The sequence below is a fragment of the Mus caroli genome, unplaced genomic scaffold, assembly GCF_978045245.1.
Source record: "Mus caroli unplaced genomic scaffold, Mus_caroli_1 scaffold_4, whole genome shotgun sequence".
Lineage (NCBI taxonomy): Eukaryota > Metazoa > Chordata > Mammalia > Rodentia > Muridae > Mus > Mus caroli.
The window spans coordinates 66,564,744-66,636,832 of NW_028227259.1; the positions used below are offsets into that span (position 1 = coordinate 66,564,744).

The window sequence follows — 72,089 nt, forward strand, 5'->3', positions numbered from 1 at the left end:
TAATAGTGTCACTGTGTAGTCGGCTATGGTCTTGTACCAGTAGCCAGAGCAGGGATATATACGTTTAAAAGTACAGCAACAATGGAGATACAGCTTGGAAGCACTTTTCTAGCACTCATAAAACCTTGGGTTTGAATCCCAGGACATAAATTAAAGTAAAATAAATAGATAAACCAGTAACATTGCCACTATCAAGTATTCTGTTCTGTATCCTATTGTGGCCATCAATAAGAAACTACACAAACCCAATCCAGGCAAAATTACAAATGGGTCAGAGCTAACAGGAATGAAGGTGCAGATCACCTATCCAGGTAAAGCACCAAGGCCAGCTAAGGTGCTGTGGAAGGTAGGAGGACCCAGAATGGCCAGTGTAAAAAGTTAGTTATAAATGCCAGTCACAGCCATGTGGCCAGTTACAGAATCAGAGGTTATAACTGTCGTGATGTTTCTTTTCATTTTGTTAAAACTGTTAATGCACATATACACTATGCAGATATTCTTATTTTCTTCCCTATTCCTTTATCTTATAACATAAGATCAGAGGAATATTGTTACATCTATGCCTCTGGGAAGGTGGTCAGGGTCTTGGGTCAAGGTTTTTATGGTTGTGTTAGATAATTGTTTAGAAAATTGGGGGAATAGGTGTGGGAATATGGGTTCTGTGAGTATTAAAGACAGACTCAATTTTTTTCTCCTTTTCATTTCCTTATCTAAAATGCTTGAGATGAGAGATCTTCCCTAGGTACCTAAATTATTCACTTTTCTGTTGTTTTGAGAAAAACACCATGACCAAAACGAGTTACAGAAGTGCTCGTGTAGGCTTTCTTTTCTAGAGAGTTAGAGTCTATGATGGAAGCAGGAACAGTGGCTAGAGTCCCAATCTGAGAGCTCATATCCCCAGAACCATGAAGCAGAAAGAGAACCGTGGCAATATCCCAGGCTTTTTAAACCTCAAATCCCACCCCAGTAACATACCTCCTCTGGCAAGGCCACACCAAAACCTACCCAAGCAATACCACAAACTGGGGACCAAGAATTAAGTGTCTGAGCCTATGAGGGACATTCTCATTCAAACCGCCATGGTGCTGTTTCTGGTCCGATAAACTGTTCAACAGGATTCTCCCTGGGTGTCACATGATCATTGCTGGGTACTGTGCCAGATGAGAGGCAGAAGAGGGCTGCCCATAGCCCAGAAGGTTCTCAGAGAACATAGTAGGAGTCAGGCTGCCCCCTAACCAAATCAGGCTTGGGCCTACTTAACTCCATAGAATAAAAGACTGAAACATGATAAAGGTAGTTAAACTTTTCCCTGACAAAGAATTGGCTTCTCGGAAACCATGTAACAGGCAGTCAGCTAATCTAGCTGATATGCTTGGAAGGTCCCTGTCCCCACCGCAACATTTCCTCCCTTGTCCTTTTTCTTTTCCTCCCACCTGACTCAAGCTGTATAATCTAGCCCATCTATTTCATTAAACAAGTGTCCTCTAATGCAGTCTCCCAGGATGCTTATACATGCACGACTCATTGCCTCTGGAGATGCTGCTGCCCAGCTCTGACATATCCAAGACAGGCTGGTGAACAACCACCCATGGGGGTGGGGGACCCACAAGATACCCGTGAGAAATCAACCACATTAGGTCACTGTGGTATCACTGTCCGGACGTAAAGACCTCCAGTGTCAGTATGTTTCTTAAGGGTTTCTACTTGGAGAGACCCCCACCCCCAACATAGTCCAAGAGACTATTTTCTACTTTACACAAGAAGTGGGTGGGGATGGTGGATTCTGTTATTGTGCGTTGATTTTTCAGCGCAGCTCTTAAGAACTTGGCACTCTTCCCAACGAGGGAGAAGAATTGGCTATGATTTGGTGATACCCTTGTTCAAAGTTCCTCTCTGCATGAACACATTATGTGCTTTCTTTTCTTGGTTCTATGGAGAAATATTGACATTCTTGGTGTGGCTGATGAAGTTAAAAATAGTTCTTATTGGCTGTCACCAGGGGTCCATAATTCCTGATACAATAAAAGGTATGGAAACACCCATTTTGCTACCACTCTCTGCACGATGCCAGTCCCCCTCCCTGTGGCCTCCCTTCCCCCCAGCCTGGAACCTGCCTGCTCAAGGGTGGAGCTACCGGCTCATTCGTCCTGCCACGCCTACCTACTGCTGGAACCTGCCTTTGCTGCCTGGAGGCACACACGTGTTCGTCTTGCTACTGGACCCTGAGTTACTTGGCGGGAAATTGGGTTCCCTCCCCCTTCCTTTTTAAACTGAGTGTCTGGAATTAATAAAATTGAGCCTTGATCAGAACTTGTTGTCCTGGCTCCATTCTTTTCTTCCGCCCCGTCTAGATTCCTCTCTTTTCAGCCTGAACTGTCATTTTCAGTTGAACCATTCGTGTTGTGGACTGCGGGCAGGCCGCAACAGTTGGCGCCTGAACTGGGACCTGAAGAATGGCAGAGGGATGCTAAGAGAAACGACTGCTGTGTGGAGCTCCACAAGAAAGGAAAGGATCTTCGTATAGGAGGAGCATCGGAGCAACGGACAGGTACACATGCTAGCGCTAGCCCAAAAAAATTTCAGTTTTGTAAAGTGTTGCTGAGGATGCGGTAGGATACGAATCAAGTTTGAACCAGTGCTGACCCAACACTGTTTCTGCTTGGGGTCAGAAGTTCGTTAATCGGAACTAGATACGGAGACAGGCGGTGTGCCGCAGCTTTTTAGAAAGCTGCTTAGGTGGAAGAAGGAAGGGTTCAAAGTCAGAAATCTTTTAGATAAGATAGATAGCTGTTGTCCATGGTTCAAAGAAGAAGAAACGATAGATTGTGGAACCTGGGAGAAAGTTGGTGAGGCCCTGAAGCGAGTTAGAGTTTGAGATTAAGCTTCAGAGGCTGAGTCTCTTAAGATATTTCTAGTTTAGATAATGATTAATGTGGTTCCTATCCTAAATAGTAAAATTTAAGATAAGATATAAAGCAATGCCTCTTTATTAAAGCGTTAAAGCTTGCTTTAATAGGTATTCATAGGTATTAATTGATATCCAAACTTCGTAATATGATAGTAATGCTTCTAATATTGATTTTAACAGTGATAAATTGTTTTAAACATAGGTTTTGCTTTCCCAAAGTTGTAGGTATTATCCTAACCTTGCACAAAAACTTAAAAATTATGGTTAAAACTGCCATTGTTCCATTGACTGCAGCTTGCAGTTTGATTGCAAATTTAAGATTAATGCTCAGATTAAAAAGTATTTTACCTTTGAGTCAATACAGGGCTCTGGGCAGTCCCAGAGCAGCTTGTGGCCCTTTCTTTTGTTTTGCAAACAATGCCTAAAAAAGTTTTTCCCTGTGTTCAAGAAAATTTCTTTTTAACAGTGTTACAGATCTATTCAGATGTTTAAAATAATGCTTAAATTCAAAGATTTTTGCTTCTAGTAAACTGGTAATCACTAGAAAATTTTGCCTCTACGTATGGCTAATATAGCTTTACATTATGTAAGAAAAATGTTTATTGTTTCTGCTTCTTTACAAGAAGCCAAAAGTTTTAATCTTTCAGTATATATTGTTTCCTAAGTGGAAAGTATTTTATTAACTAATGCTTCTCAAGGGAAGTTTACCTTAAATCCTTGCTTGTCATTTTTCCAGTTTAGACTAGCTTCTAGCCTTTTAACTTTATGGCAATAGTACATCAGAGACTGTATATTCAGACTTAGTAAAATTAGTCATTTAATAGAGTCATAATGATTTTTCACTCTTCTTCAGTGTGACCAGCCATTCTAACTCAATCTTAGACTGGTCTAATATTCAGTTCAATTATTAGAGATTCCTATATTCTAAATTACCTAGCAAAGTTAATTCAGAGCATATCCCCCAAGGTCACCAAAGGCTCATCTTGCCTTTACCTTATTTGTCCTAAACTTTTTGCAAACTGACATTAAAGGTCAGTCTGCAGCGGAACGCCACTGGCACCCAGTTACTTCTAATTCTTATGCATTGGTAAATGGAAGGACGCCCTGACTAATAAATGGAAGGGTCCAGATCCAGTTCTAATCTGGGGAAGAGGCTCGGTTTGTGTTTTTTCATGAGATGAAGATGAAGCACGGTGGCTACCAGAGAGATTAATTCGTCAGGTAAACACAGATTCTGTCTCTTCTCGTAAGTATCATTCTAAAGACTAAAATTCCTCTTGTGCTGGGAGTGGAAGCTCTGAGAAAAACTGTTTTCCTCTGAGCCAATTCCCCTACAAGAGGCCGGAGATTAACTTTAGCTTTACAATTTGCATCTAAATAAAGTACCTTGACTTCTCCGAACAGAAAATTTACATTGCTACACTCTCATTGTTTAGAATTCTTCCTTCTCTCAAGCAGGTCAATCTACATTCTCCGGTTCTCCACCCCTACGAGCAAACAGGTGGTACTGCTAATCTCCCTTCCAAGGACATCCCAGCATGTGGCTTTTCAGTCTAAGATAAGATCTAGATTTACCAGGAGAGCTAGGGAAGTAGAAATTTCATATATATTTACAAAGATTAGTTCTTATTTTGATAGAGATGGGCTTAGTCCCTTAGCTGGCCTCTGGCTTTTCACCCTTGCTGTTACTGCAAGGTGTCCTTAGTTCCTCAGGCTACTGGGAATAACAGGGATGAAGAGGAAAGACTTTCAGCTCCTATTTTAACCAAAATTAATGGTGTTAATACTGACATAATTCTTGTCTAGGCCTTGCTAAATCTGAGGTTGACAAGTCTCATATAGAGACCTCGCAATAACTCAGAATTGCGATACTGATTCATAATCATATGAATACAGTATGGGTACCGCTTGGCGCAGGAGATTACTGCGGAGGGAAGGTCCAGTTTGACCGTTTCTGAGTTCCCTGTGCGACACACCTGATTTGAAGGAGGTTGGTATCTGACTCCAGCTAAAAACCAAAAATACTTAAGGCTCTGCCTCCCCTCCCCAAAAGATACCAAGAGCCACAGATGTGAGTTGTTACAATGCTCACGGGAGGAATCAGGTCAATGTCCACCCAAGTCAAGGTTAAAGGCCCACTCATCTATGGATGAAAAGAATCATTTGATCACCTCTGTTAAGCATTGCCTATTTAAACTTAATTAATAGGGGGGAGAGAGGTTGGAGACCTTGCTGTCGTAAGGGCAAGCCCTTCACTGCCTCCCACCCAAAAAATAAAAAAGCCAATTGGCCTTGTACTAGGAGCCAGCCAGTCTTACCCCCCTTCTCTCCCTGTTCCCCTGCCTGTCACCCAAAATTGCAGAGGATTATCAGCTCAGTGTTATTCTAAAATCGTTTAGTTAAACTCAACCAGGGTTCCAACGCCCTACTTAAAATGCAAACAGGTAGCTACCTATTCAGCACTAATTAGCATTATAAAGTCAGAGCCTACAGCCCAGCGCTGCTATTCAGTCAGTGCTTTAAAGACAGTCTTAGCCAGATACAGTTTACCATTAGAAAAGTTAGGGAATCCCACGGAAATAGGTTTTTTCTTTAGCCCTAGGAACTCAGGCAGAATTATTGAACATAGATAATTTTTCTGCCACAGGCCACCCCCTTTTTTTATTTTTGTTTTGTTATCTAATGGGGGGAAATGTGGCCTCCCTTCCCCCCAGCCTGGAACCTGCCTGCTCAAGGGTGGAGCTACCGGCTCATTCGTCCTGCCACGCCTACCTACTGCTGGAACCTGCCTTTGCTGCCTGGAGGCACACACGTGTTCGTCCTGCTACTGGACCCTGAGTTACTTGGCGGGAAATTGGGTTCCCTCCCCCTTCCTTTTTAAACTGAGTGTCTGGAATTAATAAAATTGAGCCTTGATCAGAACTTGTTGTCCTGGCTCCATTCTTTTCTTCCGCCCCGTCTAGATTCCTCTCTTTTCAGCCTGAACTGCCATTTTCAGTTGAACCGTTCGTGTTGTGGACTGCGGGCAGGCCGCAACACCTCCCCTCCTTTTTTTTGTTTTTTTGACCCAGCAGGGATTTAGCTGCAGCAACCCCGGATGTCTTTGTTAGTGTTTCTATTGCTGTAGTCAACACACCATGACCAAAGCAAGCTGTAGAGGAAAAGGTTTATTTGGCTTCCACCTCCACCTCGAGTCCATCACTGAAGGAAGTCAGGACGGGATCTCAAACAGGGCAAGAACCTGGAGGCAGGATCTGATGCACAGGTGATGGAGGGGTGCTGCTTTCTGGCTTGCTTCTCATGGCTTGCTCAGCCTGCATTCTTACAGAATCCAGGGCTGTCAGACCAGGAGTGGTCCCTATCCATAATGAGCTGAGCCCTCACCCATCAATCACTAACTAAGATTTGCCCATAGAGCGGATCCTACAGAGGCATTTCCTCAGTTGGAGTTCAAGTAAACATCCAATTAGCCAGCACATTGCCCATCACAGACTGGCCAATACGATCTCTGATGCACTGGGCTTTCATTATTGGGAAACACCTCACTGACATCGTGGCAGAAGGCAGCAAAGTACACAGACAGGGCGTGAACTGTGCTGTGGCATTGGAAAGACAAACAAAAGTGAGTGAGACCTACTCGGTCTGACTCTGCCCCTTACAACCTCTGTCATAGCGTGAATGGCACACGGAGAAGGAGATACTAGAAATGACAGCAGGGAAAGCAAAGCCGACTTCTTGCTATGGTTTCTATATATTTCCCAAAAGCTCGTAAGATAATGGTCTCCCTGGTTTCCAGATCCACTAGTGAAAGAAACCCTTTATTTATTTATAGATATCCAGCATATATATATATATATATATATATATATATATATATATATATATGTATATATCTCCAGTATCTATTCAGCTATAGCCACAGAAACCTAAGGCAGCATCCTTCTTCTCTTCTTCTCTGCTTCCACCCCTCAGCCTTTTGGTTCACAGACAGGATCGCATTCTGTTTAAAATGCATTTGCCAGACTGCCATGCCCAAGGTCAGCCACCTCCCCTTTCTTGTCTCTCCATAAACTGTGAGTACTCAAGGAAGCCTCCTGACCCCAGAGGCCTCGCTAATCCTCACCCTCCAAACTTCCCTCACTTCCCTGCCAGCTTTGCTGTAACTTAGTAACTATGCGTTAGTTCCTTTGTACACATACCATACACCCTAATATGTGTGCTTTTATCTAATGCTGCAATAGAATACAAAGAAGGGCTGGAGAGATGGCTCAGCAAATGGTTAAGTGACTGAGTGTTCTTTCAGAGTTCAATTCCCAGCAACCACATGGTGGCTCACAACCATCTGTAATGGGGTCTGTTGCCCTCTTCTGGTGTGTCTGAAGACAGCTACAGTGTACTCACATACATTAAGTAAATAAATAAATAAATATATACCTAAAAACAAAAACAAAACCCACAAAGTAAACCTACAGCTCTTAAGACTATAGCTTTGTGTGCTAGTGTATGCCTATAATCCCAGCAGTTAGGAGTTAGAGACAGGAGTATCAGGTGTTTAAGGCTGTGCTTGGCTACATATTGAGTTGACTATGGGCTACAGGAGACCCAAAACCAAACCAAGCAACCAACAAAAAGACTATAGCACTATCAAGTAACACATGTGAATATATATATATGTGTGTGTGTGTGTGTGTGTGTGTGTGTGTGTGTGTGTGTGTGTATGTATGTATTATCTCCATCCAGCTCATGAAGTAGAATAGGTCCAAGCAAGGGACGATGGCACATATCAATAGTCTCAGCTACTCTAGGAGGCTGAGGCAGGAGGATCATAAATTTCAAGCCAGCCTTAGTTACAACTATAGCCAGTTTAAGACCAATTTAGACAAGCTTTGGCAACCCAGTCTCAAAGAAAACCAATAAAAGGTGGAGAGAGGGGGACTGGGATTGAGGATGTAGCTCAATGCTTGGCTAGCACAAGCAAGGCCCTGAATAAATTCCTGTGGTGGGGAAGAAGGTCAGAACAGACACAAAATTCCACTTTACCAAATATAACCAGTCTCCTAATGTCCACAGATTAACTCTTCTGTAGTTTTGTATGTTAACAATTTTTTAAAAATACTTTTTATTATGTATTTTCCTCAATTACATTTCCAATGCTATCCCAAAAGTCCCCCATACCCTCCCCCCAACAATTTTTTAAATTGAAATATGAACCAGTGAGATGGCTTGGCAAGTAACGGCTGTAAAAGTATCTTTTATTTGCCTGTTGTAATTGTCATCTCTGAGACTTACTGCCTCCTGTCTGTCTGCTAACCTAGGCCCAGTCCTGGAAGCTTCTAGCCTCTGTACAATCTTATCTAGGCCTAGAATGTTTTCAGCCTCTGAGACTTGCTGCTGAATAAGCTCTCTCCTCCCATTCTGTCTGAACTCTAGCTGGCTGGTTGGACTCAGCTGTTCTGACTTAAACTCCTCTTCAAGTTGACTGACTCAATCTGGCATCTCTCTCAGCCTCTGACTTTTTGCTTGGCTTGGCCTCATACTTAACTGACAATCTGTTGTCATCTGGCTCTTTCTCGTTCTCTAACTCTGTCTTTGCCTGTGTGTTGTTTGTTCTCTCTCTCTCTACAGCCTGTCTCTATAACTGTCCTAGTAAGCCTGCCCTCTCCCTTCTCTCTCTGCACTGTTCTCTCTTCAGTAGCCTCTCTTTCCTCTCTTCTGTTCTGTCAAGTCTTTCCCTGATTCATCACTTTGTCTGCCACTCAATTAGACATCACTTTTCAAACATGGGTGCTTCCTTCTACAAACTAACCTTACCTTCACTGTTTGGGATTAAAGGTGAGCACTAGGGTTGTGTCTGTATCCCAGCCAGAGGGGTTAAAGGTGTAAAGGTGTGTGCTAAAACTGAGTCACACCACAACTAGAAACAGGTTTCTCCAGTAAACAACTTAAGCTCAGAGTTCAGAGTATGATTAAATATCCTGCAACAAAAGGCACTTGCCACCTAGCTTGACAACCTGAATTCGATCCCTAGGACCTCTATGGTGGAAGAAGAGAAATGACTTCCTAAAGTGATCCTTGTATTTCCATATGTATGTCATAGCACACACACACACACACACACACACCATAAATAAATGTAGTTTTGAAAAATTTTAAAATTGAGACATAACTTATAGCTGGTAACCATGGTTCTACGTTTTGATGAGCACCTGGATCCAGGGAACCACAAACCCAGAGTTCCTTTCCTTAACCCCCAGTGACCTTTGCAGTGAATCCCCATATCCAGTTCTGGAAAATACTGATTTGTTTTCTTTCCTTGTGCTTTTCTTATTCAGTGTCTGTCAGACCCAATGTCTGTCAGAGGTCTGAATTCTTTCACTCTATGGGATGATTGTGAGCTACATCCATGAGGTTGTATACAGTTCTTCATTCTCACTGGGATGTATAAATCCTGGCTTATCGATCATCATTAATGAATATGATTTAGTATTAATATACCACTACATATTTATCCATTCTATTGTTGGCAATCTGGATGTGTATGGTTGGAGCTTTTTGTGACTAAATCTGCTAGAAACCTTTAAAAGAGTTTTGTGTGTGTGTGTGTGTGTTTGTAGTTTGCCTGCATACGTGTCTGTGCACCATAGATATATGTGACAATGGAGGTCTGAAAAGGATGCAGGATCCCCTGGAGCTGGAGTTTCAGACCATCCTGAGCAGCCATGCTAGTGCTGATAATCAAACCTAGGTGCTCTAGAAGAACAGCCCGTGCTCTTGACTGCTTTGGTTTTTGTTTGTTTAATTGTTTTTTCTTTCTTTTTAGGGTTGTTTGTTTGTTGAGACAAGATCTCACACTGGAACCCACGGTGATCTGGAACTCACTTTGTAGGCCAGGCTCTGAACTCAAAACAGTCCCAACAGTCGGGACTGCAGGAGCGGGGAAGGCACCATGTGCAGCTCAGAACCATTCTTGCTTGTGCTTCCCCGTGCCCAGCCAGGTGTGCACATACATCACCCAGCTGACCTGGAATTCTCGTTTGTGTGTGGTGACCTCAGGCGGATGAGTCGACATTCTTTTTACATTTTCTAGTGTGAAAATCCAGTTGACCCGGCGCCTTGAAATTACAACTCGTCCTTCCTGGTGCTCTTCTGACATAAACTGTCTTCGCAAGGGTTGTCTCATTTCTGGTTCGCTGGTCTATTTGATTTATTCCCCACTTGGCTCTTCTTTTTCAAGATTTGTTTCCCCCTCTGCTATTCTCTAATTTAATTTACATTTTGAGACAGGATCTCCCTATGTACCCCTAGTTAGTCTAGAGTTCACTATGTAGATCAGATTGGCCTCTAACTCACAGAGACCTGCCTGCATCTGCCATACTGCTACTGGCCTGCGCCAATGTGCTCTGCTTCCCAGCGCAGTCAGACTAAGCATCTCAGGCGTGATGGGCACCAAATGCATACTTGATGTTTGCTGGAGGACCCTGGGTATGTAGGGCCTAGGAGACTAGAGTAAGGCGAGCCTTCAGCTCTCCTAACAACAAAGCACTCCCCAATTGCCTGGCCCTCCGGGAAGCACACCCACTAATGGCGAGTCTAGAACCGGACGGGGCTGCTGCATGTCCTCTTCCCTCCGGCTCTCTGACTACGCCTCTTTCCCCGCCCTCTCCCCGCCCCTCCAGAAGGGTGACCCGGCCTCCTCCGCCCGGTTGTGACTGCTGCGGGATGGCGGCGGCGACACCGACAGAGACACCAGCTCCGGAAGGCAGTGGCTTGGGTATGGACGCGCGACTGGACCAGGAGACCGCGCAGTGGCTGCGTTGGGACCAGGTAAGGGCCGATCTCCGGCTCTTCGGTTCTCGGGCGCCGTGACTTGTCCGGCAGAGAGCCGGGCCCAGCTTCCTTCCTTCCCTGCCCGGCCACACGGCGCCTGCTCTGCATAAGCTGTTGCGGGACTGGAGACAGCTGTGTGGCTCGCCCGGCTGCTAAGACCCGGTAGAGGAGCGAGCTGGGAGGCGGGGGATGGGTTGGGGAGTGAACGTAGCGGGCCTGGGATCCGGGGTAGTCCACGCACGAGAAGGTTTTTGAGGTTCTGTGATGGGCTGAGCATCTTCATCCATTCAGAATTCGCTCTGTCCCGCCTTTCCCGGGACCTGGGACCTGGACTTCTCCGCAGTCCAGACCACCTTTTCTGATTTCATGGATACTACCGGGTCCCTGATGGGCCAGGCTGACTGGGAGTTTTCCAGAGAACATTCACTTCACTGGGAAGGTGACAGGGTACGCTTTGGTCCCATCTGCTTCTTTCCCTTGTAACTGTCTTAGTCAGTCAGCCAGCTCCGGACATCACTTCCTTTGCCCTCTACAAGTTCTCTCTGACCTGTGCTTTCCCGTGTCCTGTTGCTTTCCCCGCAATGTTCCTCTTGCCGGTGTTCTGCTGACTTTATTTCTCTTGTCGTTTTTCCTGTGTGAACTTAGCGGGTCTTTCCTGTCTCCCAAGTGCAACTTATTTAACTCAAACTCTCACTCTAGACAGCCCAGGCCTTTGGTTCCCTGCTCTTCCTGGGATTGAAAGAAACAAACCGACAATCCCTTACAGGCTTTTTTGTTTAAAATTTGTCGGTATCTAGGGCTGACTTCAGGAGGTGAGACCCACGCAGATCCACTGAACTGGTGCTCAGGGAAGGGCCCAAGCTGTATTTTAAAGCACTACTTTGAGATTCTCTCTTGTTAAACACGGAGTCTTTCGGTCTAATTGTGCACTGGCCCCTGAAAATTATGTAGCTGGTGCTGTGTGTCTCTGCTGCCTTCGGTGGTCTACAGTACTGTAGTACCGTACTGCATGTCTATAGTTGGTCCCTGAAACATTTGGTGACTGGATAGAGGCTGGAAGGCTCAGCAGAGGCCTTTGCCTGTCACACCTAGAAAATGAATAGTCAGGCCATCCTGGAAACGGGATGGCAGTGCCAGCTCCTCATGGGAGTTTTTGTTTTGTTTTGTTGTAGTTTTTTTTTTTTTTTTTCCTGGAAACATAAAGCATTCCAGGATGTTTAAGGGGAGGAAACTGTTCCCATTTCTGATCACTTAGTAACTTGTATTGTGTAGCTGTCCTAAGCCTCAGCTAAGAAGTATTGTTGTGTGTGTTATTGGGCTATTGTACCACTTGACAAAGACTGAAGGGGCAGGAAAGAACTGCTCTGCTCACACTCTGAGATGCTTTTATCCTTCATGATAAAGGAGTAGAAAGGAGTAGAAAGGAGTAGCAGAGCTGTTGGCTAAGAAGCAGAGAAAGGGGGAATATAGGAAGAGGCCATTGAGGAAATATATCATCCTGTGACAAGTCCCAGTATCCTCGATTCTCCAACTTGCTCCCAGTTCCCACCATTTGTTACCTCCTTATAATCCCAGCATATTATGGATCCATCAAAGGAGGGACCCTTTGATCCCATCAGAGCCTGGGATCTATTGGTCTTCAGAAGGTACTTCACAGATGCACTCAGAAGTGAGCAGAAAATGTAATTACTGTAGAACATGGATTCTGTCTTGGATATCCATGAGTAGAGGTGGAGGGAACTTGTCCTTTTCTCCTCTGGAGATGCTTCAATGTTCTTTTCCCAATCAGAGGTGTGTCTTTGTGGTGTATGGTTGTGTCTGTGTTCATGTGCTTGTCTGTAGCTGTGTGGGCACCTGTGTGCATATTTGTGCAGAGGCCAGAAGCTGAAAATACCTTCCTCATTCACTCTGCCTTGGTTAGGGTAGAGTTAGTTATTGCTGTGAAGAGACACCATAACCAAGGCAACTCTTATAAAGGACATTTAATTGGGGCTGGCTTACAGTTTCAGAGGTTCAGTCCATTATCATCATAGTGGGAAGCATGGCGGCATGCAGGCAGGCACGGTGCTAGTGAAGGAGCTAAGAGTTCTACATCTTGTTCTGCAGGCAAACAGAAGCTGTCTTCCAGGCAACTAGGAGGAAGATCCCTCAAAGCCCACCCCCACAGTGATACACTTCTTCCAACAAGGCCTCCTAATAGTGCCACTCCCTGGCCCAAGCATACTCTCATTGAACATTGGCTAAATTCTAAATTGTCTGAACCGCCCACTCTATGCATACATAGTCTATCTACCTCCAGCATTAGATTTACAGATGAACTCTGCTTGGCTGGGCTGGCAAGTGCATGCTGGGGATATGAGCTTGGGTCTTAAAGCTTGCATAGCAAGCACTTAACTGATGGAGCTGACTTTAGCTCCTCTCAGTTCCTTTAACTGGAGATGGGTGCCTCTCTGGGAAGGACCCATTCATTCTTCAGGGGACCTCCCACCAGCTAAAAAGTTGCAGAGTCACCCATGCTGGCAAGAACTCTAGTAGTGCTCTCTGCTTGGCTACTATGTCCCCTCCCCGGTGCCTCCCTCTTCTGTCCGTTTTCCATCACCCCGAGGTCTGACCCTTATCTCTGCTGCTCTCTTCTTGACTTTTCTTTATCTCTTTGCTTTGTTCTCTCAGGCTGCTGAGTCTTTTCTAGCAATCCAAGACCAGTTAAGACTTTTGAAATCCACAGTAGGCCTCAGAGACGCCCTGGATATTGGGTGTGGCCAGGAAGTCTGTGTTGTCTCAGCCACTCGGCAGATGTTTGTTGCGCTCCCTTTGTATGACAGCTCTGAGCCTTGCCTTGGGGGCGCCTGCCGGTGTAATGGGTAAGGTGGTTCTCTGTGGTTGGAATCTAGTGTTAATCAAAAGGTTGGTCCCAGTTCCTGTTGAAACTGGAACAATCTGGAACTATAGGCTTGATTCTAGGAAGCCAAGGTTTTATGGCGACCACATTTCAAAGTTTAATTATAGGGCCTTATCTTGCCCAGTGTTCATTTTAGGGAGTGATGATTAGAAGTGCTTCACTCCAGCATTCCCTCAATTCTTAATGTAAAAGTCCATGTGGAGTTAGGTAATTCTCCAATCTTCACATCTCCAGCAATCATTATGTGAAGAAAACAAGGCAAGTGTACATAAATGATTCATGCTCTTATCTGTTTGCAATTTAGGTAATAGAAAAAGCACTAGGCTAATGTTCACCACGCAGTTAAGCAAGCCATTCAATTTCTGTAGTGTAAAATACTACCAAAACCATCAGCTATTATTGGCCTGACTTAGAGTCATTGAAACACGACCAGATACAAAGGGAACACTTTGTAAGAATTATAAAGCACTACAAAAGTACGGTCTTGATTGTACTGACTGACCTACCACCCTGGAACAGTTTGAGGACCTTCGGGAAGGAGATGAACATCACAACTCAGTGTCAGACCAAGACGAAGTCATTTCAAACCTTGAAAAATATGCAAGAGAGGTTCTAGCTGGTTCCCCTTTTACAGATGGGGAAAATAGGTACTTGGGAAACTTTCTAGCCTTCTCAAGCACGGGGTTGATAAGCAAATGATCTGAGATCTCCCTGAGCGTGTTAGATGTCTGTCCTAAAACAGCATCTAGTTCATTTTCTCTAAAACTGTTCCCTCAGTAGGACAAAGACTACATCTTACATCGAATTCCTTAGCTCAGATTTCAAAAACACCAGAAAATGCAAAAGCCTCTGTTTATACAGGTTTTTCATAGAGGTGAGGTGTGTGTGTGTGTGTGTGTGTGTGTGTGCGCGCGCGCGTGTGTGTGTGTGTGTTGAGGGCATGGTCTACCTTGCAGATTTTCTGTCTTTCTCTTAACCAAGCTGTGCCTGGTACATCCATGTCTGTCTTTCAGAACCCTTTAACCTCTGAGTCAGTGAAACAACTCATTGCTGGAGGTAATAAAGAAGAGCTGCGGAAATGCTTTGGGGCCCGGATGGAGTTTGGGACAGCTGGCCTTCGAGCGCCTATGGGAGCAGGGATTTCTCGAATGAATGATCTGACCATCATCCAGACCACACAGGTACCATGAGTCAGTCTGTGAGTGCTGGTTACTCCTGGGGTATCTCCCTGAGTCCTGATAGATTTAATCTGTTTTAGTTATGGATATGTCTTTGGATCTGACCAAAGAGAGAAAGTGCCCACCATTTAATTTACAAAATGAGGCTCGTTCAGTCCTTATTTATAACCCATCAGCCTTCTGTCCACCCAGCCAGCCATGCAACAAGTTTATTGAATGCCCACTATGTGTCAGGCATAGTGAATGGATATGACAAAGACAGATCCCCTTGTGGAGATTTTGTTCTTATACAGACCCATTGACTAAAGTGATGGCAGGGAATATGAACACGAATATGCGGGCCGGAATCTGTATTGGCATTTATAAATGAGCTGTGACCCAAACAAAGTGACTAATCCCCACCGAGTTCTGTCTGTCTAAAGAGAAGGTCAGTGGCACCTGGTGGGGGTATATATTGCCATGGCCGTATTTGGATAATCCTGTTTGTAACACCTACTGTGAGGTGTGGGGCGTCTCTGAATTGAAGATTAACCTTGAACCTTTCCCCCTATATTCAACTCTATCTAATTTCCTGAAATGGAGAAAGTAGGCTTAAGTAAGTTCATAGGCCACCGTGGCCCACTTTTCTGCTAGAACAACGGAACTCTTCTGAGAGTGGGCCTCATGAATGCACATAATTAGGAGTCTTTTTTTTTTTTTAAATATTTATTTATTTTATGTATACAAGTACACTGTAGCTGTCTTCAGACCTTCAGACACACCAAAAGAGGGCATTATATCCCATTACAGATGGTTGTGGGCCACCATGTGGTTGCTAGGAATTGAGTTCAGGACGTCTGGAAGAGCAGTCAGTGCTCTTAACCTCTGAGCCCTCTCTCCAGCCCAGGAGTCCTGTGAAACCACAGTGGAGAGTGATTTGATTCCACCATCCACCCACTGGTGTGGTCCTTAGAAACCCTCTACCCTGGAATGATGCTTCCCGTGGGACACGAGGATGCTCGGGGCAGAGAACATTTCAGGAAAGCAGCAGATGCAACTTTAACATCTTAGGGGCCATCCCAGAAGTGAAGGAGAGAGGACTTCTGGAATGGTCCTCTCTGGCTGCCACTCCAGCTGTGGGTGGCCTTCCCTGATGGAGCACTAGCATGTGGCTTGGTCAGTCACATCCCTGTTCTCCCCTTTACTGAGGCATTGACACTCTTGCTGCTGCTCCTTTGGGTATGAAGGGCAAGCCTAGTGGCACCTTAAAACTACACTGCTTTGGTTAAGGCACGGGTGCATATGAGTGAAGACAATCTCAAAGAAGTAGGCCGGTGATTGGAGGAAAACTCCTCTACTATTTGTCTCAGCAGTAGAGGTTATAATTTCTTGTGACAATTAATTCTCATCTTTTTGATGCTCTGTTTGTGATTATCAAAGAGTACTTAATTTAACCTGGACACATTGGTCACTAAGAACTCACTGGCCTATGAAATAGCCCGTTCTAACTAACTCAGGGCTAATCGCATTTCAAGATGGTTTCGGGGTGCTGGAGAGTTGGCTCAGCTGTGAAGAGCCCAGGCTGCTCTTGTTGAGGACCCCAGTTTGGTTCCCAGCACCCATGTCAGGTGATTCATACTGCTTATAATTCTAGCTCCAGAGGACCTGGCACCCTCTTCTGGCTTCCACGAGCACCTATATACCCATGTATACCCATGCACATACCCGTACACAGGCTCACACACATACATAATTTAAAATAATAAGGAAAGGGGCTTGAGAGATGGCTCAGTGGCTAAGAATACTTGCTGTTCTTACAGAAGATTTCAGAATCCACATCCAGTGGCTTATAGCCACCTATAAGCTCCAGGAGATCAGACATCCTCTTCCGATACCCTGCACACATATGGCATACACTTACTCAGAAACACATGTGTGGATATAATTAAAAAGTAATTTCTAAAAGATGGCTTCATTAGTTTCATCCCAAACCCATCCTTTTTTTTTTTTTTTTTTTTTTTTTTTTAGCTTTTTAGTTATATATTTTGAAGTCATGCAAGTTTTTGTTTTGTTTATAGTAGCATTTTAATTCTGAAAACCTCCTTCGTCCCCTATGGGATAGTGTCCTTTCCCTCAACTATTTTCTGGACCTCATCCTTAGCAGGACCCAGAAGTTCCTAGAAGATTTAGGGGTACGGAATCTGGACTTGGGCTATATGCTTTTTGCTCCCTGACACATTGAGGTCACAGCTCAAAGGCTGACCTGAAAAGTCAGGTATAATGTCACCATTGTAAGCTGTGAAGGGTCAGGCATCTGAATTCCTTCTTGGGGACCCAAGATGAATACATACATCCTTATTTCGTTATCACTTTTGAAAGGTGCGCTGGATGCTATTTGTTTGCCAAAGGAAAAGAAACAATCTAAGATGTAACATTGCTAACAAGACTGAGATCTATCCCTCTACCAAAAATTGTAGGTATACTTCATTATGTATAAGATTTCCTTTAGTCAGAGTGCAGTAAGGATTAGGTCACATCACTATTGCCCAGTCAACTAGAACTCTCTGATAATGTCCAGTGTACAGAGTGTTTAGATTCCAAGTTCGCTGCTCTCATGTGGCTGAGACCGATGTGATGCTGTTTGATCCCTGAGATACAGGGATGGGATGTTCCACCAGCTTGGGGCAGGTAGTGATAGCCCCAAAATGCACAAGTTTGATTTGTATAGCAAATTTTACCCTATAAATGGATTAATTCCAGCATCCTTTAGATTTCTGGTAAATAGTATCCGAAACAAACAAATCAAACAGACTTCCATCAGTTAATTGTCAAAACTGTATAAAATGCATTGACTTTCTCTAAGTGATGTCACAAAGCAGAGAGAAATGTCAGAAGTCCCTGCTGACTTTGGAAGCAGGGGATCAGGTCTTTAAAGGAAATGACCATTCGAGCACCTGCACATCTGGAGACCAGAAGATAAGCTCAGTGTTTATTTCTCAGGCACCGTTCATTTTTTTCTTTTGAGACAGGGTCTCTTGCTGGCCTAGAACTCACCAAGTAGGCTGGGTAGCTAGGGAGCCCCCATGGATGTAGGAGCTGTCTCCATCTCTCCAATACTGGGATTGCAAGCTTGTGCCACCACACCTAACTTTTTTTTTTTTTTAAAGTTGGCTTCTGGGTATCAAATGCAGGTCCTCGGGCTTACTAGGCAAGCATACTACTAACCGGCCTCACCTTACCGTTTTTATAGCTCATTTAAGCCTTACAAAAGCTCTATATAGTATGGATTATTGGTCTTACTATATATAGACGTGGAAACTAGAGAAAAGGAAGAAAAAGTTGTCTCTTCCTCAATGGTGGCAGAGTAGAATTCAAATCCATTTTCTGGCCTCAGAGGTATATATGCCTTACACCCGACACTGATCCACCTGTACCAGACCTGGGTACAAGCCATGATCTGCGGCTCATTAGGTCTGAAACTGAGTAAGCCCTTGCTGTCCTTTGTGTTCCTATCAAAAGAAGGAGATTTTGAGCAAGTTAGTCTGGACCTGGAGATATTCAATTCAGCACAGCATCTGACTTGAGTAGACAGTCCAAAAAGCTGTTTTCATCTCACCATTCAGTCTGCATAATCACTGATCCCCAACCCTATGTCAAAGACATTGTCCTGTGAAAATGGGGAAAATATCATTTTAGGCTGATTCTTATATCATATGTATGAAATGTGTGCTTTGACTCCCTGGGCTACGTTCAGGGATTTTGCAGGTACCTGGAAAAGCAGTTCAGTGACCTGAAGCAGAGGGGCGTGGTGATCAGCTTTGACGCGAGAGCTCACCCCGCCAGCGGAGGCAGCAGCCGGAGGTATTTAGGTTTGAGGGGGTGCTTTGGGATGGAACCTGGAGACGGTTTTTTCGGGAAAGGATTTTTTTTTTCATAATTTCTTTTATACTTTTATTTTGAATCATCATTTCAATAGTTTGACTTTTTAAAAACCATTTTTTAAATTAAATTTGAATATGTGTGTGTGCATGTGGATATTTGCCTATGGGTGCAGGTGCCCACGGAGGCCAGAGGTATTGGATCCCCTCTAGCTGGGGTTATGGCAGTTGCAAGCCTTTGTAAGAACAGTGCATATTCTTAACCACTGGCCCATCTCTCCAGCCCCTTGATTTTTTTTTTCAATGACTTGACTTTAAACTCATAATTACTTAGCTCTTAAAAGAAATGGGGGAGACTGCATTAGTTAGGGAAGCAGAAACCAGCCTGAATAGGGCCACAGGCCTCATCCGGCCGGATCAGCATCGGGGTAGCTACAGCGCAGGGTCGGCTGACACCCGCCAGCTACCCACGACCCCTGCCACAGGATTTTGAGACTGCTGATGAGTGGAACACAGCTTCTGCTCCAGTCCAATCACGCGGGACCTGAGACTGCTTTGGTTGGGGAGGTAGAAATCTGGCCTACGTAGGGCCACAAGCCTCTTCTGGTCAGAAAAGCACCAGGGTAGCTAGGGCGCAGGGTCGGCTGACACTCGCCAGCTACCCACAACACCCGCCACAGGATCTTAAGACTTCTGGAGAGTGGAACACAGCTTCTGCTCCAATCCAATTGCGCGCGGGACCTGAGACTGCATTAGTTAGGGAAGCAGAAAACCAGCCTGAGTAGGACCACAGGCCTCTTCCGGCTGGACCAGCACCGGGGTACCGCCAGCTACCCACGACCCCCGCCACAGGATTTTGAGACTGCTGGTGAGTGGAACACAGCTTCTGCTCCAATCTTTAAACAGTGACAACGACAACAACTAACCCCAGAGATTACCAGATGGCGAAAGGTAAACATAATAATCTTACTAACAGAAACCAAGACCATTCACCATCATCAGAACCCAGCACTCCCACTTCGCCCAGTCCAGGGCACCCCAACACACCGGAAAAGCTAGACACGGATCTAAAAGCATATCTCCTGATGATGGTAGAGGACTTCAAGAAGGACTTTAATAACACACTTAAAGAAATACAAAGGAACACTGGTAAACAGGTAGAAGACAGTAAAGAGGAAGCACAAAAATCCCTTAAAGAATTGCAGGAGAACACTGCTAAAGAGTTACAAATCATTAAAGAAAAACAGGATAACCTAATCAAACAGGTAGAAGTCCTTAAAGAAAAACAGGATAACACAATCAAACAGGTAGAAGTCCTTAAAGAAAAACAGGAAAACACATCCAAACAGATGATGGAAATGAACAAAACCATACTAGACCTAAAAAGGGAAGTAGACACAATAAAGAAAACCCAAAATGAGGCAACCTGGAGATAGAAACCCTAGGAAAGAAATCTGGAACCATAGATACGAGCATCAGCAACAGAATACAAGAGATGGAAGAGAGAATCTCAGGTGCAGAAGACTCCATAGAGAACATCGGCACAACAATCAAGGAAAATGTAAAATGCAAAAAGATCCTAACTCAAAACATCCAAGAAATACAGGACACAATGAGAAGACCAAACCTACGGATAATAGGAGTGGATGAGAATGAAGATTTTCAACTCAAAGGACCAGCAAACATCTTCAACAAAATTATAGAAGAAAACTTCCCAAATCTAAAGAAAGAGATGCCCATGAACATACAAGAAGCCTACAGAACTCCAAATAGACTGGACCAGAAAAGAAATACCTCCCGACACATAATAATCAGAACAACAAATGCTCTAAATAAAGATAGAATACTAAAAGCAGTAAGAGAAAAAGGCCAAGTAACATATAAAGGCAAGCCTATCAGAATTACACCAGATTTTTCACCAGAGACTATGAAAGCCAGAAGATCCTGGACGGATGTTATACAGACACTAAAAGAACACAAATTCCAGCCCAGGCTACTATACCCAGCCAAACTCTCAATTAACATAGATGGAGAAACCAAAGTATTCCACGACAAAACCAAATTCACACATTATCTCTCTACGAATCCAGCCCTTCAAAGGATAATAACAGAAAAAAACCAGTACAAGGACAGGAACCACGCCCTAGAAACAACAAGAAGGTAATCCCTCAACAAACCTAAAAGAAGACAGCCCCAAGAACAGAATGCCAACTTTAACAACAAAAATAACAGGAAACAACAATTACTTTTTCCTTAATATGTCTTAATATCAACGGACTCAACTCCCCGATAAAAAGACATAGACTAACAAACTGTCTACACAAACAAGACCCAACATTTTGCTGCTTACAGAAAACTCATCTCAGAGAAAAAGATAGACACTACCTCAGAATGAAAGGCTGGAAAACAATTTTCCAAGCAAATGGTATGAAGAAACAAGCTGGAGTAGCCATTCTAATATCTGATAAGATTGACTTCCAACCCAAAGTCATTAAAAAAGACAGGGAGGGACACTTCATACTCATCAAAGGTAAAATCCTCCAAGAGGAACTATCAATCCTGAATATCTATGCTCCAAATACAAAGGCAGCCACATTCATTAAAGAAACTTTAGTAAATCTCAAAGCACACATTGCACCTCATACAATAATAGTGGGAGACTTCAACACACCACTTTCACCAATGGACAGATCATGGAAACAGAAACTAAACAGGGACACAGAGAAACTAAGAGAAATTATGAATCAAATGGATCTGGCAGATATCTACAGAACATTCTATCCTAAAACAAAAGGATATACCTTCTTCTCAGCACCTCATGGTACCTTCTCCAAAATTGACCACATAATTGGTCACAAAACAGGCCTCAACAGATACAAAAATATTGAAATTGTCCCATGCATCCTATCAGATCACCATGGACTAAGGCTGATCTTCAATAACAAAATAAATAATAGAAAGCCAACCTTCACGTGGAAACTGAACTACACTCTTCTCAATGATACCTTGGTCAAGGAAGGAATAAAGAAAGAAATTAAGGACTTTTTAGAGTTCAATGAAAATGAAGCCACAACATACCCAAACTTATGGGACGCAATGAAAGCATTTCTAAGAGGAAAACTCATAGCTCTGAGTGCCTCCAAAAGGAAACTTGAGAGAGCACACATTAGCAGCTTGACAACACACCTAAAAGCACTAGAACAAAAGGAAGCAAATTCACCCAAGAGGAGTAGACGGCAGGAAATAATCAAACTCAGGGGCGAAATCAACCAAGTGGAAACAAGAAAAACTATTCAAAGAATCAACCAATCAAGGAGCTGGTTCTTTGAGAAAATCAACAAGATAGATAAACCCTTAGCCAGACTCACTAGAGGGCACAGGGAAAGCATCCTAATTAACAAAATCAGAAATGAAAAAGGAGACATAACAACAGATCCTGAAGACATCCAAAACACCATCAGATCCTTCTACCAAAGGCTATACTCAACAAAACTGGAGAACCTGGATGAAATGGAGAAGTTCCTAGACAGATACCAGGTACCAAAGTTGAATCAAGATCAGGTTAATGATCTAAACAGCCCTATATCCCCCAAAGAAATAGAAGCAGTCATTAATAGTCTCCCAACTAAAAAAAGCCCAGGACCAGATGGGTTTAGTGCAGAGTTCTATCAGACCTTCAAAGAAGATCTAATCCCAGTTCTTCACAAACTATTCCACAAAATAGAAACAGAAGGTACTCTACCCAACTCATTCTATGAAGCCACAATTACTCTGATACCTAAACCACAAAAAGACCCAACAAAGATAGAAAACTTCAGACCAATATCCCTTATGAATATTGATGCAAAAATCCTCAATAAAGTTCTTGCTAACCGAATCCAAGAACACATCAAAACAATCATCCATCCTGACCAAGTAGGTTTCATCCCAGGGATGCAGGGATGGTTCAATATACGGAAATCCATCAACGTAATCCAGTATATAAACAAACTCAAAGACAAAAACCACATGGTCATCTCGTTAGATGCGGAAAAAGCATTTGACAAGATCCAACACCCATTCATGATAAAAGTCTTGGAAAGATCAGGAATTCAAGGCCCATACCTAAACATGATAAAAGCAATCTACAGCAAACCAGTAGCCAACATCAAAGTAAATGGTGAGAAGCTTGAAGCAATCCCTCTAAAATCAGGGACTAGGCAAGGCTGTCCACTTTCTCCATACCTATTCAACATTGTACTTGAAGTCCTAGCCAGAGCAATTCGACAACAAAAGGAGATCAAAGGGATACAAATTGGAAAAGATGAAGTCAAAATATCACTCTTTGCAGATGATATGATAGTATATATAAGTGACCCTAAAAATTCCACCAGAGAACTCCTAAGCCTGATAAACAGCTTCAGTGAAGTAGCTGGATATAAAATTAACTCAAACAAATCAATGGCCTTTCTCTACACAAAGAATAAACAGGCTGAGAAAGAAATTAGGGAAACAACACCCTTCTCAATAGTCACAAATAATATAAAATATCTTGGCGTGACTCTAACTAAGGAAGTGAAAGATCTGTATAATAAAAACTTCAAGTCTCTGAAGAAAGAAATTATAGAAGATCTCAGAAGATGGAAAGATCTCCCATGCTCATGGATTGGCAGGATCAACATTGTAAAAATGGCTATCTTGCCAAAAGCAATCTACAGATTCAATGCAATCCCCATCAAAATTCCAAATCAATTCTTCAACGAATTAGAAAGTGCAATCTGCAAATTCATCTGGAATAACAAAAAACCTAGGATAGCAAAAACTCTTCTCAAGGATAAAAGAACCTCTGGTGGAATCACCATGCCGGACCTAAAGCTCTACTACAGAGCAATTGTGATAAAAACTGCATGGTACTGGTATAGTGACAGACAAATAGACCAATGGAATAGAATTGAAGACCCAGAAATGAACCCACACACCTACGGTCACTTGATCTTCGACAAGGGAGCTAAAAACATCCAGTGGAAGAAAGACAGCATTTTCAACAAATGGTGCTGGCACAACTGGTTGTTAACATGTAGAAGAATGCGAATCGATCCATTCCTATCTCCTTGTACTAAGGTCAAGTCTAAGTGGATCAAGGAACTTCACATAAAACCAGAGACACTGAAACTTATAGAGGAGAAAGTGGGGAAAAGCCTTGAAGATATGGGCACAGGGGAAAAATTCCTGAATAGAACAGCAATGGCTTGTGCTGTAAGATCGAGAATTGACAAGTGGGACCTCATGAAACTACAAAGCTTCTGCAAGGCTAAAGACACCATCAATAAGACAAAAAAACCACCAACAGATTGGGAAAGGATCTTCACCTATCCTAAATCAGATAAGGGACTAATATCCAATATATATAAAGAACTCAAGAAGGTGGACTCCAGAAAGTCAAATAACCCCATTAAAAAATGGGGCTCAGAACTGAACAAAGAATTCTCACCTGAGGAATACCGAATGGCAGAGAAGCACCTGAAAAAATGTTCAACATCCTTAATCATCAGGGAAATGCAAATCAAAACAACCCTGAGATTCCACCTCACACCAGTCAGAATGGCTAAGATCAAAAATTCAGGTGACAGCAGATGCTGGCGAGGATGTGGAGAAAGAGGAACACTCCTCCATTGTTGGTGGGATTGCAAGCTTGTACAACCACTCTGGAAATCAGTCTGGCGGTTCCTCAGAAAATTGGACATAGTACTACCGGAGGATCCAGCAATACCTCTCCTGGGCATATATCCAGAAGATGTCCCAACCGGTAAAAAGGACACATGCTCCACTATGTTCATAGCAGCCTTATTTATAATAGCCAGAAGCTGGAAAGAACCCAGATGTCCCTCAACAGAGGAATGGATACAGAAATTATGGTACATTTACACAATGGAGTACTACTCAGCTATTAAAAAGAATGAATTTATGAAATTCCTAGCCAAATGGATGGACCTGGAGGGCATCATCTTGAGTGAAGTAACACAATCACAAAAGAACTCACACAATATGTATTCACTGATAAGTGGATATTAGCCCAAAACTTAGGATACCCAAGATATAAGATACAATTTGCTAAACGCATGAAACTCAAGAAGAATGAAGACCAAAGTGTGGACACTGTGCACCTTCTTAGAATTGGGAACAAAACACCCAGGGAAGGAGTTACAGAGACAAAGTTCGTAGCTGTGATGAAAGGATGGACCATTTAGAGACTGCCGTATCCAGGGATCCATCCCATAATCAGCTTCTAAACGCTGACACCATTGCATAGACTAGCAAGATTTTGCTGAAAGGACCCAAATATAGCTGTCTCTTGTGAGACGATGCCGGGGCCTAGCAAACACAGGAGTGGATGTTCACAGTCAGCTATTGGATGTATCACAGGGCTCCCAATGGAGAAGCTAGAGAAAGTACCCAAGGAGCTAAAGGGATCTGCAACCCTATTGTTGGAACAACATGATGTACTAACCACGCAATTCTCCTCCCCTATTTATAGGCATCATTGCCTCTTCCTTTCCCGACAGACACCTTTGTCAGGGTGTAGCTTTGTGACAGTCCCAGACCAACTGGACTCCTGGTTAGCTGTGGTCACGTAATTCTGAAGATAGTGGTGTGAAGATAGTGACGGCAGTAGGGGCAGCAGTTGTTTGAACACTGATCCGGTGTTTACCATTTGAATCCCCCAAACAACGTAGAAAACATTTAAAATTGGACCTCGGTATCCACCAGAGACCTTTTCTAAGACACCCTTCACTGTACGAGTCACCTATATAAAAAGGCACATGACTTGTGTAAGGCCTGTGTACAACTTTCCCTGCTTTATCTTGTTAATTCTGAGACCAGCTCTCACTATATAGCCCATACCAGTACTAAATTCATGATTCTCTTCTCTCTGTCTCTTAGAGTGCAGGATTACAGGCGCTCACCACCAGGCTTGGTTCCCATATACTGTAAACCCTGGTTTAGACCTGTCATAGCTGATATTACTGTGCTTTTCAGATAGGCTAACACTGTTGGTTACAGGACAGTCCTTGCTCTGCTCCTGGAGCCATGGATGGCATTTGCTTGAAGTGACTGACACTTACCAGTTCTTTTTGGTTTGTGGTTCCTGCCTCTGCTATGCACACACGCATAAGAACACATCTTATATTTAAATAAAACAACACCTAATCAGAGTCCATATGAGGTGTGTACTGAATTATGACAGTATAAATCGGGGCTCCTAAGCCTCTGCATAGCGACACATGATGTCACAGCTGCTGGACCATTTGTTGTGGTGACTGTCCTAGGCATTATCAATATCCTTGAGGACAGATGAGCTGAGACGGGAACCACTGACTTAGACTGAGATGGACAGAGTTGAAAGACTTTAAGGCAGGCCTGGCTTTTGTGCTCAGTGGCCTTGGATGTGTGACAAGTTACCTCAGGCCTTTATCCTAAACAAAAGAGGGGAGGAGAGGACTCTAGCTGTCTCAGCTTCGGTGTTCTTCCTCTTCCTTTCACTACTGAATGCAGGGGCCAGGGCTGCAGCTTTGTTAATGGAGGGTTAGCCTAGCACGCATGAAGCCCTGGGTTCCACCCCAGCTTGTTCCTTGTTTCTCACTGCCATGGGAAGCTCTGACTTCTCTCTCTTTGTCCCTGTTTCTGCATTTCTAGGTTTGCCCGGCTGGCTGCAACTGCATTTATCACCCAGGGTGTTCCTGTATACCTCTTCTCTGATATAACCCCCACCCCCTTTGTGGTAAGTAACCGCTTCCTTTCCAAGTACTTATCAGAGGGCTGCAGACCATATAGAAGGTCAAGCAGCTCACGGCCAATGCTTAATTCATTGTTCGTACCAATGAGTGCTTAATTTATGGGTCAAGGATATAAAAGACTAACAACAGTAACTAATAATAAAATGGAAGAGTTGTAGCAGTGTCCTGCCAGGAAGTTATATGAGTGCGGGCGCTGCTGAAAGAGCTAAAACACATACTCGTCTTCCTGGACCATGGGTCACTGAAACAGAACAGGGCAAAACCACAGACGAGGGGGATACTGCGTGGTACTGAAATGGGACACAAGATGCTGAGTGGCCTGGCATGATATTAGGGTGATGCAGGAGGATGCAGGAGGATGAATGGCTCCAAACAACATACAGTGAGCATTTCCGTTCTGCCTAATCTTTCTTAAGAACCGTCTCCTGCTCTGTTTAGCCTTACACAGTGTCACACCTGAAACTCTGTGCCGGAATCATGATCACTGCCTCGCACAATCCAAAGCAGGACAATGGCTATAAGGTAACCCACCCCTCCTCCCAACCACCCCCAACCCCCTCATACGCTCTCTCCTCACACAGTGGAACCCCAGCCCTGTGTTCTTCGGGAGTGGGTACTCTGCATCCTGAACCTGCTAAATGCATTTCTGGCTTCTCTAGGTCTACTGGGACAACGGAGCTCAGATCATCTCTCCACACGATCGCGGCATTTCTCAGGCCATTGAGGAAAATCTAGAGCCCTGGCCTCAGGCTTGGGAGGAGTCTTTGGTTGACAGTAGTCCCCTTCTTCATAACCCCAGCGCGTCCATCGGTAATGACTACTTTGAAGACCTTAAAAAATACTGTTTTCACAGGTAACTGGGCCGTGGCTTCACCTCAGCTAATGTGATTCAGCCAAATTCTATCAATGTCTGGGTTTTGATTTGATCCCCTCTGCCTGGTGCATACACGGTTAGCTGCATTTGTATGGGGCAGCAGCAGAGCTGGCCACCTTTTCTTAAAGAAACCGGTAACAAATCCTCACGGCATTGCTGGCTACATAGAGCCTGACTTCACCCCCTCAGATGTGCTATGCTAGTGTACAAGCGGCACAAGTGACCAGTCAGGCAAGCCACACTGAGATGGCTTTATTTACCAAAGCAGGTGGCCAACCCACGGTGGGCTAAGTTTGAAATGTTGTAAACTTATACAGGTGTAGCTGTGTCTATATATATATGCTTGTGTGGATACAACTATATGTATATATATGTATTTAAAAACTACTTTCAGGGCTGGGAAGATGGTTCAGTGGGCAAGAGCACTTGCTACCTAAGTGTGGGGACTTGCGTTCTAATCTCCAGTACCCAGCTGTGGTCATGCAGAGCTATGGTGCCTGTTTGTTCAGCCTGGGGCAAACTTGGTGGTCACAGTCAGGTACTGAGCAGGAGAGTTTAGGTTCCGCTACTGCTTATTGCTTCTCTGAAACTGAAATTCAGTTTCTGGTTATCCGATGCGGTGTTTGTTAGATAGCATGGGCCTGGCTACTCCAGTGCAGAGTAGAGACTCCAATCCCATCTAAGAGAGAAACCACACTGGCTTAGAGTCTCCCTAGGCCATGGGCTAGAGATCTGAGTTCCCAAGTCATTGGATTTTTTTCTCTACCAAAGAAATCTCTAAACCTGAGTTTATCACTTTCCTCCCGCTGGTAGAGGATACAAACAAGATACATCTGTGAGCTTCCACCCCACCCCCCCCACCCTCCACCCCCGCCCTCTCCTGCAGTTTCACAAACGGAGAGTTGACTGACTGCTTGTTTGTTTTGTATCACTGCAAGTAGCACGAGAAAGCAACAGTTACATGTGTATGTAAAATAACCCTCTTGCATAATATAGCACATGCATTTTCAAGGTTGAGGGTGATCAGCAAGCTGCCCTCTGAGAACATTAGAGTGGTGGGTACCCCTACCTGCAGTCTGTGGTAATAACATAGAACCCCATGTTCGACCTTCTGCCCCACATTGTCAGATTTATCATTTCTCCCCCATTTGTTAGAAAAGCACAAAATCTCACTTTCATTTACACCTTTAATTATGAAAAACTTTTTTCATGCTTGTTTGATATATACACATATATATAGTTTTTTCGAGACAGGGTTTCTCTGGAGCTCACTCTGTAGACCAGGCTGGCCTCGAACTCAGAAAATTTGATCTCTATTTATCTTTTCTGTGTATTTGCTTGTCTGTCAGATTTAGCAAACCTCTTTCTTTCTTTAGAAAAATGAAGTCTTGTTTCCCTCAAGTGTCCACTCTCCCCCTGTTGTTACTTTTGACATTTTTTAATTGAAACTTTTTTGTGGAAGCTTTTAAAGAAATTTGTTAATATTTAGTTGTCTTTTAATTCTTGGTCTCTGCGTTTTATTCATACTTTCAAAGACTTTGTACCAAGATTATAAGAAAAAAAATTCTGCTTTCTGAACTTTTGTGTTTACATTTGGTGATAATGACTCTTTCAACTCATTGGAGATCTTGTGTGGAGGGCATAGCTTAGGTCTCCCAAAGGCTCCCAGCTGTACCGGCCACACACACTGAAGCATCTTTCTTACAGTATTAAGTGCCCAGGTGCATGGTATTTTCTAAACCCTCCCTCTAGAGAGCCTTGTTTATATCTTTTGTCGTTTTCCATTTTGTCTTACTATATAGGACGGTGAACAAGGAGAGCAAGGTGAAGTTCGTGCACACCTCTGTCCATGGTGTGGGCCATGAGTTTGTGCAGTTGGCCTTCAAGGCTTTTGACCTTGCTCCTCCTGAAGCTGTTCCCCAACAGAAAGATCCGGATCCCGAGTTTCCAACTGTCAAATACCCAAATCCTGAGGAGGGCAAAGGTGTCTTGGTAACCTACTTTTATTAAATAATGGACTCTGCCTTTTAAACTCTGAGCCATTGCTCTCAAGTATATTGTGGTTTTTATGGTTTTTTTTTTTTTATTGTGCTGGGGGAAAAATGAATTACAGCTCTGTAAATATATGTGTTGGATGGCCACTAATTTCTTAAAGGAGCTTTCAGACTGGGCATCTTTCATGAGGAAATAAGAGCTAAAGTCTAAATTAAATTAAATATCCGTTGACAGTTTCTCTATTGCTAAAATGTATTGATAATAGGATGGAGAGGTTTTTTTCATATTTTTAATTTTATACTTTCTTGTTAAAGGGTATTATTTACAATGTGGCTCACATACCATTTTGAAACTTTAGAGTTGGTTCAGTCTGGTTTGTGTGGCCAAATATACACAGTGCCTAGAAATACCAGTCCAGCCACAGGGCTGCCACAGCTCTGTGTGGTCACTGGAACTCCCAGCATCCGACCTACAATTTAGGAAGATGAAATACAATCTGGCTAAGCAAACCCAGAAGGAAGGGGGGAAAAAGCAGAAAACAAAACAACAACAAAAAACCCCTCTGCCTTTTGGGGAAAAGCTCAGAAGAATACGCAAATCTTAAAGACTACGGTGTACTCCAGGTAATCTTTTATTTTCTGAACTCACTTTCAGACTTTATCTTTTGCATTGGCTGACAAAATCAAGGCCAAAATTGTCCTAGCCAATGACCCAGATGCTGACAGGCTCGCCGTGGCTGAGAAGCAAGACAGGTGAAGTTGACTTTGTTTATCTGTGGGGAGGATGAGTCCGTATGGGAAGTTTTCTGTGGGTGGATTCCTCTCACAGGACAATTTGTTGATGCTAAGGGCAGGGGAACATATCCTTGAGTGTGTAACACAGAGCAAAGCAGTCGAGTGTGTGCTGGGATTGGATGTGACTCTTTGTGACACCCTCATTTCAACATTGAACTTAATACATGAAGGTTTCCAATGCCCCAGAAGGCACAGTTCTTGGCATGATGCTGGCTTTTCAGTTCAGGGTCTGCCACTGGATTTAATAAACCCCTCCAAGGCAGTGTTGAATTTAGGGGGAACAAACAGGCAGTTACATAATGCTTACACCAATGTCTACACCAAGAATAATAAGAGTGCCTGGTACAGCTTCAAACTACAGCCTTTGCCAAAGATGGAAATCCACAGGTCCTGTGTCATCCCTGGGATGCTAACTCTAGACCATCTTCAAAGATGTTAATGTTTGTCTGGAAGCATTGGCTGATAGATAAAAGTTGCTCAGATATTTGTGATGGTGTAGGTCCACTTCAGCCCAGTTAATTTTTTCTTATTTATTTATTTATTTATTTATTTTAGTTTTTTGAGACAGAGTTTCTCTGTGTAGTCCTGGCTATCCTGAAACTCACTTTATCCACTTCAGCCCAGTTAATTTTTTCTTATTTATTTATTTATTTATTTATTTTAGTTTTTTGAGACAGAGTTTCTCTGTGTAGTCCTGGCTATCCTGGAACTCACTTTGTAGACCAGGCTGGCCTCGAACTCACAGAGATCTGCCTGTCTCTGCCTCCCGAGTGCTGGGATTAACGGTGAGTGCCAGCACATCCCGCTCAGCCCAGTTATTTAAAGCCAGGAACAGGTTCATAGAAAGCACTCTGAGCTTTTCCTGCCTACCTCAGGGGACTTGTGTGCCTTCCTAACGGTTGCTGAAGTACAGGGCCTGTTTCCTTGCAGTGGTGAGTGGAGAGTGTTCTCAGGCAATGAGCTGGGGGCCCTGCTGGGATGGTGGCTCTTCACTTCCTGGAAAGAAAAGAACCAAGATCAAAGCAACCTCAAAGACACATACATGCTGTCCAGCACCGTTTCCTCCAAAATCTTGCGGGCCATAGCCCTGAAGGAAGGCTTTCATTTCGAGGTAAGGCGTTTGTTTGTAGGCCTTGGACTTCCCTGACTCTTAAGACATTCTACCTACTTCTTCCTCTTTTCCTTTTATATATATATATTTTTAAAGATTTATTTATTTATTATATGTAAGTTCACTGTAGCTGTCCTCAGATACTCCAGAAGAAGGCATCAGATTTTGTTATGGTTGTGAGCCACCATGTGGTTGCTGGGATTTGAACTCGAGACCTTCAGAAGAGCAGTTGGTGCTCTTAACCACTGAGCCATCTCTCCAGCCCCCTTTTATATTTTAAGACAGGGCTTCATATAGCCAGGCTGGCCTTGAGCATCATATGTAGCCAAGGATGACCTTGACCTTCTGATCCTTCTACTGCACCTGCCCATGGCTGGGATTCTAGGCACACAGCACCACATCCAGTGTATGTGGTAGCAGGGGTTGTACTGAGGGCAAGGCAAGCGCTCTACCAGTTGAGCTTCATCCTCCAGCCCCAAAACACTTCTTCTCTCTTTTGTGTTATCTGTGTAGGAAACATTAACTGGCTTCAAGTGGATGGGAAACAGAGCCAAACAGCTCGTAGACCAGGGGAAAACAGTCCTATTTGCATTTGAAGAAGCTATCGGTAAGAAGCAATCATGAGGTTTACAGTGTGTGTGTGTGTGTGTGTGTATTAAACAATATTTGTTATATATTAAATTATATATTATATATATCATACATTATATACTATATATAATAAACAAATGAGATCAACATTTTAATTTGCACTCAACAGATCCCAATAAAATGGGAGCACACGGTTTACCTTGCTTCTCTTGTTTGGCTCAAGTGTTGAACTATTCTACTTTAGAATCAGAATCTCATATCTTTTCAACAACAATGACAAAAATATCATGCAAATAATTGGGCCATCCACAGATAACCGATGGTGGTGGCCTTCTGCACAGGGCCATTAGCAATACAAGAATCCACACATCTGGGGAGCTGACTGTTGGGTCTCAAATGGGACAAGTGAATAGCTGAGATGTCTACATAGCATTACAAAGCAGATGCTGGCCTCCAGGTTCTCCCAGTACCCCTCAGTCCCTACCTGTCCCCTACCCTAAATTCCTGTACGCCAAGGGGCTGGGCTGCCATTCCCCCAGCTGCTGTTCCCTATATAATTCAGCCATTTTGGTTTACCCACCTCTTTCTGCCTACCCTTTTTTCTCCTGACTCTCCCCTCTTCCTTAGCCTGTCTCCTCACGTGGACTGGCTTCCAGCTGTGTTCACTCTGGACTGTCCCAGCTGTCTCTGCCTCTGGCTACATTCTCTCTCATATCTACCATGAGCCTTCTCCACCCTCCCTGCAGAAGAGTCATGGCCTTCCTTTTTTTCTTTCTTCTTTTTAATGACTGATAAAATCGAACATGTATGCTGAGAGTGCCCAGGGAGCAGAAGGCAGCTCTGTGGTCCCATGTTGTCACAGTCATGGACATAGGAAAGGACATTGAACGTTCAACCAGAATTACTGAAAAGCTCTTATCCTAAACTACCCAGTCAGTGTATCTATAAGAGGAAAGGAAAGCAAGGTGTGAGCAGAGGACATTCTGTTGTTTGTGCAAACATGTTCATAGTGGTTAACTTAGTAAATTACTCACTTTCTCTTCTGTGTACCCCTTAAAAAAAAAAAAGATTTATTTATTGTTATAAATAAGTACACTGTAGCTGTTTTCAGATGCACCAGAAGAGGGCATCAGATCTCATTATGGATGGTTGTGAGCCACCATGTGGTTCAGGACCTCCGGAAAAGCAGTCAGTGCTCTTAACCACTGAGCCATCTCTCCAGCCCTCTGTGTACTCCTTAAAGCAAAGAGACACTTGTTTCATTTAAACAACTCATTACAGAGGGACGGCACCACCGATGCCTCCCGGTTGTCAGGTTTTCAGAGCTGTCTTGCCTTGGCTTTTGTTAAGGAGACATTGTTCATCAAGTGCTAATTATAAACGTTACTGAGTGGCTCCGAAATATATGATAAGGGCCTTAACCTCCAGGAGCTCCAATTAGTGACCTCACAAAAGAGGGTAGGGGCCAGCCGTCAGGATGAATCGTGTAACTGCCAAGTGCACCAGGTCTCAGAGAAGAAAGAGGTGGAGAGTGACTGGAAGAAGCAGAGCCACATGTATCTGAGCTGGAGCTGTGGTGATAAATCTACTCAATGGACACCATTTGCCAGCAGGGGAAACCGCCACACAGGTCATTCAATGTGGATTTTCTCAAGGCTCCTATATTCAAGGCACCGGGCTAAATTGTTGGGGTTTTTTTTGTTTTTGTTTTTTGTTGTTGTTGTTGTTGTTTGGTTTTTCGAGACAGGGTTTCTCTGTGTGTAGCCCTGGCTGTCCTGGAACTCACTTTGTAGACCAGGCTGGCCTCGAACTCAGAAATTCGAATGCCTCTGCCTCCCAAGTGCTGGGATGAAAGGCGTGCACCACTACCACCCGGCTAATTGTTGTATTTTTTGAGACACGAGCTTTTGTAACCCAGAACTCCTGATTCCTTGCCTCCATCTCCCAAATGTTAGAATTATGGGCATATATCACCACTCAGCTCTATGTAAGCGAATCATACTATGGTTCACTGGGGGCTCAAACCCAGGACCTTCTGTGTGTAAAGCAGATACAATATGCATTATGGTATGGAACCACACACAGGTCTAAGTTCTCAAACACAGAGATAAATGAAAACTGTGTGTGTGTTCCAGACTAGACCCTAACATGCAATAACCAGTAGGCCTGCGCTCATGTGGCTTGTTCTAGTGCTGTAATGAAATCCACTCCTAAGCCTGTGTGTCTGCTGCTTTCTCTGCAGGATATATGTGCTGTCCCTTTGTTCTGGACAAGGACGGCGTCAGTGCTGCTGTTATTTGTGCAGAGCTGGCGAGCTTTCTAGCAACCAAGAATTTGTCTTTATCTCAGCAGCTAAAGGCCATCTATGTGGAGTAAGTGTTTTATGGACTATCGACGGGATATTGGTCATATTTCAAGTGTTCTTACTCTGGTGACATGTTCCGTTTCTTAGGAAAGCGAAGATCACCTTTTCCATTCGATGCGTCACCACTAATTAAATGACCATATGCAGTTGTGTGCATTCTAACACACGGGACTCTTGCGCAAATGGCTTCATTGCGAATTGAAGAGTGTGAATTTAAGTAGTCAGTGTCACGTTATAGATTAGATATTAGGATCAGTCTTTGCGGCAAGAACCGCACTTTGCTGGTGTGATGTGGAAGCTGTGCAGATGACATGGACAGTAACCACACAGCATGGCTGTGCTCTGTGAAGCCATAACTTAACCTGTACAGGCTGACAGAGAGGACACTACTGATTCAGATTCTCACCGTGTGTGCATGTTGTTCAGTTTGTGGACCTTACATGCTGTCCATCTTAGTGACATTGCTTTGTCCTCAGCCTAACAAGTAGTCATGGCTGGCTGGCTGGCATCTGCCTGTCTCAGTTTCTATAGGCACACACCTCCATACCCATTTCTTTGTATCTGGCTTCTTGGGATTTCTTGGGTTCTCATGCCTGTAAGGCAAGCACTTCACTGGCTGAGCTATCTCTTCTGCCCTGGACCTCTTTTTCGTCTTCTTTTAAAATGTATTCACCTTTATTTTATGTGTATGGGTGTTTCGACTGCATGTCTCTGTGCACCGTGTGTATGCCTGGTGCCTGCAAAGACCAGAAGAGGTCATCGGGTCCCCTGAAATTGCTATGATGTGTGTGAAGCTGAAGATGTTTGTGAACCACCATGAGGGTGCTGAGACTCAAACCTGGGTCCTCTGGAAAAGCAGCTCATGCTATTAATCACTGAGCCATCTCTTCAACCCCTTTACTTGTTTTTTTAACATTTATTTATTGTTTGTGTGTGTGTATGTGTATGTATGTGTGTGTATATGTATGAGTATATATATATATATATATATATATATATATATATATATATGTGTGTGTGTGTGTGTGTGTGTGTTGTGTATATATGAGTGGGTACACACATGCCACCAAACACATGGAAATCAGAGGACAACTGAGGAATTGTTTCTCTCCTTCTATTATGTGTGTTCCAGGGATCCACTACGGTTGCTATGCTTGGCAGCAGTCACCCTTACCCACTGAAGCATCATGCCAGCCCCAGCTTCTTCTTTAATGTTAACTCATCCTTTTGAAGTTGGTTAGAGCTCCCTGTTTCATTCACTTTAGAGTGAGCTAGTTGGCACACATCTTGCCATACATTCTGCAGAATTTTTGTGGCTCGTTTTGCTTACGTTCATGGTTTCTTTTTATAGGTACGGCTATCATATTACCACAGCTTCATATTTTATCTGCCATGATCAGAGCACAATTCAAAAATTATTTGGAAACCTGAGAAACTATGACGGGAAGAATAATTATCCCAAAATGTGTGGCAAGTTTGAAATCTCTGCTATCAGGGACCTTACAACGGGCTATGATGATAGCCAGCCTGACAAGAAAGCTGTAAGTCACATTTACTTCTGTCAACTAATCTATTCTGTGTTCACCATTGCCTACCATTTGAATAGATTCCTTTATTTCCATGGTTGATTGAAAATTCAGGCTGGATGTGTATAGCTTGGGGGTAGGCTGCTTGCCTGGCACATGACAAGGCCTTGGGTTAGGCCCCTAGCATCAGATAAAGAATAAACAAATAAAATAGGATATGTGGAAAAACTAGAAGCCATGAGTTAGAAATGCAAGTGATCCCACAAGTCACTTGATGACTAATGACATTCCAAGCCATCCTCCCACAGGCAAAGAAATTGTGACTCAGAAGGGCAGTGACTGGTCAGGGTCCAGGTGGAGGAGAGGCCTTTTGACTCTGGACCCAGCATTTTCTCTTCACCAGAACACGTCACTCCAGAGAGTATCTGAGTCACCCACACCAAGAGGACTGGTGACTAACCAGAATTAGCCGGATATGATGACACATACCTATAAATCTTTAAATCCCTACACTTGGAGAACAAGACAGGAGCATTATAAGTCTGAGTTTGAGGCTAGCTTGGGTTATTATGACATCCTGTCACAAGCAAACAGTGCTGAAAGCCACCCTGGAGTCTCTCATTGCGTAGCTCGGAGCTAAGAATGAAGAATTCGCATGTCTAATTAGATTCCAGATGACTCGAGACTGGTCCACTCTGGGGGAACCACTGATGAGTGGCTTTCTGATGCGTTTGGCCTTGTTCTCTGGTTGCATGTGGCCTAGCTGCAAATGTTTGCATCAGGATCTCCCTTAGAGCCAGAGGTAGCAGAAGTGTAGAGCCGACCATGCCCAGGTTAGGAGGACAGCAGGAAAACCCTGATGGTATTTTAGATGTCTTCCTTGATATTTACCTTTTTGTATTTTGTTTGAAAGTTTTCATATGAACAGAATATATTTATAAAAGGTAAATGCTATTAGAAAGATTATAGTGAAGTGTGACACTTTATTTTTATATAACCACTTTTTTTTATATTTTTTTTATTACATATTTTCCTCAATTACATTTCCAATGCTATCCCAAAAGTCCCCCATACCCTCCCCCCCACTCCCCTACCCACCCATTCCCACTTTTTGGCCCTGGCGTTCCCATGTACTGGGGCATATAAAGTTTGCGTGTCCAATGGGCCTCTCTTTCCAGTGATGGCCGACTAGGCCATCTTTTGATACATATGCAGCTAGAGTCAAGAGCTCCCGGATACTGGTTAGTTCATAATGTTGCACCTACAGGGTTGCAGATCCCTTTAGCTCCTTGGATACTTTCTCTAGCTCCTCCATTGGGGGCCCTGTGATCCATCCAATAGCTGACTGTGAGCATCCACTTATGTGTTTGCTAGGCCCCGACATAGTCTCACAAGAGACAACTATATCAGGGTCCTTTAACCAACCACTTTTCCTCTCAATCGTTTCTCCTGCTGCTTGCCATGGAACGTTTTCCTGTCTCGTGGAGATAAAGAATTCATGCATAGACTTCCTACATACAGAAGCCCTGTGCCTGGTGTCAGGAATCGCCCCTGAGCCTTGATTATGATGGTTAACCATTACCATGACCTGCGTTTCTCAGTAGCTTCTTCAGAGGCCTGCCCTTCTGTACATGAAAAGTTACGTTCCTGTAACCAGTTAGGGTTATTTGTTTTGTATATGATTGTATCTTGGTTGTCTGGATTTTTATGCCAAATGTCATTAGTCCTCCTTAATAGCTCTCGGTGGCATTTTTTTACTGCTCCCAGGTCCCAGCTGTTATGTGGGATCCTGTCTGTGCCCATTGGTCTTCCTCTACCCCTCCATGCAGCTGGATCATCCTCTGGATTGAGCGCACAGCTGTCCTCCTCAGAATGCCGTTTGCCAAGGCCGAGACCCTCACTCCTGAACTCATGGCTTCTTCTTGTCTTCATTTTCCTACATCACATCTAAGTGCTTTCTGGGACGGTGAAAGTAAAGCTGGGGAGGCCATCAGGGCTGAACATGTCTTGCCTTTCTCACACTCCCCAGCCTCAGAGTTTGAAAGCACTGTTCCATTACTGTTCCGTAACCAGACTCTATCTTCTGGATCTACTCGTCTTTTTAGTCATGGATGTGTGATGCATACAAAGACGTTAACACCGTCCTCGCCATTCTGTACAACTGACTTTGTCCCCCCGATGAGAAAATCTCTCTCTAAACTCAGTGTTCTAAATTGTCACAGTATGTTGGTTAGCACTTCTCTTTGTTCAATGTTGTGGTTACTTTTTAAGTGTGACAGACTTTTTGGCACTGCAACAAAATACCAAAGAGAAGCAGTTTAAAAGAGGAAAGGTTTATTGCTTCATTGGTTCAGTTGGTGGTCATGTAACTCTGTTGCTCTTAGGCCCGTGGCACTGTAGAAGTCTGACAAAGAGGGTAGAAGGAAGCCAGTCACGCTGCTCACTTTATAGACAAGAAGCAGAAAGAATACAGCGAGGCCAAGTTCTATATATATACCTCAAAGACAGGTTCCCAGAGACCCACTTCCTCCAATAGCCCACACCTTCCACAGTTCTACACCTCAGGACTCTACTTAGTAAAGAACGCATTATCAATGCATTAAGCCGTTGATTAGGTCAGAGTCCACATGGCCTGGGTTTATCAGGAAGTGCCCTCGGAGACAAGCCCGGAGTGTGCTGTGTTGCTCTTCCAGCAGGCACGTGCCAGCCTAATCCACTCATCACAGTGGGCCTCTGCTCTATGGTGTCATTTCCTTTAGGTCTCAGTTTTCTTGGTGAGATGTCAGGAAAGGGAGATTGTTGACTGTTTTCTCGAAGAGTCCTTAGGTAGACGCTTGCTCTCCAGGGCTGGTGCCATTTCTTCTTAATTTCTATCTTCTTTTCCTATTCTTCCTCTTTTGAGGAGTTTTCTAATTTTAACTTTTGGTGTTCCTGTTGACTGTTAATTTCAATTCTTATTCCCAGTTTTTCTTTTCGGAATGGCATCCTATTGATTTTTCCCCCCTCTGTGTGTGTATACTGTACTTTTTAAAAGATTTGTTTTTTTTAACTAAGAATATTTTTTATGTAACCTTTATTTCCCCTGAGTTCTGGTTTTGTTGTTGAGTTTTGTTGTTTGTTTGTTTGTTTGTTTGTTTGTTTTTCTACTTGTTTTGGCCTTGTTATTTACCTGCTATCTTTTTCTAGGGTCCCCCAGTATCCTGTGTGTGTATATGACAAATGACCTAGTTCACTCTAGGGATCTTGAGTAAGCAAGCCAACTATTGGACCTTGGGCTGGTCCGGCTGCTTTCCTAAGGAATATAAAGTGGCCTATCGAAGCCTTAGAGGCGTGGCTAGGGGCGTGGTTAGAGGCGGGTGGTCTGGGATGTCAAGTATATCCACCATAGCATACCTACTCCATGATGTCTGGCGATCCTAGTTTCTGAGCCATTCTCATTCAAGATCTAGGGAATGTAAGCACCCCTGGCAGGCAGAGAAGAGCTGGGTCTCTGACGCCAGAGGCTAGGAAGAATGATCTTGGAGCATCTGGTAGCTTCTTTACAACCTTGTCGCTATGTTTCACCCCTGCCTCACACTGACCCTTAGCATACCTAATGCCTCTAGTTCTTGAGGCCAGATGGGCGTCTGCAGAGTACAGTGGCTCGGTTTCTTGTTTCTGCCCCTCCCAGCCATATCGGGAACCCACAGTCAGGTCTGTTTTCTGGCTTTCATGATCTGGTAACCTCCCCATCAAGTGCTGTGGCATCTCTCCCTCTTTGCCCCCCTGTTTATACCAGGGAAGGCATGTTTACAGTAATTTTGGTGATATTCTGAATTTAACAACTATAAATATATGTCTTAGTTAGGGTTTCAATTGCTGTGAAGAGATACCATGACTGAGGCAACTCTTATATAGGACAATATTTAATTGGAGCTGGCTTACATCTTCTGAGGTTCAGTCCATTATCATCAAGGCAGGAAAAATGGCAGCATCCAGGCAGACATGGAGCTGGAGGAGCCGAAAGTTCTACATCGTGTTCCAAAGGCAAGACTGTCCTCAGGCAGCTTGGAGGAGGTCTCAAAGTCCACCCTACACTGACACACTTTCTCCAACAAGGTTACACTTCCTAATAGTGCCACTCCCTGGGCCAAGCATTTTCAAACTACCACAATATCGAAATTTTGTACCAGAAAAAAAAAAAAATCTCCTTAGGAACTTTTTTTGTTTTTGTTTTTTGGCCAAAGTTTCCATTTACAACACTGAGGAATGATCTAATTTTTTGTAGTACATTATTGTCTCAATTTCTTGTGAAATACCATGTTTTAATTTGAACAAAACTTTGATAACTTTAATAGATCTGTGGAAGTAGAAAGCAACACTGTGAAGTTACTTTGTTTGTTTGTTTGTTTGTTTTTGTTTGTTTTTGTTTTTCGAGACAGGGTTTCTCTCTATAGCCCTGGCTGTCCTGGAACTCACTTTGTAGACCAGGCTGGCCTCAAACTCAGAAATCCGCCTGCCTCTGCTTCCTGAGTGCTGGGATTAAAGGTGTGAGCCACCACTGCCCGGCCCTGTGAAGTTACTTAACGTTCACAAATTACTGGGATTGAGTCTTCTTGTTTTCCCAGGGATGTTCTTCTGTGGCCGATGTCCTTGTCTGGTTATTCGTTTTCTTGCTTATGTGGGACAGTAATTCACTAGGTCAGAAAGGGTTGTTGCTGTTTAAATGTGTGACCTGTACGAATTAATCCCTAGGTTCTTCCTACCAGTAAGAGCAGCCAAATGATCACCTTCACCTTTGCTAATGGAGGTGTGGCCACCATGCGGACCAGTGGGACCGAGCCTAAAATCAAGTACTACGCAGAGCTGTGTGCTCCCCCTGGCAACAGGTATGGTATAGCTGCTATGGCTCTCATCCCTGAGACTTCCTGGTTCTGTTCAAGTGTTAAGTGAAAATTCCCATGTGTAGCCTAGTTAGAAACTGTGGTGATATCATGGGGACACCAACCTATTAACATGCAATGACAATAAAAACCACAGCTTAAGGTAAGATTACTATTAATAGACTTCATATTATACATTTCATTTATTAATAGAATTATCTAACCTATGAATCAGAATCAATAGCCTTTCAAGTCTAAGTGGTACTATCTAAGAAGTATTTTTGTTAGAAAAGATGTCTTTTCCAACTTTTTACTTTTAAAAACTTTCAGACATAGAAATACTAAAATGATAATTCACTGAGCCCTCACGGTCCTTACCCAGGCCACAAGATGGTAAATACAAGACAGATAATGTCTTGGTGTTCGCAGGTCCTATAGGGCTGTTGTAGCTACTCCTGTTGAAGTGTAGAAACAGGATGTGGTGACATAGGCCTTTAATCAAGGCAGAAAGAAAGAAAGAAAGAAAGAAAGAAAGAAAGAAAGAAAGAAAGAAAGAAAGAAAGAAAGAAAGAAAGAAAGGAGAGAGAAGCCGGGCGTGGTGGCGCATGCCTTTAATCCCAGCACTCGGGAGGCAGAGGCAGGCGGATTTCTGAGTTCGAGGCCAGCCTGGTCTACAAAGTGAGTGCCAGGACAGCCAGGGCTATACAGAGAAACCCTGTCTCAAAAAACCAAAAAAAAAAAAAAAAAAAAGAAAGAGAGAAAGAAAGAAGAAATGTAGAAACAACCATATATGTACCAATGAATGGACATAGTCTGTGCCCCAATTAAACTTTATTCACAAAACCAGACCATGAAACAGTACAGACCCCAGCACAGCCTCTACTATTGCTAGTAGTTTGCAGTATGTCTCTCCTTGATTTTTTTTCTTTTCTTTTTCCTTTTTTCTTTTTTCTTTTCTTTTCTTTTCTTTTCTTTTCTTTTTTCTTTTTTTTTTTTTTTCTCAAGACAAGATTTCTTTGTGTAACAGAGCCCTGGCTATCCTGGATCCATTCTATAGACCAGGCTAGCGTTAAACTCACAAGGGATCCACCTGCCTCTGCCTCCTGAGTGCAGTTAAACTGAATTTAAACTGAAAGTTAAATTCTTCAGGAAGCATTCTCTTTTGAATGTTAACCCCCCCCACACCACCACCAAGGATAATTGCCTTCATTTAAAGTAAACTGCTTTCACTGAAATGCCCAGATTAGCATTTGAATACCCAGGGACTCTTTGTGAGCTTAGCCTGGTCTACATGAATGCAGATTTGTCCCAGGTCCTCCACGCAGCTTTTCTCCCCCTTTCCTGAATCAGAATTGCATTGAGAACTCCTGGTATCATTTATTTTACAAAGATTTTTGGCCTGATTAGAGAGAGAGGTGCTGCCTGATTGTGAAAGACTTCAATATCCATGCCCATAACATGACCCACTGACTTTAAACTGAAGAGCTAAGGATTGATTCCTAACCAGGGGTTTACATAGCCATACAGTGTGTCCTTGTCTTAAAAATATCACTCAGCAGTATCACACTTTAAATTTCAAGATGGGTCATTTAGGATTAGGGAAGGGGATATATCCTAAGACCAAACCTTCTTTTTAGTAGTTGTTACATTGCTAAACCCTATAGAGTGACTGGTACTAGTGCCCCCACACACATTAAATAGGCACCACGGAAACATTAACTCAATGAGCAAAGGGATGAACATACAGATGTGTCATGTTTGGGAACTAAATATTTATAAAGACATTGATAATTGGCAAATTCACTGAGGTTGTTTTAGGCTCCGATTTTAACTAATTATGACCATATTTGCCTTCCAGAGAGTTGTTATTTTTTTTTTCAAAGCACATTTGTGGAGACTCAAAGAGAGCAGCATAATTTGCATGCATGCATGAGTAATAATTACTATCTATGTAGCTAATAGGAATAAAAATAGTTATAACGATGGCTGTTTCTTATTGAGGTCTTTGGGCCAGGTTCTAGGCGCATTACTTTATATAGTATATCTAAATATATTCAATATCTCTCTGGAGAAGGTAAAGTCTTTATCCCAGTTTTACAGATGAAGAATATGGGTCTTAAGGAACCCACGCCACTGGCCCGAGGGGACATAGAACTAATAGAGCCAGAATTAATGTCTGCAGTGAGCCTGGTTGCCGTAATTATACTATTGCCGTCACAATGTCAAAATGGTCTTCACCGACTGCAGAAACTGACGTTTCCTTTCTGATAAACTGCCCGTGAGTCAGGTGGTAAAGAATGAGGTAATAGAAGTATGTGAAGGGTTCATTTCCAAACCTAGCTGTGGGATCTCACATTAGACTCTCGAAGCTGCTGCAAACCCACTTCACTGGCAAGCAGGCTTCTGCAATTGCTTACATTCATGGGCCTGCTGTATACAAATCAATGTTTCCTACATGCTTGAAAACCTGACTTTCTTTAAGGGACCAGTTTCCTACATTTTTTAAAAAATATATTTTAGTTGTGATGTTTTTGTTTTTAGGTTTAGGTTCTTGTTGTCTTTTGTTTTGTTTTTATGATTTTTTTTTCTTGTCTGTGTGTGTGTGTGTGTGTGTGTGTGTGTGTGTGTGTGTGTGTGAGAGAGAGAGAGAGAGAGAGAGAGATGAGCAATAAAGATTCAACACTATACCTCCCATTTCCTACTATATGTTTTGATCCATTAGAAATAAGTTTGGTCTACTGGGATTGGAGAGATGGCTCAGTTGTTAAGAGCACTGACTGCTCTTTCAGAGGTCCTGAGTTCAATTCCCAGCAACCACATGTGGCTCACAACCATCTGTAACAGAATCTAATGCTCTCTTTTGTTGTGTCTGAAAACAGCTACAATGTACTCATATAAATATAATAAATCCTTTTAAGAAAGAAAGGAAGGAAGGAAGAAAGAGAGGAAGAGAGAAAGAAAGGGGAAGGAAGGAGTTTGGGCAAAGAAAGAGTCTGCCACTGATGTGTTAGAAATAGTGGCTCACATCTGAACACAGCACCCTAGGCCAAAATAGTTCCACATGTAAAAAGTTTATTGGAGGGGGGGAGGGGCATTCCTCTTATTTATATGGAAAATGACATAACACATGTAAAGGTGGGAGGTGAGCCAAGTGGATTCTGGGAATGTGGTGCCTGTTGTTTTGGCAACAGATCTGCAGGTTGGGCTGTTGCCTATGTGATGTCATAGGTTGGGAGGTCCTGATGCCAGCAGCCACTCCACCTGAAGTGGTTGCGAAGGCAAATTTGACCCTTGATCATGAGGATGCCTTCAGAAGAGCAATCACAGGGACACCGGAAGCATGACTGTCTTTTCTGTGCTGCAATGATTTTAAAAGCATGGGTACAAAGGAAATGAAGGACACAGCCAGCCAAGGAGATTGGGGACCTCACACAGATGTAGTTAAAGTTGAGCAGGATTAAAGCACGAGGCAAATGAGGAATGTTTCCTCTGCACTACTGGGAACACAGTGTGCATCCTCTGGGGATGCTAGGACCACAACCGTGGTTCTTTAAAAGCCTTAGAAGAAGAGCAAGGAGTACTTTTGTTTTGTGGAGACCTTGAGTTGGAAAACCTTTAGGGAATGTAATACTTATTGCACCTGGGACCTTTCCCCCCTCTAAGTCAACATATGTGTTCCCATTCAAAAGATCGTGGAGCTCTGTTTTTTGTGTGAGGGTTTTTTTGTTGTTGGTTTGGTTTGGTTTGGTTTGGTTTGGTTTGGTTTGGTTCGGTTTGGTTCGGTTTGGTTTGGTTTTGGTTTTCTGAATTCCACAGTCTTGAAGTTTAGTTTCAGTCTTACTAGGTCCATGAAGGTAGCACTTTCTTAATAATATATTTATTTTTATTTTATATGCATTGGTGGTATGCCTGTGTGTCTGTGTGTCAGACCCCTGGAACTGGAATTACAGTTTGTGAGCTGCCATGTGAGTGTTGGGAATTGAACCAGGATCCTCTGGAAGAGCAGCCAGTGCTCTTAACCACCGAACCATCTCTCCAGCCCTGAAGGGAGCATTTTAAAATACAGAGTGGAGGGGCTGGAGAGATTGGGTCAGTGATGAACAGTGTGGACAGCTCTTGCAGGGGACCCTGATCTTCCCCGAACACCAGTGTTGGATGGCTCACAACGCATGTAATGCCAGCTCCACGGGTGCCTGCATTTCCATGTACACATGCACATAACTAAACATTAAAATAATTAAATCTTTAAAGTATTGCTTTAAATTTTTAATTTTGCTTCAAAGCAAGGACTAGTGGCTCATACTTGCAATCCCTAGTTCCAGTGCTTAGGAGGCTGATTTCAAAGACAGCCTGGGATACATAACAATCCATACATGCCTCAAAAAAGAATCAAGACCAGACATGCTACTGCATGCTTCTTTCTTAACCTTCAGGAGGCAGAGGCAGGTGGGTCTCTGTGAGTTTGAGGCCAGCCTATTCTACATGTAAGTTTGAGGCTACCCCAATCTGCATAGTTACATAGAGAGACAGTGTCTTAGTTAGGGTTTCCATTGCTGTGAAGAGACACCATGACCAAGGAAAACATTTAATTGGGCCTGGATTACAGTTCAGAGGTTCGGCCCATTATCAACAAGGCAGGAAACACAGCAGCGTTCAGGCAGACATGCTGCAAAAGGAGCTGGGAGTTCTACATCTTCACCCAAAGGGAGCCAGGAGCAGACTGACTTCCAGGCAGCTAGGAGGAGGGTCTCTCAAAGCCCACCCCCACAGTGACACACTTCCTCCAACAAGGCCACACCTCCTAATAGTGCCACTCCCCGGGCCAAGCATATTCAAACCACCACAGACACTGTCTCAAAGAATATCTAATATGTGTACTTGTTTTGCATCAGGATATTATCCATTAATCCGGGTTTCCCTGCTTATATTTTTCAGTGATCCGGAGCAGCTGAAAAAGGAACTGGATGAGTTAGTCGGTGCCATTGAAGAACATTTTTTCCAGCCACAAAAATATAACCTACAGCCAAAAGCAGAATAAAACATTCCAGTGCTGGATAGGATTAAATTTACCTCCAATAAACTGAACTTGATTGTTAAAGCAATATTTTTTAGGGCCAAGTGATTCAGATAATCACCACAAGTATTTACATATTTTCAACAGCTCTATCTTCCTTGTTGTTTTTTTTTTATTATTATTATTTTTAGCCTGAAAAGTGAATAAAAAAAAAGCTTGGTCAAACCCAACAAACTAACATCTCTCTGAAAATGTTAAATCTGGGCATTATCTGAATTTTTTAAATAAAGATTTAATTTTTTAAAAAGTAGATTTTAAACAATATGCCTTACCTTGCATACATACATGTCTTCTGTGTAACTCTTTGTATGAGTAGTTAGAAGAGAGAGAAAACCAAGATGGTTCCTAAGTTGTGTCTAGGGTAGTCACTTTATAGAAATATTTATACCTATGTTTCCGTCAGTTACTTATAAAATAAAATAAAAGAAATCAAATGAGCTAATAAGGTTTATTTTTTTAACCTAAGACTTTAGTTTTAATAATATTGTGTACGTATTCAGCTTTTGTTTGTGGAGACTTAGAATGTTATAAATAAGGTACCAAATTACCTTGGACTGTCTTTAGTCCTCTCAGTAGTCCTTCACATCCGTTGGGGGGAGTGGGGGTGGGCGCCTGTTGAGACAGGGTCTCACTGTGTAGCCCTGGCTAGCCTAGAACTAGCTATGTAAACAAGGCACTATTAAAGGGATGCACCTGCCTCTGCCTCCCAGGCCATGTCCTGATCTAACTTTTTGACTGTCAGGGTAAGCTTCAGAATGTCATCTTAACGGATACCCAGTTTCTCCACATCCAAAAGTGAAGCACGTCATCAGCTAGCACAGACCTGTGGCAGAGGCTGCCCTGTAGTGCCCCCATGACTTTCCTGTGTTCTGTAATAACATGCAACCAATTCCATGTTGGAGCATGGCATTTGGGGTAATGTCAACCCATGGTCCTGGACCATGGTCACTCATATTGGCTCCTGACTAAACTCTTAATGCTTTTGAGGTGAGAGCTATTTTGCATTGACACTGTGTTTGTGTTGAAATTCGTGTTGTCTCTCTAATCATTAAAACCAAACAACTCAAGGCAGGTCAGTGGCTGGTGGTGCACATCTCCAATCCCAGCACTCAGACGGGAGAGGCAGGTAGATCTCTAGTTCTAGGACAGCCAGGGCTACACAGGGAAACTCTTTTTGTTTGTTTGTTTTTTTGTTTTGTTTTGTTTTGTTTTTTTCCAGACAGGGTTTCTCTGTATAGCCCTGGCTGTCCTAGAACTCTGTAGACCAGGCTGGCCTCAAACTCAGAAGTCCGCCTGCCTCTGCCTCCCAAGTGCTGAGGTCAAAGGTGTGCGCCACCACGCCCGGCTACAGGGAAACTCTTATCTGGGTGGGGTTTGGTTGAGGCAGGGTCAGCAGGACAGGACAGACAACTCAGAATTTTCAGCTTGAAACATAGTTTACTACTTATTGTCCTTTTAGTCTAGCAATATTTAATGCAAACTTTCGTCCTGAGGCAGCAGGAACTGTGAGGAATTACTGTGAACCTGTCGACCAGCTGTTTTGTGTGATGTCCCTCGTCAGTCTATCTGGAAGAATAAAGCTGGTAGAGACCCAGTCTTCCTTTGGCGGGGCTCGTAGTCTAGTAGGTATCTAATGTCACTGTGCTCTCTGCTGCTGTCACAGGGTTTCCGTTCAAGTAGCGTAGAAGGCTGGAGAGGGCTTCTGTCTGCTCAGAGGAATGTCACAGGCAGGAGATTTGTGGTGAAGGACCAACCTCTGAAGACAGTTTCCCAAACCCAGACCTCAGCATCAGCAAAGATGTAGACAAGATTCAAGGATGGTGAATACCTCTGGGAGGAAACGTGAGGGCACACCCCCCCTCACCCCCATTCCCTCCTCTGTCACCTGGATTTTTAAGAATTAGCATGCTGTGGTATTTCTTCCTCCCGTTACTACAGAATATACAGTAACATCACCACGTGATGTGTTGGGGATTGTTGTCTGTTTTCTCCATCCCCTCAAAAGGGGCGTCTATACACAGGTGAGATCAGGTGAAATCTTATTACTCAGATAAGGCTAGATAGAGCCTGTGATTGGGCAGTGGAAAAAGAAGGCGGAGCAAAAAGTTTTAGAGAGGGGACCTGGAGAGAGGCAGAGAGACGGAGACTGGAGAGATAAGATGGAACCTGTAGGAGAGAATGATGAGACAGAACCACGTGGTGCTAGGATCCATAAGTAACTGGGGACTTCATAGATAGACGATTGAGTAATGTAGGACACATTTGTCCAATGCAGGTGTGCAGCTTGTATCTATATCAATTGAATTTTGAGTTCTTTGTATGGGCATTTGGGGGATTGAAGATTTACTGTTATAAATCTGGCTGTAAATTACAAGCCTCTGGAGTTTTCATTTTACAGGGCAAAGGAGATCAGAGCAAACCATTTCTGCAGGCTAGCCACAGGGGGCAGTTGAATTGGAAAGTGTGAACTGCTCCTCACAGGCCATGGGAACCTGGGTCTCCCCATGGGGTTGGGGAGACCACCAATGATGGTGGGTAGCCGGCCATAGCATAGATTGATTTTTTTTTTAAATAATTATACACTACAGTGGTACACACAGCTGCCCATGGTTTGAAACAGTGTTCCCAAGTTTCCAACTTGACCTATTCAGTAGTTCAGTGATCTTGGGCAGGTTGCTTAACCTCACAAAGTTTTGGTTTTGTCTTTGTCTGTGTGTGTGTGTGTGTGTGTGTGTGTGTGTGTGCGTTTTAAGAGCAGTTTGTTTGTTTGTTTGCTTGCTTTTTTGTTTGTTTGTTTGTTCAAGACAGGGTTTCTCTGTGTAGCCCTGGCTGTCCTGGAACTCACTCTGTAGACCAGGCTGGCCTCAAACTCAGAAATCCACCTGCCTCTGCCTCCCAAGTGCTGGGATTGAAGGTGTGCGCCACCACTGCCCGGCTTAAGGGCAGTTTTAATTTCACATAAAATTGAGAGGAACATACAGTGATGTTACTAGACTCCTTGCCCCTGTGCACACCTAGCTCCACACTTAGCATCCTTCCATGAGAGTGTGCATGTTATACCAGATGAGATTACAGGCATGAGCACCCAAACTATGCAAATAGTAAACTGACCAGTGACTGCTGGAGACCACCATGGAGGGAAGGTTGAACAGGCAGAGCGCTTTATGACAGTGAAAGTCCTTTGTTAGATTCTATTGTGATAGACACATCTCATGTATTTCTCCAAACCACAGACTGTGCTACACCAAGAGTGAAGAGTGAATCTAATATAATTTATGAACACAAGGTGATAACTCTGTGGTTTCTAATTTTTTTTATTACACTGATGTGTGTTGAGAGAGACAAAGAGAGGAAGGGAGGAAGGAGCCAGGGTGGGCAATCAGAGAACAACTTGCACAGTGGGTTCTTCTACCATAGCAGTTCTGGGGGTCAAACTCAGGATACTAGGCTTGGCAGCTGGTGCCTTTATCCGCTAGGCTGTATAACCATCCCTCTCCAACTTGGTTGTTTTTAAAATGAAGACACTTCACTCTGGTCTCAGAGGTCATTCCCTTTTTGCAGGTTTTTAACTTGTGTGGAAATCTATAAAGGGCACCCATCACTGTACATCACCAGTGGGTCTATGTCAAAATTCAAACTGCTCTCTTACAAGACCTTTTTCTTGTTAGGTCTCAGAAACCAGGGACAACAGGCTGGCTGATATGCCTATTAACATATCAGATGTGATGCTGGCCAGCTCTCCCATCCTTATTCACCCCTATCCTACCTTAAACCTCTCCCTCTCAGGGGCTGGGCTTCTGCTTCTCACCCCCAGGCTTATCACTATATAACTCAGTCTTTTTGGTTACCTGGGCCATCTCTCTTGCTCTCCCTCCCCCTCACTCCTCTCATGGTCCACTTGAGTCTGCAGGCCATGTTCAGCCTGGACGCTTCCCTCTGCTTTCTCCTTATATCTGCAGTAAGTCTCCATGCTCTAGGAGCAGAGGGGTCCTCCTCCTTTTATTTCACTTATTCTATTTAATGGTCTGAGATAGGAGACAAGTATATCACACCCCAAATGGCAGCCTTGTGCTCACACCCTACGGAGCCTGAGCGTGGCCCCATTAATTTACGTTTTTATGGTCTCTAAAATAATAGCTGTTACTCCTTTGTGAGATCCAGCTGTGCCGATCATCCGTTTCCTTTATGAGATGGACCTCTCTGCCTTTTGGACTCAGAAAGGTACAGCTCTCCCTTTCCTGTTCCCTGTCCCGTTCATGTGAATGCCAACCAGACCCTGAGCATGCTTTGTCTGATACTCTGGGCTTCCTTACTCTTTCTCTAAAGGCCCCCCTCCCTATCGCGTAGCTGCAAACTTCCTACCGTGAGGTCACCGTGGACCTCGAAGCTGGTAACTCAGACAACCATGGCTTCCCCCTTTCTGCATTTCATTCCCTTCTCCTGAGCAGCTTCTGCGTTACAGCTTGCCTGCTTTGGGGAGGTTTCTCTTAAATTCTGATAATTGTCCTGCAGCTTCCATTTGAAAAACAAATCAGCAAGAAAGAGCCATTCAAGTGCTTCTCACTTATTTATCACATTGATGTCTCCCAATCGTGACGCTATTAAGGCAAAGAATTGCTATTTCGTTGAGGGTAGAAATTGAGGTCATTTTAAAAGATGTGCTAAGGGACAGGACTAATACATGCAACCCACTCTGAAGAGCTTCTGAATAGATAGCATATAAATTACCATGTCCACACCCTAAAAGACAGTGTCCTCAGAGGCTCCTGTTTGTCCCTGCTTTGTCACTTGAGCCGTGTTTGAATCCTGCAGGGTCTGGGCAGTTTTCAGGATACCAATAAATACAATCAGCTTTGATCTCCCATGTAGTCTAGCAAGAGAAATCCACAGACGCGCAGGTGATGCCCACACTGTGCTGTGTGGTACAGTAGAGAGGCATCTGAACTGTGCATGCAATTTTGTGAGACCCCATTTTGAACATGGCTCTATCAGAACTGTCATGCTCAAATATGTAACATACCTAAAACAAAATGACTCTGTCCTTTCTTTGTTCCATTCTTTCTTTAAAAATATTTTACACAGTCTTATTTTATATATGTGAATGCTTGCCTGTATGTATGTATGTGCATCATGTGTGCACAGTGCCTGTAAAAACCAGAAAAGGGTATCATGTCCCCTGAAAATGGAGTTCCAGGTGTTTATGAGCCTCGATGTAGGTGCTGGCGACCAACTCTGGATCCTCTGCAAAGGCGGCAAGTGCTCATAACTGGTGAGGCATCTCTGCACCTCTGTGTTCCAGTCTTAGTACCAGAATAGGCAGTAGTTCAACCATTAATGGAAAGACATTAGGCCTAGGGATGTAGCTCTGTGGGTAAAGTGCTTAGCTAGCATGCACAGGGCCCTAGTTTCAATTCCCAAACACTCTATGGCAGATAACTTAGTCAGTGTTCTCTAAAAGAACAGAACTAACAGACGGCTCTAATTCTAGTGATACATCCATGGATGAACTTGCCAATGAGAATGAGAGCAAGCAGGCAGAGAGCAAGAGCATCCTTCTTCCTCATCCTTTATGTAGGCTGCCACAAGATTTAGAATGAATCTTCCAACTTCACGTAATCTGTATTGAAGGTGGATCTTCCCACTCTAAATGATCCAGTTAATTAAACCTCCCTCAAGAGTGTCCCCAGATGCTTGGGTTTTTAGTTTATTCCCAGATGTACTCAAGTTGACAGCCAAAAATACCAGTCACTGCATGTGAGAATCAAATTTCGAAATAGCATCATATCTACAGATTTCTCCACAGAAGCAATGCATGCATGATGGGTGCCTATATCAGTCAGTAGATAAAAAACAAAAACAAACGAACAAACCAGTTCGCATGAGAAACTCCAACGCCATGGTCAAGAGTGTGGAGAATAGGAGCAGAGAATGTGAAAGGCTCCCGCCTGCTCCTTTGCTGGTTCCTTGGTGAAATTTAAGGAGCAAACTGTAGGTGACCTCTCAGGTGAAGCCACTTTAGCATCTGGCCAAATCCTGCTGCAGGATGGAGTTGGGAACCCAGCCCTGGAGCCAGCTGTAGGTCTTACTGGCTGTTGAAACCATTTCAACATAGCATTGTGCAATTTCCAAAGGGAAGTTAGGGTTGAAAGTTACAGAGATGAACAAGCCCAATTATCCTTTAATGCACTGTGCTACGGCTCTGTCTACCCTCACTGGGAGAAAAAAAAAATTAAGAACAAAAATCCTTAGATGGCATGATTGAAGTATAGAGCCGTTTCCGATATGGGTTCCCAGGTTTAAAGTTACAGCAGTCAAATGTGGTCACAAGCTGAGGTTAGCCTGTGAGTTAAGGTTCCAATGGCTTCCGATATTTCCCTTTCAGACCCTTCACTGCTCTCTGTCCTTAGCAAGTCTCTGGATGCTCCTGGCTATCGATGTTCTGGGGTTCCAAATTCCCCTTCCAAGTCCTGATATTGGCATCCGTACATTCTTACTTGGACTTTCCCACTAGATGTCCTTAATGGAAGCAAGTGTATCCTGACCACAATTAGTTCCTCCATGACTGTTTCCCCGCTTCTCTTCCCCTTCCCTCTTATTCTGTGCCTATACCCCTGACGAGAACTGTCAATGCTTTGCATGTCTTGGCTCTACCTGTCTTTTCTTCCCATCACACTTCACATACTTACAGAGAATTTTTAAATAAAATAAAATATTAGCACCCACCCTTGGTAATAGCCATACCTCAGTTCCTGGACAGTCTTGTGACCTCATTTTACCATACAAGATTTCTGAAGCAAATCCCAGACCTGTCATTGGACTTCTAAATACTTAAGAGACAAGGACTTGTATACACACACATGCGCACGCACACACACACACACACACAGTCACACCTAAAAACGCTGATACTTTTGATATCAACAAAATGATCCAGTCAGCATAAGACTTTCCGGTTTGTCTTATTTGTCTCATTTACGCGTTGCTGGATCAGATTTCAGGCCCTCACTCATTGCACTTGATTAATCAGCCAATATAGAAATTATTTATCCTTCTTAGAATTTTTTTCCCTTGTGATTTGTTGTCTCAGACTACCAGGTTTGATCATAGTGCTACCACTGTTTGGATTCCATTTTTGCTTGTTTGCTTCCTTGCTTCCTTGCTTTTGGTGTGTTTTGCTTGTTCTTCTTGGCTCTGTATTTCCTGGTAGCCAGTACTATCCTTTAAGAAGCATGTTGACACAGATTTGACTTTCTGGTATCAATGGGGTGAGGGGGCAGAGGCTAAGAGAGGTTCATACTTACAATGCTTGGGCCGATGAGATGGATCAATCTGTAAAGGTAGAAGGAGAGACCTGACTCTACTATGTTGTCCTCTGACCTCTGCATAAGTGCCACAGCTTGTGTACCCATGTAACTCATGCAAATACATCAATAATAAATTTTTAAAAGTTTAAAAGATGGCTAGGTAGATGGCAACAGAATTCAGCTAAAAAGAAAAGATGAGGGGCACGGCAGATAGCTCAGTGGGTCCAAACATGAGGGTCCAAACATGAGGACCTAAGTTCAGATCCTTGGCACCCACATACAAACCCTGTGTGCCTGCAATCCCAATGTCGGTGGGCAGAAACAGAGGGATCAGGGAGCTCTCAATGGTCAGCCAGTCTAGACAAATAAAGAAGAAAGTGATTGAGGAAGACAACTGATATCAACTGTGGTGGTTTGAATGGTAGGTGGTTGGCCCCCATAGACTCATGTGTTTGAATGCTTGGCCCACAGGGAATAGTACTATTAGGAGGTGTGCCCTGGAGGCTGGTGAGATGGCTCAGTGGTTAAGAGCGCCGACTGCTCTTCCAAAGGTCCTGAGTTCAAATCCCAGCAACCACATGGTGGCTCACAACCATCCTTAACGAAATCTGATGCCGTCTTCTGGAGTGTCTGAAGACAGCTACAGTGTACTTACATATAATAAATAAATATTTTAAAAAGGAGGTGTTCCCTGTTCGAGTAGGTGTGGCCTTGTTGGAGGAAGTGTATCGCTGAAGGGGTGGGCTTTGAGGTCTCCTAAGCTCCACCCAGTATGGAATCAGAGCCTCCTCCTGCTTGTCTTTGAATCAAGATGTAGAACTCTAGGCTCCTCCAGCACCATGTCTGCCTGCAGGCTGCCATGATTCCCACCAGGGTGATAATGGACTAAATCTCTGAACGTTTAAGCCACCCCCAATTAAATGTTGGCCTTTATAAGAGTTGCCTTTGTCATGATGTCTCTTCACAGCAATGGAAACCCTAACTAAAACAGCAACATCTTACACACCTACTTACACATATACATGCAGGCAAATCACACACACACACACACAGGAATGAATCAACATGTCCAATGCCACATGCCACACAATTGATATAATAGACAGACTTACAGTGAGTTGAGCGAAGGAGGCTTCCTGTAGAAGGGGTAGAGATAGCCAATGCACTGTCTCATACAGCCTTAGTAATTCACATCATCTTGATGGAGGGCTCCGTGCATTGAGAGACCTCCGTTGGGTTTCAGTTCTTCAAAGACAATGATTTGTCACAGTCCTATGGTGTTTTGTGTTTTTAAGATTTGCCCACTTTTAACTTATGTCCATGGGTGTTTTGCCTGCTTTTATATCCCTGCACCACACCTGTGCATTGCCTGTGGAGGCCAGAAGGGGGCACTGGGTTCTTCCTGGAACTGGAGATACAGAGGGATGTCAGCTGGAGATCAACCCCAAGTGCTTAAGGCATCTCTCTGGCCTCCACAGCCTCCTGCGTGTTTAGTGATTTCCTTTTAGCTTGATTACATAGGAATTCTAGGACAAACCTGGATGTTTTCCTTGTGATGATCAGCAGAGGAAAAGTGTGAACAAGGTGGGAGAGCCCAACAGAAAGCTTTGGTGAAGGCTTGGCTTTGAGTGGTGAAGTCACAGAAAGGTGAGTCCTTCCTTGGGAGGGTTTGTTCTCTGAAGTGTAACACAGGATTGTAACCACAGTTTTTGTTGGTAAGGCACCAAGAGGTTTAAGTAAAGATAGGTTTGTCCACTTTTGTAAATGTGTGTGTGTGTGTGTGTGTGTGTGTGTGTGAGAGAGAGAGAGAGAGAGAGAGAGAGAGAGAGAGAGAGAGAGAGAGAAAGAGAGAAAGAGAGAGAGAGAGAGAGTGATAGATGCATGTATGGGCACACATATATTGAGTGTCCTGATCTTGTAGATGAAGCTGACTTGCTAAACTCATGGACAACATTTACGTTTTATTTGGGGACAATCTTGGTTGTCCCCATGATGAAAACTATTGAATATGACACTATTGAAATATCATGCATTTGCTCACAAATGGGAGCACACTATGCTATTCAGCCTGAAGCAGCTTTCCCATCTCATTGCTAAAAGATCTATTCCAATTGTTTCCAATCTTACCCAATATAAATCAGTGAATGATGTGTGAAAGTCAGCTTTCCCTTTCCATTTTCACTGGAGACGAACTAAAATGATAATATGATAAGTAATCTCACTTGTCCACTTGATGAGCTCTAGTGTAACGGTGAATTAGTTAAACCACTTTGGCTCCAGGCTGGTCACACACGGTGCATCTGCCCAAGAGCTCTCACAGTCGAAAATGAAAGACACATACACACAAACACACACACACACACACACACACACACACACACACACCATTTACTTTTGATATGCCACCAGTTAATTTTGATATGCCTTGACTAGCTCAATGGTTGGGCACTTCTAAACCTCCCCGCAGCTAGCACACATTTCCCTCTGGTATTATTGGCTTAACGCCTTCTAAATCTACATTTTATCTTTGATGCCCTGTTACCTTCTGGGCAGCTCCACCCCCATAGGGCCACATACCCTTTTCACCTACATTGCTAGATGGTTCTCTCCTGCAGCTTTTAAATCTGATCCCTCTTCCTCTGAGTCCTGGCGATTCTCTATCTCTCCCACCCTCCCTTGGTCCCCCGCCCGGTCTCCCTGTCCAGCCATTGGCTGTACTGCAATTCTTTATTATCAATCAAAGTCGGCTGAGGGCAGGGACCCTCAATCCAAAATAAGACAAAGAATTAGGACCAATTTGCAAGACTCTACAATCATCTAGAAAGGCTGGAACATTGACGCAGAGATGAATAGCACTGGCTGGTCTTCCAGAGGACCCAGGTTTGGTTCCTAGTACCCTCATGGCAGCTTACAACTAGGGTACTACACCCAGAGCATCTGGATTTCACTTGCAATTCCACTACTTATGTGTGATGTGCGACACAGTTCTAGACATCTCAAAATGTCAGTGACTTGCTCTGTAATAGAAATGGGATAAAATTTGCTTTTGAAAACCATCCCTAAGGATATTTTTCAATTGCTTTGCCCATAAAGGATACTAGTCAGTACTTAAGGAGAAACTTGATTTGTCTGTGGAAATCATTACCTCTCGTAGACCTCACATTAAGCTTTCTGGATGGCATATGGATATGCCCATTATTACTATTCTTGAACATATAGAAGTTTTCCTGAGATATTTATGTTCTTCCAGGACCTCCAGGAGCAATAGGAGAAAGGAAGTAGTAATTCCAGTGTAGCCTTGTAGTGGGAAAGGTCTCACATCACAACAAAATAGTTGAAAAATTTTCAATGTCTTCTGCAGCAAACTAGAGAAAAATATTTGTAACCTTATCACAGGCAAAGGCTTCTCATCCTAATGTAAAATAATACCATATATATATATATATATATATATATATATATATATATACACACATATATATATATACATATATATATATATCACACACACATATGTGTGTGTGTGTGTGTGTAAAAATGATTTTTAAAAATCAGTATGGGGATGGAGAGATGTCTCAGTGGTTAAGAGTACTGACTGCCCTTCTGGCCTCTATGTACACAACACCAGGCATGGACATGGTACACAGACATACATGCAGGAAACACAACCATATACATAAAATAAATAAACATAAAAATTAAATTGATAATGCAATAGAAAGAGAAGGAATTATAGTTCACAAAAGAGAAAATAAAAATGCTTTTAATATGTCTATATATTAATTAGGCCACTTAAGGGAGGAGAGATTTATTCTGCCTCACAGAGGGCATGGTCCACCATGATGTGGAGGACTTGGCAGCTGGGGTGACACAGGCTTGGTGACAGCAACTTGTGACTGTGGCTTGTTCACATGCTGGCAGACTAGCAAAGAAAGCTGGGCCAGAATTGGGGCTGAGCGATCACCTTCCAGGCCTGATTCTAGCAGTGCCCCCCTAGGCCACAGGTCCCTAAACAATGCTATCACCTCAGAAATGGGTATTCAAACTCGTGAACCTGCAGGAACATGCCATATCCAAAGTATATATATATATATATATATATATATATATATATATATATATATATACTTATAGATATATATCACTTATAGATAGATGCTCAGAGAACTTCTTTTACCCATCTTAGTTTCCTGCACTATTTTAATTGCACATTAAAGTTCAACTATTTTAGTAGTTGCTGTTGTTAGGTCTTTTGTCTCTGTGTGTTTGTGCAGGATTGTGTATATGCATGTGTGTGTGAGCATGTAGAAGCCAGCGGACAATCACAACTGTCAGTCTTCAAGTATCATCCACCATCCACCTTGTTTTTGTCTTTTTTTTTTTTTTGGCAACATTTTTTCTGTAACTCTGGCTGTCCTGTATATAGCTCTATAGACCACTAAACTGGCCTCAAACTCACAGAAACCCTCCTGCCTCTACCTTTTGAGCACCCACATAAAAGGTGTGTGCCCCCACCACTGCCCATCTTGGTTTTTTGTTTTGTCTCTTTCTTTTTCTTTTTCATCCACCTTATTTTTTGACAAGTGTTTTAGTTTGGGTTTTATTGCTATGAACAGACACCATGACCAAGGTAACTCTTATAAGGACAACATTTAATTGGGGCTGGCTTACAGGTTCAGAGTGTCAGTCCCTTATCAAGGTAGGAGCATGGCAGTGTCGAGGCAGGCATGGTGTAGGAGGAGCTGAGAGTTCTACATCTTCATCTGAAGGTCACTAGAAAGGTCTCTCAAAGCCTACCCCCTTGGTGACACACTTTTTTCCAACAAGGCCACACATCCTCCTAGTGCCACTCTTTGGGCCAAGCATATACAAACCATCACAATAAGAGTCTCTTATCGGTCTGGAGCTTGTCAGGTGGCCTCGGGGAATCTGTCTGTTTCTGCCTACACATCTTCTGCTGGGGTTACAAGCATGGGACTTTTTTTTATGTCAGTTTTGTAGAATTCTTTTCAGGTCTTTATGTTTGCAAGGCAGATACTCTACCAATTGGGTTATCATCCCCAACTCTCTCTAAATCTTAATATCTATTCTTGCATAATCAATGCAAAGTTATTATCTCTCTCCTCCACCTAAACAAGGCTTGTATTGTTTTAATGTTTATCTTATGCAAATATTCAAAAGACTCACAGCTCAAAGGATACAGAAGGCATACAGAGAAATATCTTTATCCTTATACATAGTCCATGCATTAATAGAGCTATGTTCATCAGCTTCAAGGGCACACAGCAATCATTGGATGAATTCTTTTGTCTTGATTTGTTTTGTACAAATGGTAGAAGTCTTTATCCATTGTTCTCCACAGTGCCTGTTTTACTATGCAATTGTGAAATCATGTTTCATCTCCCGACTTATTCCCTGAGAAGAAGTCATTGAGCAATCCCTGTTCACTGTTACAAACACACTGACATTCTGCAGTTGTTAATGGTGGGAAATCTGCCTCCAACCAAAATATGTTTTCTTTGCATCATAGCTCAAATCAGTTCCCTTACTGAGGCCAAGATTACTTCTCATCTGTGCTCTGTCAAACTGCAGCAGTGCAGACAATAACCTTGCCCTGGATCTTTGCATGTCTCTGTGCGTCCCTGCAGGATAATCTACTTCATTTTTAAAGTGCCACAATGTCTTGATTTTTGGAAGTGAATGTATCTAGTCCCTATCACGGGTTCTCCATTGCACACTTGCTGACGCATGTAGTTTAGAGGCTGTTTTCATCTTGCTCTGAAAATGTCTGTAGTCGCCTGCATTCATTAATCCTACTTCGTTAGGAAGGAGCCTTTCGTGGATGTTTATTTCCCCTGGTACTGTGGTGTAAGGAGCCGCCTTCACATTTGCCATTACAAGATGGCGCTGATGGCACTGACACCCGTGTTCTAAGTAGTAAACAAGCAAGCTGCGCATGTGCCGGGGTAGCTTTCCACGCCATGTGCTCTGCCTTTCCCGTGACGACAACTCTGGCTGATGGGCTGCAGCCAATCAGGGAGTGACACGTCCGAGGCGGAGGACAGTCCTCCATAAAAGGGAGGGGGCTCCGCCATCTCTCTCTGGAGCTCTCTCTCTGGCTCTCTTCTCCACTGGCTCCTGATGGGGTAAGCAATAAAGTTTGTGCTGCAGAAGATTCCGGTTGCCCTGAGCGTGTTCTTACCAGGGGGACACACAAAAGCGGCGGGCAATAAATGGTGCCGGAACCCGCGAGCTACTGCATCACGGAGAAGGAGCGGTTAATGAAGTGTTCCCGGAAACAGACTGTTGAGAAGGACCCGGTGTAGGTTCAGAACTCATCAGCTGGGGAACGGACAGCTTTACAAGGTATGTCTGGTCTTGAACTTTCTCTAGTGTTAAAAGCCTTTTTATTTCTTTTCATATGTCAACAAGCGGTTAAGACAGGGTGGAGAATTCTGAACGAAATTCAAGACAGTCTATCAGAAGTAAAGCGGGGAGAGAGAGCAGGAAAAAAGAGAAAGCATGGCGCGCGAAATAAGTATACAGGCCTTTCCACGGGTCTTGAACCCGAGGAAAAGTTAATGTCAGGGAAGAATACCTGGGGAGAGACTAGAAGGAAAGAGGAGAAAAAACAAAGGAAAAAAGAAAAGTTAATGTCAGGGAAAAATACCTGGGGAGAGATTAGAAGGAAAGAGGAGAAAAGAGATGAGTTTAAAGAGCCAGTTCTTAATAGCTGTGAATCAGATGAAGAAATTAGCCCTTCTGAGGAAACAGACTTGGAGGAGGAAGCAGCTTATTATGAGAGAGAAATGCGAGCTTATAGGTCAAGAAAAAAGCCAAAAGCGACTGGCAAAGGCCAGCTTGCTGCTTGGCCTCAGGGCAGTCGGCTTCAGGGTCATAGTGCACCTCCGCCCTATGCGGAGCCCCCGCCCTGCGTAGTGCGTCAGCCCTGCGCAGAGAGGCAGTGCGCAGACTCGTTCATTCCAAGAGAGGAACAAAGGAAGATACAACAGGCATTTCCGGTCTTTGAAGGAGCCGAGGGTGGGCGTGTTCACGCTCCGGTTAAAGAGCTTGCCGAATCGGTCCGTAAATATGGAGCCAATGCTAATTTTACTTTGGTGCAGTTAGATAGACTTGCCGGCATGGCACTAACTCCTGCCGACTGGCAAATGATTGCAAAAGCCGCTCTCCCCAATGCGGGCAAATATACGGAATGGAGAGCTCTATGGCAAGAGGCTGCACAAACGCAGGCCCGAGCAAACGCTGCTGCTTTGACTCCAGAGCAGAGAGATTGGACTTTTGACAGGTTCAGACCTTGGCAGCCACATCTAATGATTGGGCAGTTTTAGTTACCTCCTTTTCAGGACAAATAGATAACCATTATCCAAAACATCCAATTTTACAGTTCGCCCAAAATCAATCTGTTGTGTTTCCACAAATAACAGTAAGAAACCCACTTAAAAATGGGGTTGTGGTATATACTGATGGATCAAAAACTGGCATAGGTGTCTATGTGGCTAATGGTAAAGTAGTATCCAAACAATATAATGAAAATTCACCTCAAGTGGTAGAATGTTTAGTGGTTTTAGAAGTTTTAAAAACCTTTTTACAACCCCTCAATTTTTTAGAAATGGCTGGAGTGATTAAGCCTTCCAGTAAAGTTGCCAATATTTTTCAGTAGATACAATTAGTTTTGTTTGCCTCTCCTTTAACTGGAGAAAAGGCCTCACATGTGATTCAACATTGCCTTGAGGCATGGAGTGCTTGGGGAAAACCCAAACTCCTTAAGACTGATAATGGACCAGCTTATACATCTCAAAAATTCCAACAGTTCTGCCGTCAGATGGACGTGACCCACCTGACTGGACTTCCATCTAATAAAACAGAAAGGGGGAGTCGAGGAGGCTCTACCCCGAGTACCAAGAGTGTCTGTGTCTACAGCACTTTTTACACTCAATTTTTTAAATCTTGATTCTCATGGCCATACCGCGGCTGAACGACATTGTTCAGAGCCAGATAGGCCCAAAGAGATGGTTAAATGGAAAGATGTTTTAAATAACAAATGGAAAGGCCCGGATCCTATTTTGATAAGATCCAGGGGAGCTGTTTGTGTTTTTCCACAGAATGAAGACAACCCATTTTGGATACTAGAAAGACTCACTCGAAAAATCCAGACTGACCAAGGGAATACTGATGTCCCTCGTCTTGGTGATGTCCAGTGCGACAACAACAAAGGGAGAGCAGTGTTGGGAGATACAGAATTGGACGGCTAAATTTGAACAGACCCTTTGAAAATTGAGACTTGCCCCATGCACTTGGACCTGTCCCTGACCTAAGGACTATCTTTTCAACATTTTCCTTCTTTAAAGAATGGGTGGGGGTGGAATTATTTGGAGCTGTTCTTTGCTGTGGATTAGTGTTGCTTCTTTGATTGGTCTGTAAGCTTAAGGCCCAAACTAGGAGAGACAAACATGGTGGTTATTTCCCAGGCGCTTGCAGCACTAGAACATGGTGCTTCCCCTGATATATGGTTATCTATGCTTAAGCAATAGGTCGCTGGCCACTCAGCTCTTGCACCCCACGAGGCTAGTCTCATTGCACGGGATAGAGTGAGTGTGCTTCAGCAGCCCGAGAGAGTTGCATGGCTAAGCACTGCAGTAGAAGGGCTCTGTGGCATATATGAGCCTATTCTAGGGAGACATGTCATCTTTCAAGAAGGTTGAGTGTCCAAGTGTCCTTCCCCCAGGAAAAACGACACGGGAGCGGACCAAGACCCCTTTGGGTGATGAGCCTGGGAGGAGGTTTTGTGTAAAGCCCCTATTTTACACACTGGGGATTTGACCTCTATCTCCACTCTCATTAGAATGGGTGGCCTATTGCTCTTAAATAAAAGAAAAGGGGGAGATGTAAGGAGCCGCCTTCACATTTGCCATTACAAGATGGCGCTGATGGCACTGACACCCGTGTTCTAAGTAGTAAACAAGCAAGCTGCGCATGTGCCGGGGTAGCTTTCCACGCCATGTGCTCTGCCTTTCCCGTGACGACAACTCTGGCTGATGGGCTGCAGCCAATCAGGGAGTGACACGTCCGAGGCGGAGGACAGTCCTCCATAAAAGGGAGGGGGCTCCGCCATCTCTCTCTGGAGCTCTCTCTCTGGCTCTCTTCTCCACTGGCTCCTGATGGGGTAAGCAATAAAGTTTGTGCTGCAGAAGATTCCGGTTGCCCTGAGCGTGTTCTTACCAGGGGGACACACAAAAGCGGCGGGCAATACTGTGGCATTGCTATTTGTGTTCAGAACTGTTTGTTTCTGACCAAAACTAAGATGCTAACCCCTTTATAGATTCTTCCTTTTGATTGCTGTTTTCGAGCTTGTGTCTGTGTGTGTATGTGCGTGCGTGCACACATGCACTTTGAGATACGTGTATGGTAAGGAGCACAGACTCACAGCCTTCTGATACATCCGTGAAGATGGGGAACATTCCTGGCATGCCGCGTTCTTCCACCTAGTCAGAACCCTCCCTTATTTGCCAAAGGCAACGACTGTTTTGGCAAAGCAGTTTTACCTATTTCTGAACTCATACAAGTGAGGCTGGGTCACATGTGGGGCAGTGGACCGTGCTACCAGACAGAAAAACTGGTAAGGTCAAGTGAGCTCAGACCTTGTGAATCTCAGAGTTCTCTATGCTAATGAGATATCCACGTAGGTCCTGTGTATTCAGCCTATGATCATCTCTTCCTGGACATTCCTTCCTGAAAAAGATATTTAATCCCTTGGTTCATCCTGCGTACAGTGTATGCATTCACACCTGCCATCAAATAAAACCATTTGAAGAAGCAAGGACTGAATCATCCAAGGAGGTGGGAGGTGGGGGTGGGGAGAGGAGGGGCTCCTGAAGAAGTCTTCTAGCCCCTCCATACTCTTGCCACTCACTTGGAATCGAACCGGGTTCTGCCCTGTCTCTGACTTGACTTTCCCCTTCCTGCCTGGTGCGCGCATGCCCTGAGGGGAAGTGTGGACCAGAGACCCCCGTTTGGGACTCGCAGATACTCCCAGCAGCACCTGGGTACACAGGAGACTGGGAACCACAGCAATCGTCCCAGATTCCACGATTTCCCACTCCCAGAAAACACAAACTGAGGGCCCCCATGATGAACCTCGTTCTGTCTCCCCTGAACCGCTTGCTGGCTGCACTTCAGGCACCCCAGTGGCAAGGCAGGTCGCAGCCCTGCAGGCATGTACTCATGTGGGACTATTCCTGGCCTGCTCTACTATTAGAATTTTGCAGTTTCATTGTGCCCATGTTAAATGATGGTCTGCATTTCTTCATCTCAGGCTATTTTCTCAGATTTCGTCAGCACTGTCTTCTATTTTTCTAATCTCTCTCTCTCTCTCTCTGATTTTTTTCTTATTTTCTATTAATTTCAATGCAGTTTCATCTCTGTTGCTGGGATTAACACTCTGCCCAATGTAATTTAGGGGAGGAAAGGGCTTTTTTCAGTTTATATAGCTCACAATCCATCACTGGGGAAAGTCAGGATAGAAACTCAATGGGAACTTGAAGCAGAAACCATGGAGGAACCTGCACATAGACGAATATATCTTTAATCCCAGCCCTCAGGAGGCAGAGGTAGATGAATCTCTGAGTTCAAGGCCAGCCTGGTCTACCTAGTGCATTCCAGGACAACCAGAGGGATGGTTGGCTCGCAGGCACGGGCTCAGCTTGCTTCTGTATCAGCTTAGGTCCATCTTCCCAGGGAAGGCTACCGCCTTCAGGCAGTGGGGTGGGCCATTCTGTACCAATTAACAATCAAGACAATCCCCAACAGACAGGCCTCATCTGGTCAAATTCATCTCAGGTTAGCCAGGCTGGTTAAATTGACAGTTAAATTGAAAGCTAATCAGGACAAATAATTTTTAAAAATCTTTCTAAATGTTCTTTTTTTTCCTCTCGCTTTTTTTCTAAATCTTTCCCTGTCTTTTCTATTATGTTTCATTCCATCCTTACGGTTTCCACTGGTGCTGTGCCTCCCTCCCGCCCCATGTTTCAGTATAATCAATCTTTAATGTTCTTTTTTTTTTCCTTACTGATGTCTCATACAGTGTTTGTTCATGTTGCTGTGCGATGGGTGGTGAGTTGTTCCTAGTGTGTGTAAGTTTTCTTTCACTTGTAAACATCCTTTGTGCCTTGCATCAAAGAAACACTGTTGCAAAGCAGTTTCTGTGTGTGTTTCCCCCAAATCCCAAGGATTTCATTGTGTTATTGTTAGAATTGGTCTGTTTACCTTTCAAAGACAATTGCTTTGCACATCTACAATTCTAGTTATTAATTATAATTAAGTAACTTAAAATGTTTATGTGTGTGAGTATTCTGCCTGCATGTACGTAAGTGTTCCACATGTATGGAGTGGCCCATGAGGTCAGAATAGGGTGTCAGATCCCCTGGAACTTGGCAGATGGTTGTGAGTCACCACTCGGTGCTGAGAACTGACATTGGGTAAGTGCTCTTAGCTGCTGAGCCATCTCTCCAGACCTCATCTAATTATTATTTCTAAGATACAGTAAATATTTTTAAAAATAAAAATGTATGTTTAAATGCATGAAAACATAAATCACAATTGATATTCAGCAACATAATACTATCCCACAAGCTATAAAAAGCCAACTTAAAAATTCAGATGGGAGAATAAGAGACAAAGTAGGCCAAACACATGGATGAGAGGACACATGGGTAAGAGCAGGCAAGTAAGTGTTTAGAGGCAGGTCTCTGGGCTTTCGCCTTTTGCCTATCTTCTGAGCAGAGGCACTGTCCGAGGGTTTCTGTTGCTTTGAAGGGACACCATGACCATGGCAACTCTTATAAAAGAAAACATATCAGTGGAGACTGGCTTACAGATTCAGAGGTTCAGTCTATTATCATCACGGTGAGAAGCATAGCAGCATTCAGGCCAACAAGATGATGGATATGGAGCTGAGAGTTCTACATCTTGAGCCACAAGCAGCAGGAGCCTGTCTGTCACACTGCGCATATCTTGAACATACATAACCTCAAAGCCAGCCTCCACCATGACATAGGTCACACCTTCAACAAGGTCACACTTCTTCAAACAAGGCCATCTCTCCTAACAGCGTGGCTTCCTGTGGGCCAAGCACTCAAACACATGAGTCTATGAGGGCCATTCCTATACAAATCACCACAGACATTGATGGAGCTGTTCCTGGATTATCTCTTCAAGGATGTCTGTACAGAAAACAGTTTAGAAAAAGAGTAATGTCACCCTCCAGGCAATGGCAGGTTACTTCGATGTTTAAGATAATGGATGGCTGTCTCCCTCTGCTTTGAAGGACGGGCAGGCTTGCTAGGTCTGTTAGGATTTCCTAAGCTGGAGTCCCCCTGTGAAAAGTAGACCTCAGCCATTCCAAGGTGCACAGGAGACTTGAAAGCAGGAGTGATGAGCCTGAATGTGAAGCAGACCTGCCTACTATGCAGTGCGCAATAAAGTCCGCTGCTCTAGGGCTGCAAACTTATTCACTATGGAAACCAGGGGGGCAGTTCTTCAGGAAGATCAGAATCCATCTACTTTAAGATCCAACTACACTTCTGCCCCTAGAGCCATTGCAGATATGACTGTTATGTCACATGTACTTCAGTCAGTGGCAGAAAGGAAAAAAGGCCTATATCTACAGAAGCTGTTCTGACCTATGGGCATCTGAATGATTTGTAGCCTAACATTCCCCGAAAAAAAAAGCGAGCCTGAGACCACCACCAGTCTGGCCAGATGGCCTGGACAGGGAGCTAGCCTGAGATGACCACTACTCCAGTGCCAGCCCTGGACAGGCTCCCAGGACAGGAAGCAAGCCAGAGACTAAAAGAACCCCACCTGGGACCATGGGCCCCAGGCAGGAGTGAGCCCAAGACAGATGGCCACTCGGTGGGCCAGTAGAGGAGCAAGTCTGAAATGAGCACCAGATCAGCACCCCGGGGCACAGACAGGGAGCTTGCCTGAAATAAATACCAGTCTCGTGCACTTCAAGCCTTGGGAGTGAGGGAGGGAGTAAATCATGGTCAAGATGACCCCTGCCTGGCACTGTAATGCATGAGTGGGACAGAGCACTCCTGAATTTACCCCAGAGTCCCTGGAGGCCACTAACAGGAGCAAGTAAGTGGTGGAGAAATGGAAGAGAAAAAGAAAGAGAAGGATGTGGGCACAGTGAGGAGAGGCAGAACTGGAAACTCCAGGGTAATGAGAAACAGCCTGATGTGAGTAGTCTTTAGCCCCAGCGAACCAAAATGACAGACTCTTCACAACCAAAACAGCAATGGCCCTGATAAGAGTCTTTAATCCTCCCTCTGAAATTTCACAAGCCAGGCCTCCATCTTCTGCACTGTTCTCAACATTATCTTCCAAGCTCCTACACAACATCCCACAGAGCTCTTAACACCAAACAGATCTTCTAGCCCAAAGTTCCAAAGTCCTTCCATAGTCCTCCCCAAAACATGGTCGGGTTGTTACAGGAATACCCCACTATGCTGGTACCAATTTGTCTTAGTCAGGGTTTCTATTCCTGCACAAACATCATGACCAAGAAGCAAGTTGGGGAGGAAAGGGTTTATTCAGCTTACACTTCCACAATGCTGTTCATCACCAAAGGAAGTCAGGAGTGGAACTCAAGCAGGTCAGGAAGCAGGAGCTGATGCAGAGGCCATGGAGGAATGTTACTTACTGGCTTGCTTGATAGCACCTGGGACCATGGTGGGGTCCTGACCTGTGCTGACACTCAGGGCCACATCTGGGTCTGTATCTTTGCAGCAGCAAGGGTCTGTTACCACCAAAGGCCAGGCAGATGTCCCTGGTCTGAGCTGCTATTGGGGACATGTTGCTATCTGTGGGCTGGGTAGAACTGGCCCCATCCAGCACCAAGGCATTGTAGGAAAGCTGGCCCTAGAGGCATGAGAGCAGAAGAGCAGGAAAGCCAGTCACAATAACTGGGAGATCAGGTCCCACACATTGTCGGAGTTGTGGGTTAGCCAGCATGGGAGAGCTGGCCCTACCACTCATGCCCCTGTGGTAGCATCATGGATGAGAGAGAGAGAGAGAGAGAGAGAGAGAGAGAGAGAGAGAGAGAGAGAGAGAGAGAGAGAGATAACCCCTTTCCCCTTGTCCCTCATCACCTGTGGCAGGCAGGAGACCTGGCCCTGGGGTCATAAGAGCAAAAGAGTTGGCCCTGCACCTCACCTGACCCTCGATGTGAGGACTCTGGGTGAGCTGGTCTAGAGGTCATGAGTGTGAGAGAGCCGGCCCAGTTTCTTGTCTTCTGTGCGATGTGTTGGCATGGGAGAGATCCCTTCTCCTCTCATTTGTCCTTGCCAACAGAGGTGGGCAGGAGAGCTGACCCTGATGGGACCATGAGTATGGGAGAGCTGTCCCTGCCCATCATATTCTGTGGCACTCAGGGAATCAGGCCCTGGTGCCTCATCTGGGCAGCACAGTGAAATTGACCCTGATAGTGGGGGAGCCGGCTCTGAGGGTGTGAGTGTGGGAGAGCTGGTCCTGCCTCTTGCCTGCCATGTTGCAGTGTTCTCCACCCTGGTCCCTTGCCACCTAGGGCAGGTGGAAAAGCTGGCATGAGACAGGAGAGTTAGTCCTGCTCCTCACCTGCTGTAACACTGGAAAGAGCAGGCCCTGTACCTTGCCTGGGCAGTACAGTAGAGCTGGCCCTGGATGTGGTGTTGCAGGTGAGCCAACCCCAAGGGCATGAGCAAAGGAGAGCTTGCTCTGCCTTCTGTCTGCTGGGTGATGACTCAGTTGAGGGAGGGACATCCTCCTGCCCTCCCTCATCCAGATGGAAAAGCTGGCCCCAGGGTCGTAAGAGTGGAAGAACTGGTCATGTTCCTCACTGCCTGCAGCATTCAGAAGAGCAGGCTCTGCATCTCGCCTGGGCAGCAGTGTAGCGCTGGCCCTGGTTGCTGAGGTTGCCGGTAAGCCAGCCCCAAGGGCGTGAGAGCACGAGAAGGCTCACCATCTCTGACACCTCTCAGGCCCGGATCCAGGGCTTTCAATTGGTCCACCCCAACATCTACCCTCCTCAGTGAACTGCTGGAATGCATGTAGGGGCAGGTTCTACAGATCCAAATCTACGGGGTTTCCATGGCACAGGGCAACAGCAGGATATCTGAGAAGTCCCTGTGAGGATCCAGTATCTATAGAGTAGCAGAAGCCAGAGGCCTCATACCACACCAGTGAGTCACTGCAGTGAATATGTGCAAGCAAAGTGTGGACAAAAGGAAACGCTGTGGGACCCACCGTGACACACTACAGCTTCCACATCGAGATTTTTTTTTCTCTGTAGAGGGAAAGATTTCATGGGTGGAGGGTGGTTACGAAGGGAGGGGGAGATGAGTGGGATTGGGGTGCATGACGGGAAGTTCACAAAGAACCAAGAAAAAGTTTGAAAACTCTTTTTTTAAAAATCCAGCTATACCACTCTTGGGCATATACTCAAAGAACACTTCATTCTATCCCAGACACTTGCTCAACCGTGTTCGTTCATAATAGCCAGAAACTGTTAACAACTTAGCTGTTCCTCAACAGATGAAAGGATAAAAATATATATATATATATATGGCTCATTTACACAATGGCATGTTACTCAGCTATTTAAAAATGATATTTGCAGGGAAGTAAATGGAAATCGGAGATAGTTCCTGACCCAGAAAGAATATGATATGTATTCCCTTATATGTGGACATTTGCTCTTAAGTCAATGATAACCAAGTTACAATCCATAGAACCACAGAGGTTAGCATTAGAGTAAGATATGAGGGAGGAACAGATATATCTTCCTAAGACTGGGAAATAGAATAGACAGTCATGGATGGATAGATGGATGGATGGATGGATGGATGAGCACTGGAACAGGGGGATCAAATGGGGAGATAAGAGGGGAGAAGAGGGAAGGAAGCTTTAATAAAATATATACTTACATGAAGGGAGCCTAAATGAAATCATCAAATACTGGGGAGACACAGCCCCAACTGGACATCTCTTGTTACTAAATGAAGCTTCCAGTCCCCTGATTGGGTTACACCTAATTGAGTTGCTGGCCAAAGGGTTCCCATGGGAACCCCCAAACAACCCAAGCTGTTGCCAAGACTATAGGTTGCCCTCCACAATATCTCTACAACTCAACATGGAGGCGTTGCACTGGTGCCTACATAGAGTCTTCACCCCTACATGCTAACATCTATGGTTCAGGAAGGAAATTACCCCACATGCTACCCAAGGAGAAGCATAAGCACCAACCCAGTCACGAACCCTTGAATCTACGATGATGTCCTGCTTGCAAGATATACACACCAATGTAATGGTGACACCGAACCTGTGGGAGTAGCCAACAAATAACTGATTTGACCTAAGGTTCAACTTCACAAAATGGAACCCATACGTGATACTGCTTGGGTGACCAAGAACCTGCTGATAGCCCAGAGACTTAGGATACAACCAAGCACTACTGTTCTAAATGAATAAACAACAACAACAATAAAACCATAACAATATGACTCCTAATGACATTCTGCTATCCTCGTAGACCAGTGCTTTGCTCAACCATCAACAAAGAAGCTTTCTCCTGCTGCAGATGGGAGCAAATAAAGAGACCCACAGCCAGACGCGAGAAACCTTGGAACACTCAGCCCTAAAAGGGCTGCCTCCACCAGATCTCTCCCCTCAGGGCTCAAGGAATCCTGCAGAAAAGGAAACAGAAAGAATGTAAGAGCCAAAGGGGATGGAGGACTCCAAGAAAACAAGGCCTTCTAAATCAAGAGGATCAATGCACATATGAACCCAGAGACACCTGAGCTCACAGACCGAAGCAGCACACCCAGGGCTGCACCAGACAGGGTCCTAGTGCTGAAAGTAGGAGTGGACACATGCCCTCATCCCTAACCCAGAGCTCTCTCTAATGGATAACCACTTACAAATGAAAATGTAGTTTTCTCCAAGTGAGTCTCACTGAGGAAACAAATGTAACTGTAGGTTGCAGTGCCCAGGAATTGGTAGCTGATAGAAGCAACTCAATGATGTCACATCACTGGAGGTTCTTTGTCTCATAATGTCATGTCACTTTGGTTTGTTTTAAATTTTAATCTTATTTTATTTATAAGATATATGTATATATATATATATATATATATACACACATACATATATATATGAGCAAGAATGTGAACAAAATGGGTCTCTCTGTATCTGTTTCATGTACCTTTCCTTGGGCTCTCTCTTCCTTCTGTTTCGTTGTTTTGCCCTATTCTGATGTATTAGTTTTTGTTTTTAATCTTATTGTATTTTAGTATTATCCCTTAGAAGCCTGTTTGGTTAATAATGAAGGACAGAAAGGGGGTGGATCTGGATGGAACGGGAAGTGGGGAAGAACTAGGAGAAGTAAAGTGGGGGGACTATAGTCAGGATATATTATGCAGTGGAATAAAAGAGCCATTTTCAATAAAACCAAACCAAACCACACAACACGACAGCAAATAAGAAGCCAAGCCTTCTGCGTGTAGGAATGTTTATTGTCAATGGCCCCAGGGATTAGACAGGCCTCTAGCAACATGAAGAAGCATTCTTTCTCAGAGTTCGTCATCCAGTTAAAGCTGGATTTTTGGGTTAGCTGCAGAAAGTAATTTCAGGATGACCCAGTAGAAACAGAATTAGAGTTTACTAGAGGATAGTTTAAATGTCAATCTTAAGCATAAAGATTAATTTAAAAAAGAGGGAATTGGAAAACAGTGAGACCAACCCAAGAGTGAGTATCAGGTTCTTTTCAACAGCCACACACAGGATTTTTTTTTTCTTTCAATTTACTATCTTTGGGGAGTTGCTTGAGGAGTTTAAATGAGAGATTAGCATAGTTCCTGCGCTGTGTGGGCGGGGCCAGGGCTGGGCGGGGCTTCGGTTGAGCACTGTAGAGCACCTGGGTGCAGGAGACCTTCCTTCACTGTAAACCAAGGCTAATGACCTTATTTGTGAGAGTTCTAGAAAATATCCAGGAGAGGGGTGAGGTCATAGCCATCACACCAAGTGTAAGTCTGGTTTCCTGTTATTTTAGCATTCTTAAAATAAATACCGTCTCTGTGTCAGCAGTCTTCCCAGCACTAGCTAGTTGTACAGGAATGATTGGTTCTCAGCTGTGGAAGGCGGCTCCATTTTCTTCCCACGTTCCCACAGCTTTCTGCCTTTTCACCTACCTCTGTATTACTTGTGTAAGCCTGACACCGATATTCATGCTACATACTCCCGTGAACTCTCCCCCCAGATCACCCCGGTTTCCCCCACTTGTACCTCCAGCCCTGGGTCTCAGTCAGACCCACTTTGATCTAGGATAAGGAAGGAAGTGGCTTTTGAGTTTTGTTTGGTTAGGTTTTCTTCCCCCGAACTTTTTCAGACGGTGGGCAGTGCCCTGAGTTTCTGCACGGGAGAGGACAGATAAGAACAGGGAGGGAACAGAGGAAAGCAACCAAGGAGTCTTACTTAGGGGAACAGTGACAAAGCCACACAGCCCAGCCTTCTCAACTCCCTGGGTCTGCAGCCCAGGAAACTTCCAGCCAGGTGTGGTGTTAGCTTGTGGGTTGGAAACCTTTTGTTCTGTTTTACTCCACACAGATGTGCACTTACCTCTGAGTCCTCACAGGGGACCACTCACTATCGCTACAGGGCCACTCACCCCGGATGTCTCCCGCATAGTATCTCATCTGGGTTTGAAGGGCATTTGAAAGACTTAACTATAACAATGTCCTGATTGATGTTCGCTAAGCCCTCCTGCCCTGGCTGACAGAACCCCAACCATTAAGAAAGGAAAGGATGATTCGACATAGCACAACTGATGAACTTCTGAAGTCTTAATTTTCCAAAAGATCGGAGTTATTTCAGTTTTTACCTGATGGTAAATGGACACTTGGGTTGACTTCCTGTTCTCCCTTCAGGAAGATAGAAGAGAAAAAGAGAGGAAGCCGAAAAGATTCCAAGAAGGGAGAAAGCAAAGAACTATTAGCACTGAGTCCCAAGGCTGTCCATCACAGGCTCGGCTGCACGCTGGAGACTGCTGAGTACCTAGGACCTACCTGTCCCCTCACATGCAGCATCAGGTGAGCC

General features: G+C 44.0%; 1 protein-coding gene and 1 non-coding gene across 2 annotated transcripts; both read left to right on the forward strand.

Moving 5' to 3' along the window:
- The first annotated feature begins 10,598 nt into the window (after nucleotides 1–10,598).
- Nucleotides 10,599–46,052, forward strand: Pgm2 (phosphoglucomutase 2). The gene is made up of 14 exons (XM_021162727.3): nucleotides 10,599–10,732; nucleotides 14,648–14,815; nucleotides 18,546–18,652; nucleotides 26,344–26,428; nucleotides 26,883–26,966; nucleotides 27,104–27,297; nucleotides 29,121–29,310; nucleotides 29,968–30,065; nucleotides 31,038–31,218; nucleotides 31,732–31,825; nucleotides 34,052–34,181; nucleotides 35,526–35,715; nucleotides 40,435–40,568; nucleotides 45,498–46,052. The coding sequence occupies exons 1-14, from the start codon at nucleotides 10,628–10,630 to the stop codon at nucleotides 45,598–45,600; spliced, it is 1,863 nt and encodes a 620-aa protein (XP_021018386.1). The 5' UTR covers nucleotides 10,599–10,627; the 3' UTR covers nucleotides 45,601–46,052.
- Nucleotides 46,053–65,538: 19,486 nt separating this feature from the next.
- On the forward strand, nucleotides 65,539–65,672 carry LOC115031217 (small nucleolar RNA SNORA17). Its single transcript, XR_003836834.1, has one exon. It is a non-coding gene; the product is annotated as a small nucleolar RNA SNORA17 (small nucleolar RNA).
- The last annotated feature ends 6,417 nt before the right edge of the window (nucleotides 65,673–72,089 follow it).

Bases quoted from the DNA above. Each gene is read 5' to 3' on its own strand.
- Pgm2 (XM_021162727.3), top strand. From the start codon at position 10,628: ATGGCGGCGGCGACACCGACAGAGACACCAGCTCCGGAAGGCAGTGGC. The intron at 10,733-14,647 runs GTAAGGGCCGAT...TCTGTCTTTCAG, and splicing joins AGTGGCTGCGTTGGGACCAG to AACCCTTTAACCTCTGAGTC. The intron at 34,182-35,525 runs GTAAGTGTTTTA...TTCTTTTTATAG, and splicing joins CTAAAGGCCATCTATGTGGA to GTACGGCTATCATATTACCA.